This window comes from Clinocottus analis, unplaced genomic scaffold, assembly GCF_023055335.1.
Source record: "Clinocottus analis isolate CAN_PGR_092001 unplaced genomic scaffold, fCliAna1.0.p SCAF_15, whole genome shotgun sequence".
Taxonomy (NCBI): Eukaryota; Metazoa; Chordata; class Actinopteri; order Perciformes; family Cottidae; genus Clinocottus; species Clinocottus analis.
This window is the reverse complement of record NW_027175876.1, coordinates 2,337,316-2,402,621: the sequence shown is the minus strand read 5'-3', so window position 1 is coordinate 2,402,621 and position 65,306 is coordinate 2,337,316. Positions and strand designations below refer to the sequence as shown.

General features: G+C 43.6%; 3 protein-coding genes across 6 annotated transcripts; 1 reads left to right on the top strand and 2 right to left on the bottom strand.

Moving 5' to 3' along the window:
* Positions 1 to 12,076: 12,076 nt before the first annotated feature.
* vrtn (vertebrae development associated) lies at positions 12,077 to 15,454 on the bottom strand. Its single transcript, XM_068577607.1, has 3 exons — positions 15,328 to 15,454; positions 14,270 to 14,590; positions 12,077 to 14,175 (listed from the first exon to the last, which is right to left on the bottom strand). Exons 2-3 carry the CDS (start codon positions 14,579 to 14,581, stop codon positions 12,415 to 12,417), a joined length of 2,073 nt encoding a protein of 690 aa, XP_068433708.1. The 5' UTR covers positions 14,582 to 14,590; positions 15,328 to 15,454; the 3' UTR covers positions 12,077 to 12,414.
* A 9,333-nt stretch (positions 15,455 to 24,787) lies between these two features.
* LOC137785584 (mitochondrial basic amino acids transporter-like) lies at positions 24,788 to 30,321 on the bottom strand. 2 transcript variants are annotated; one of them, XM_068576950.1, is made up of 4 exons: positions 30,124 to 30,321; positions 26,862 to 26,905; positions 26,475 to 26,558; positions 24,788 to 25,639 (listed from the first exon to the last, which is right to left on the bottom strand). In XM_068576950.1, exon 4 carries the CDS (start codon positions 25,604 to 25,606, stop codon positions 24,863 to 24,865), a length of 744 nt encoding a protein of 247 aa, XP_068433051.1. In that variant the 5' UTR covers positions 25,607 to 25,639; positions 26,475 to 26,558; positions 26,862 to 26,905; positions 30,124 to 30,321; the 3' UTR covers positions 24,788 to 24,862. The 2 variants fall into 2 exon arrangements, with proteins under 2 accessions (XP_068433051.1, XP_068433050.1); XM_068576949.1 differs by lacking the exon at positions 30,124 to 30,321 and adding an exon at positions 28,682 to 29,137.
* Positions 29,665 to 49,178, top strand: slc25a47a (solute carrier family 25 member 47a). Of its 3 annotated transcripts, none has more exons than XM_068576952.1 (7): positions 29,665 to 29,898; positions 30,264 to 30,307; positions 30,414 to 30,485; positions 31,250 to 31,429; positions 31,677 to 31,941; positions 32,139 to 32,290; positions 43,710 to 43,818. In XM_068576952.1, exons 1-7 carry the CDS (start codon positions 29,862 to 29,864, stop codon positions 43,809 to 43,811), a joined length of 852 nt encoding a protein of 283 aa, XP_068433053.1. In that variant the 5' UTR covers positions 29,665 to 29,861; the 3' UTR covers positions 43,812 to 43,818. The 3 variants fall into 3 exon arrangements, with proteins under 3 accessions (XP_068433053.1, XP_068433052.1, XP_068433054.1); XM_068576953.1 differs by lacking the exon at positions 43,710 to 43,818 and adding an exon at positions 49,034 to 49,178 and having other exon boundaries at positions 29,673 to 29,898; XM_068576951.1 differs by lacking the exon at positions 43,710 to 43,818 and having other exon boundaries at positions 29,671 to 29,898; positions 32,139 to 33,053.
* The last annotated feature ends 16,128 nt before the right edge of the window (positions 49,179 to 65,306 follow it).

Genomic DNA, 65,306 nt, shown 5'->3' with positions numbered 1-65,306 from the left:
TTTGGAATATTCACTTAATGCTGCAAGTCGATACCGCTTTTATGTTTGCATGTTATTAAAGAGCCACAGCCAGCAGCTGCTTAGCTTAGCATTGAGAGCGGAAATAGAAAGAAACCTGGGATGAAAATGGAGAAAGAAAATATGTTGTTTCAGCAATAATTTTCAAATCAAACGAAGCCGTTAGTGCTTATTTTATAAAACAGCATCCACATCAGCTTTGCTGAAACCAACAATGGATTTCTGCAGTTGTTAAAAAAAAATTCTCATAAATGTCCAAAGTACTCCTGTACACGAGGCTATTAAACATCTCACTCCAAACTAAATTGAGAAGTTGGCAGCGTTGCAGTGCCGGTCAGCAACTTTTGTAACCTTTTAGACGGAGTCTGGCTGGCAATGTTTCTCTGTTTCCAGACTTGATGCTAAACTAAGCTCACCGGCTGCTGGCTGACGCTTCACAGCGAGCAGACAGACAAGAGATTTGCCGCGATCTCTTCCTCTAACTCTCAACCACAAAGCGAAGAAGTGCATTTTTTTTTTTGAAAACGTCAAACTATTCCTTGACGCTTGTCTCAGCTACACCTACTCTGACCCATCAGTACGAAGCCATGTCTTGCTGTTGCAGCGTACTACATGTATGAACTCGCTTCAAGTGTTTATTATCCAAAAGCGTCGCCTTCATTGTCATGCAGCGATAACTACATTTTCTGAATGCTCTGAAGTTGATGCCATCTGGTTTTCTCTCCCCTTCCGCCTCCAGAGGAGCAGCGAACAACACGCTAGGAAGACTTGATTAAAAAGCTATAAAGCTACAGAGGGAGTGACGGACAGAGATAGATTATTTAAGACAAGGAAGAGAGACAGGGAGCGATAGCCAAAGATTGCACTGGGATCATCCCCTCGTGCCCAGACGTCCTCTCGAGCATTGCTTTTGATAGCCGGCTTCATTGACTGTGACTTCACTCGCAGTATAGACGCTGGGCTGATAATGAGTAATGCAGTCAATATTCTTTTGACAGATAAAACCTCACGGATTGGACACAGCAGTGCAGCGCCGCTACCGCCGCTCGCTTCAAATGAAGCACCTGGCCCAGGGGATGGGTCGGTCATCTGTTGCGCGGCTCCCAGTGTTTGTTTCCAAAGCTAATAAATCAAGACAGATTGAAGCTCCAGCCTGCAGGGGAAATGCCATTTAATTTACAGTTAATGAAAACAAAGCGGACGCCCTCCTCTTCAATGTTCTTTCCTCCTCTCCTGCAGCTATATAGGGACTATATTTATATAGAAAACAATTGATTTTCCACTTGCAGAGGGGCGGTTATGATTGCTTTGAATACAGCTCTAAATACAGGTGTACTGTAGATTACTGAAATACATGTGTGGTGCAGATTCATGAGGTTCACTATAACATAGTTTGCAGTATTGTTCCTTCTTGCAAAGAGCAAAACAAGTCTCAATTGAAAGAAGTGTTTCAATGCGCTGGTTTTCTACCTGCTTTACCGGCAGACTCAAATATCAGGCGGCCATCTTTGTGGACAAAAGACAACAAGCAGAAAGGTCAACTGAGAGACTAAGGTATCCTTTGTTTTGTTTCAAGATCAATCCGGAGAATCTATTTGCTTGTCCCGCCCCTCTGAGCTGACTGCAATCTTTCTACATGCTGCATTAAATACAATAACTCTGTATATTTATTTACATGGAACAACAATCTTTGTGGCTGTTTGAGAAGAAGTAAGGCTCCATCCACACTGATGCGTTTCTGTTTTGAAACCTGGGTTTTAAAAAAAGAAAACAAGCTACATCCTTTTTGAAATTTCCATTCATGCTAGCACGCCTGTAAACGGATATCACGCGTAAACTTAGCATGCGGATGACTTTGAAAACGTTACAACCCTGCAGATCCACATCACTTTAAAATGAACGTCGATAAATCAGCGTTTTAATCGATCATGGGTCGATGAAGTTGGGTCAACACACATTTCCGCTCGGTTTAGTTGTTGTCTGTCGGTTAGCTAAAAGTCCCTGTCGCGCTGGAGAGTTCAATTTTGTTTAATTCCAGTTTCTTTGTGCAGAACAAAAGAAGTCCTCAGCTTTGTGTCCGTCAGACTGTGATGCAGTCCGCTCCGTAGGACTTATGATGCCGCTCATGACGCCACTCGCTAAGCACAGCAATGATAGCTCGCTTCCTCCACATGTAGGGAGGCCCAGCGCTACAGCTGCTAGTATAGACAACAAGCAACGCTTGTAATCTGTTGAATTATGTTGAATTAACCAATGGTAATCGGTCGATAATCAAGGCTGTTGTATGTCAGGAAAAGACACGTTAGGATTGCTAATCCCCGGAGTTTTCCAACTATCACGGCGCCGGTGGGGTGGGGTTTTTTTTGGTGGTCTCTAGGTGTAAACGTAGCAAAAAGATATGCTTTTTAAAACAAAAACATAGCTGTGTGAATGTCAACGCAGATATTCCCCCTGATTAAAAGGTCAATCAGGGTTTTTTTCAGATGTTAAACCCTCCTATAAACTAACTCCACACACGTTGTCAGTTCCTGAAGTCATCTGGGAGCGTGTTAAGGGGATTTTGTACATTCCCTGTTCGGCATTATTAATAACATGCAGCCAATTTGCAGTCTAACAATACTAATGAAGCTCATGATTAGTTACTTCTTCCGTTAGCGCTTTGTGTCGCCATCGTACATGAATAAAAAAAAAAAGACGTGTCCTTGGTTCAGACAAAATGAACACAACTCCACATCAGAGGCTCTCCTAAAAACACCTGTCAAGCCTCACGATTCCCCGGGGGACTCGAGTGTTTTATTCACTCTTTCTGGTTTTACAGTTTCCCCATTATTTCTAGCGGTGCGCCACAGATCTTCACACCTTTTCTTCCTTTTTGTTATCACAACCGGTTTCTAGATCTGTGGCCCGACGACTCTTAAAGGTTTACGGGTTCCACTCGGACGACAATACCACTTAAACAAATGTCACGTCCCGGCGTACATCTGACAGCCTGCAAAGCTTTGCTCTTTAAGATACACAAAAGTAGTTGTAGATGGTTACACAGGGCAGCACACACAACTGAAGGAATTTAATTATTAATGAAAACAAATTCCACACCACAGGGCCGACATTTCCTTTATTATTTCCTGAGAATTAAAAATATGATGAAAAGTATTCAACATTTTTTTTTTTAAAAAGCAACGCTATTACAGTGCTTTTTATTTTGTTATTTTCATTCTTTGACCTCGTGTCACAAGTACCATACTTGATATATTTGTAGCAATGCATAGTACACTCAGTGAAACTTGTATTTTCTATGTTTTTATATACTATTGGCATTTATAGCGATGTTTTTTTGTATTCTTAACTCTAATTCTAATTATTTTTTCACCTTAAGTGTATTGTAATTCTGTGTGTAAGGAGGACCTAGCAAAATAAGCTTTTCATGGTACGTAGTAACTGTTATCTGTGCATGTGACGATACAATTCTTCTTTAAAAGTCACATGAATGCAGTAAAACAAAGTCTCTGAAACTAAAATCGTTGTTTGAATTTGAAATTCTCCATATTTATAAGGTCACGTGGTCGGCAAGTATACTCCTAACGGGGTCATTATATCCACATCAACCCCCATTTAAAAAAAAACAAAACAATAATAATAAGTTTGAGTGTTATTTCCTCCTGAATGATTTTCAGAAGCAATATGGTCCAAATCTCCAGATACAATCAAAGAGTTCTGCTTTTCGAGCAGGCAGATGAACAAATGCACTCAGACAGAGGATTTGGGACTCCTCAGCCTCCGTGTGAAATATTACGGAGCAGATTGGAAGTGACACAGCTCTAATTCAGCGTGGTGAGAGGGACCAGGCTTTAACTCCAGCACACGCACACAGACACACAACACACGGGCACTTGGAAAAGTACAGCTAATTTCCTCACATTTGCATCAGTGTATTGTTATGCTCAGCCTAATAGAAGTGCAGAATCACATCATCTATTATTATCCAGCCTGCTGGCATGGTGACAGTGCACGCAAATAAGCGCTAATGTACCGTTAATGTTTTAGACAAACAAAAGCGGAATGATGTTTTCATAGATGCAGAGTTGATGAGTGTGTTTTTTACTCTTTTAGCTTGACATTTACGGTCTGTTTTAGTCCTTTAACATTAAAGGTTTATCACACAACTCAAATAAATCAACGTTCCTTCACCTCGTAGATGAATTTTCCTATTAATTAGGAAATATTTTAGATTGCGACAGTGTCCTAATTAAAGAAAATGCTTTTTCCATGCCAAGAAATGAGGCATGAGAGTCTTCCTGATAGGATCAATGTACTTTGCATGCCTTTATTTTCATCATCAGCAATCCAGAAAAGCCTTAATCCGAATGTTGATGTTGTAATCTCCTTGGATTTCATGAAATTTACCAGATATTTCTGTAAACATGGTTGTGGATTATGTCACAAGGAGTATGAAATGGTATGTTTTACTCGTATATGTATATATATATATATATATATATATATATATATATATATATATATATATATATATATATATATATATATATATATATATATATATAAGCCATAACCTTGCTATATATAAACTATAACCTTGTTTGTGTGCAGACACACGCAGACACACAGACAGACACACACAGACACACACAGACACACACTTATCTTTTCATGGACTGAAGCTCTCACCATGGCTGTTGTGTAGAATGCTTTAGCTTTGAGGTGAAATGTATTTCCCTAAGCGCACATCTAAAATCTTGGTAGTTCCCTACATTTCTTTAATTATTGCAACCCTGAAGCTGGAGACACCTGCAGCAATTAAACCTAATATAGTCAACAAAGGACGTAAGTCGGCACAAGGGACTATTTAATTCAGCCGACTCAAGGCGGCTTCACACAGTGGTTTGTTTCGTTTAAAATTCTGCTGCGCAATTTAAGGTGCAGCCTCTGTTTTATTTGGCTGCTATTGAAAAAAGGCTCAGAACAGCACGTATCGCTATCAATTACCTGGAAACATCTGTCCTTCTTGTCGCAGGACTCTTTGCTCCACACGATAGAACATTTGAAGTTTGAAGATGGAGGCTCAAAGAGCACGAGTTGGCAAAACCTGGTCAATTTAGAAGGACGTATTGTATTCAAAAGAAAGAAATTAAAACAAAATTGCTCTGGATTCTTTTCACATCCTGTTAAAAAGACACAGGAGAATTAATAGTAGCAACTACGAGGTCGCGTAGACGTCACCAATGCAAAAGCTCCCATTATAAGTGTTTGCAGACAGCCAGCTATTACCCAAACTCTAATTTCCTGCCCTTACTTCATCGTTATTCCCCTGTGCGTCGCCCGTCCTTTCTCGCGCCGACGCTAAATCTGGCAATTAGCTCTTATCTTCTCATTTTGCAGACAGAAGCGCTTGTTTGAAATGAGTTCATGGTCAATGGTCACAATGCTTTTTGCTGTAATCACAACCCCCGGACATTAGCCATTAGGGGAGTCAGCAGCTGCGTTACACCCACCCAGCTCACAATAGAGTTCACATGGTCATCATGGGAGGTTCATAGAGGTTACTAATGAGGCTCTTATTAACACAGGGGATCAAAAGAGGGCATTAGTAGTGGATATGGGGGGGGAGTTCGCCCGTCATTTTGACAAGCACTTATCCGGCCCGCGGCCTTCAGCTTTCACCCGGGAGGACGCGGTAACACTGAGCCCTGTAGCTAGCTGAAGGCGCGTCATTGATAAGCGTGCGTGTACTCTGCCCGTTCCACCAGATTTAACCCTAAACACCAGCGTGACTTCCTTCATGGCACCGTCGTGTCTGCGTGTGGTGAGCTAACATCCAGCAGAGGGTTAGCTTAGAGAGATAAAAAAGGGGGCTAACAACTAGCCGGCTCCGTCCATTCTTATACGTCTCAGGATTTACAGGTTTGGATTCAAACGCAGAGCCGGATCAGGAAGCAGGAGGATGATTACAGCGATTGGAAAAGGCTTACAAGCTCAACGTCCGCCGGCAGGAAGGAAGGAAGGAAGGAAGGAAACGGGCAAATCCACAGAGGCTGGCCACAAGAAATAGACAAGGAACTAAAAAACCATGAGGAGATGAACAAGTGAACAACGTACCGCTCACAAGGAGCGACGCCAAGCAGAAACACTGAATAAATGCTCAAGAAAAGCAGCGCGATTTGACACAGGTGGAACAAATCAGGGCGTGGCCGACGATCAAAAAAGCAGGAAGTGAAACTAGTCAATGCGTCTGAAGTAAGTAGATTAAAACAAAGAAGGAAGACACGAGGAACGCAAACAAACAAAAAACTATTCAAGACAACTGTTCACAGAACTAATATCAGCAGCTAAAAAGATGTAAAGTGTAAAACTTGTGGATTTACGGGGTTTTATGGGGGACTATTTCTTGGCAGGGAGCGGTTACTTCCTGGATTCACAGCTGGTTTTTTTCATGGATTTAAAAAGTGACCTTTGGTGTTAATCGGTGAGCTTTAGGAGCGCTACATGTCAGGTTTACCTACCTGGCTTTCTCCAGTCTCTATGCTAAGCTAGGCTAACGAGATGCTAGGTGTATCTTCATAATGAAGAGACTGATGGGAAAGTGGTATTAATCTAATTTTTCTCTCTCCCACTTCACTCAAAGGCAAAAATATCAACATATTCAACACACTGTACATAATTACATTGTTCTTGTGTGACCCGGTGAGGTTTCAAGACATATTAAAAGTACAACATCCCAGTGAATAAGAGTGTACTGTTTGAGTTTTTGGGACATTTTTTGTGGATGTTTTTATCACCCAAAAATGGACAGTGGGTAATTATCTCCCTCTTGCCTTAATTTCACTCTCAAAGACTAATTTTGTTTCCTGAGAGCCACTCAGGAGGGATGGATGAACACGCTGCATCACAGAAGTTCAATTCTCATCTTTGATCCGACTTCATTGAACTTCGCAGTCCGGCTGCTCTCCGCTCTCTGACGCGGCAGTGTGGATGTTGCATTGAGGGATCAAGCCTCTGGCTTTCCCTGGCTTGCGTTGAATCCAAAATGAACAGGTTGTAGCGCTGCACGAGACCACAAAACAAACACACACAAAGGATTATGTGACCGCAAACATGGATTACCCATCAAGGCCTTTATTTACCCGACCTTTAGCCCTGATTATCATCTGTCGACATGCGGTCTGGTGCTTCAGCGGCAACTGGGATGAGTTGCTTTAACTGCTCTTTCTAATACACACACAATCCCTCATGTCTCTCTCTCACACACACAGACACACACACATAAATACTCATTTTCTCTGTCTGCCAAAAAAAAGAATTAGAATTATTGATTCAGCACAAAACAAAGCGTGAAACAGTTGCAAGAAAAATAATACAAAGGTTGTCAGTGCACGTCTCTGATCAGCAGCTGTATATGCGTGTGTGTGTGTGTGTGTGTGTGTGTGTGTGTGTGTGTGTGTGTGTTTGATTAAATGGGAGGCACTGGACGCAACAACAACAGCAGCAAACCTCCGGTAAATAACTTCACGATGAATGTGATGGGAAATTGATCGGAGCACGATGAGGCAGCAGTAAGTAAATCATAGTTTCTTATTGAATTAACTAATGCTTTCCTCCAACGGTTTGCATTATTCGGATACCTTCAAGGTCTGAGCATGCTCACACGGCACAGCAGTGTGCATAATTAAGCATAACAATTGCACATTATTCATGGGAAATTCACAAAATGCTTCTTGTCTCCTCGACTGACATGAACAATTCAGAACCCCATTTCTCAAGACACACACCTAGAGGGAAATTAATTCACATCAGCCTCGTTTTTTAAGTCAAATATAGAGTCACGTTGTCCCTGTGTGACTGCCCGGGTTTAATCTCTTTCCTTTTTACCATAACGGCTTGAAATAATGTGCATATTCTCACGCTGCATACAAAACCCCTGCACATACGGACTTCTGCTTTTGCCAGCTGATGTGACAGGATGCTGAATCACAGTCAGCTGTGCCAGCTGGTAATGACGAAAATATGGATATTATTTGTGATGATTGGAGTGATGAAGTGTATCTTTAAAAATGGTTTCAGACTATAGCTAATCCATCAAAGTTCAACAAGTAAAACTACTTTAAACTAGAAACATTAAAGCCTCTTTAGACATTAGGCCATAGATGTATGTGGCTATGAATCATTTTTTACGTCATTAGACATTTATTTTATTGTATTAATATTATTAGCTGGTTGTGTCAGATCCATAATAAGCTTTGTATCTCCTAGCTCACTGTTAAACCCTGACTTTTAGTGCAAATTACTTCTTTTTTTTTGCGTTACTTGCATTTAATAATCTTGATAAAAACAAATACTGTCCTGACAAAATAATCCCTCGCTAGATCTCACAGTTGTCGCCTCTTTATTTGTCTCCTTCCTGTACTCTTTAATCCCTCCGTTATACAATCTGTTTCCCAGACGTTATCTGGTGTCGGCATTACTGGCCGCAAAGTTGGATTATGTTTATTAAATGGAGTTATCACCAGCGGTATCTGCACTACACACCCTGAGCCATGCAGAAACACATTTTCTCTCCAAACCAAAAAAGCCATAAGTGAGCCTTTTTTTAGGAAGGCAACCAAAACCGTGGAAACTTGTGAAGCAAAGCACTGCCACCTAGTGGGCCGGCCGTCTACATGTGTTTGACACAAAGGAACTTACCGAGGACATTTTTTACATATATGAGATGTGCTTAGTGTTGTGAAACACGTGTGTGATCGGTACATTTCTAGCTATGTACAAACAATGTTCCCTTTAAAAGGGCTCATTTTGGAGCTGCGGTCATTACATGCAAGTATAGATTAGTAAATGTCTATTCAAAGAATTTCAGTCTGAAATCACATTTCTTTTCCACTTGTCTCCCTCTTCACTTTTTCAAATGTCAGAGTTCTTCTGGGTTCAAATGGCCGCAGAAGGCGATTGGCAGTAAATCCGCGCGCCTCAAGTGTCTCGCAGGTCTGTTTTTGTTTACTAAGAACATTTGGCATCCTTAAAAATGCCTCTCTGCTATCTGAACCGACTGCAGTATGCTAATCCTCGAAGACTTCCTCTCCCACCTGCCAACCCTCATTATTTTCATGCTATTTTTAAGACAAACAATGTGGAAAAGGCTCGGCGCCAGAGAGACGTCCTCCCATCATAAGTAATGAAGATGGAGATGGCGAACCGGGAAACAACAGGCGAAGACTTCATTGGATATTTGATGAAGTCGTGCCATGAAAAAATAGTTTCATGACAAGTGTGTACGTCATATCACATTGTATATGACTTCATATGTCACCAGAGCACTTTTTATTTGTGTTTATTGTGTGTATTTGTTCAGCAAACTCTTGGAAAATAAATGTATATCTGCGAAAAAATCCCTTTTAAAAATATATTTTGATGGTAACTATGAAAATCCAGCATGATATGAGCCAGAGTCCCCAAAAATGCCTCCTGGAGCGGTCAATAAGACACCTTTTTGGAAAGATTGGGACCTAAAGAATCGTATTCTGCAACAGAAATCACAATAAAACAAAGTCTTGACCTGTTGGGAAGGAGTTTCAGTCAAATCATCTGTGTCGTTCAGTTCAAAAAAATCGAGGAATTGCGTATTTCAGGCAAAAAGACTGTCTGAAAGAGGCATGCTGGGACTTAAAGTGGGAGCGGGAGGATTGTATAATATTTTACTTTATGGCGTCGTAGAACCTTGTGTCAGATTCAGAGATCAGTTTTGGCATCCGATACACCTTCATACAAATAGATTATTAACTCTAACTACACTTCCTGGAAAATATTTCACCTTAACCCGAAGCCACATCCGCCGATGCTGCGTACGGTGATCCACTGAGTCATGGAGCTTTTATCGAGGGACTTTTGAATATTTCTTTTCATTGCTCCGTAAATCAGAAAATACTGCCATAGGCCATAAAAAAAACCCTCTTCACCTTGTTTTTTTAGTCGTAAATTGTTCTATGAACCGGATATAAATGATACATGAACGAAGCTCTCTGTGAAAACCTTCTGAATATAGATATGAAACTGTAAAGTGAGGTGATGCCGGTGCAACTGAAGTGAAGAATTCTCTGAGTCTGTAAGAAAAAAAACTAATTTTGAGAGGACGCTCTTTAAAATGACATGCATTTTGAAGATAGGTGAACAGGGTAAAAGAAATACTTGAAGATAATACCATGAAACGTCTCCAGCTGATCGCTTTCAATGATATTTATTTGTCGTAAAGTTGTACTGAATGTTCTATTTGACTATGCCAATGAGGCATGAACTATTGCTAACTTTTGGTGAATTTAGAAGAAATCTACAGACACAAATAGACAAAAGCAGTAACAATCAGCACACCCAAATGTGTGTTTTGGATATCAGCTTTACATCTGAAAGAAGAGGTTGTGGAAGCATGAAAGTGCATGAAAAATTAAGTTTTTTTTGCCTTAGAGACTTTTATAATGGAGCAGATGAAAACAAGGACGATTATCAAACATATGACTAGAATATTCGACTGAAACACAGCAAGTGGTGCAGTCGTTGGTATCACCTGATTTAAACAATGGTTTCCCCCCTCTGGCCTTCTCTCTCCACCTCTCGCCCTCCCCCCTAAACTCTTGGATGTTCTTGGCCTTATCTCAAACACCTCGACACCCATGCATACAATTAGACCTTCCCCCCTTCTCTCTGTACTCCATCCCCTCTACTCTTGACCATTACCTTCATTAGCATCAGCACAATTGGCCAAATAGGGACATGGTGGTGAGCAAAAAAAAAACCTACAAAACCGGTGTCAAAGCTCATTTCTATTCTTTAGCCGCCGGCTCGGCTTGATCCAGTTTGGCACATTTAGATGTGGTTACACAGTGGGGAGTGATTTCTTCTTTTTTTCTCCTTCACAGCACACCGGCTGTCAACATGAATTAACTTAGCGAGACCCCGGCATGTCTTTTTGGGTCATAACGTGCGGCAGAAGTGCATGTGCGACGTGTTAAACTGTCCAATTCATCCCAACAGATAATCAAATCAACACGCAGCCGATGGCGCGTGAGATTGGACGGCTTATTGGAGCGCTCCATCCAGAACCGGGGACTCGCCGACTTGGAAGGAGGACCAATTGATTCGGGAAAAATTACAGAGATGATGTACAGCGTGAGATATTGTGGAGCATAAAACTGGTGGCTTTAACAATTTGCATGGTCAGCGTTTGAGCTGGCATGATGATGCAGCGTTAAACACCCCGTGATATGAGAAGTTTACAAGCAAGCTCAAAGCAAAAGGGCCAATGGTTTAATGCTAAACAGCCAAACAGGACATTTACCTTTATCTACAGACTGACTGCGATGCAGGAAATCAGTTATCAGTTGTCATTATTAAGAATATTAAATAGGTAGAAACAAACTGAAATATTTTGGTTTGGAATAAAAACACGTGATAAGAGGAACTGGAACTTTATTTACTGAAAAACATTGCATAGTAAAGGCAATTATCCTCCCAATGTCACAAGGAAATAGGTAGTTTTGTGAATGACCGTTGCTCCAAAAAATAAACTATTTTCATTAATGTTTAGTTTTTAAGAAAAGAAAACATCAAAAATAGAATTGTTGGGAAATTCAAACTTCACCAAAGGGTGCAAGGCAATACATTCAACATGTCATGGGAACCATTTCAGTGCAAATGCAGTGTGAGCGTGACAAAACTCACAGTTCATAGTGTTCCTCGTCACAAGTTGAGGTGGCATTTTAAAAGCATGTCCTCAAATCTGGAGACAAGCAACTAAAACTTCACGCACAAAATGTGAGTACATTCAATAATCAAAAGTTAAAGGGATGAAAAAAAAAGGACAAGAACCCTGTTTACAGAAAGGTTTGAAGAAGGAGTAAAACCATCTCTGACACCGAATACTGGCTCTTCACATTCAAAAGAATAAAAAAAAGTAAAAATAAAAAACATTAATACAAGAAAAAGCAAACATTAAATCATTAATAATCCTGCAACAATGAAAACTGAAGAGGTAAAAAAAAAAGGCAGCAGAGTACAATGCTTAGCAAGGATTAAAAGAGAATGGAACAACAGCTTTGAACTGCCCTTTTGCCTGGAGGGCAACATGCAGGGCTTAAACTGACCCGCGACTCAATTTCTTTTCACACATGTGCAAATGTCCAGGAGGGAGGAATGAGCCGAGGTGGCAGAGGAAGGACACGAAGCATTTAAATGCTAAACCGGTGCACTCAACAGTCTTTTAAAAAACATGGCGACTGCGATGTGTAGGTAGTGTGTTTGCAGTTAAATGCGCAGGCGGAGAGATGCGTGAGGTTGTTTTTTTTTTGTGGCGGGGACATTTTTTTTTTTTTCCAATACAAGATAAAAGCTGTTATACATTTACCCATGAACCAGTGACACGCCGTGATGCAAAGCTCGCTTCCACATGTAGTAAGTCGAACGCGGGGTGAAAGGGAAGTAGGACCTGAACTCTTTGAACGTGGGGAAGGATTTCTCCTCGAAGCGTTGCTGCAGGAACAGCTTGGCTTTGGCCTTGAAGTTGGCCAGAGCCACAACATCTAACGCGAACATCTGCTCGCGCACGGGCGCCTTGTCGTGGAGGGCGTGCTTCGAACGTGGGGCGTGAAAGGCGGGCGTTTCTATGTATTTCGGGCTTCTAACAAAGGGGAGCGCGCGCTGACCATCCACCCTCCTCTGCGCCGCCTCGTCTTCCGGCGCGGCGACCTCGAGACTCTCCGGCGCGACGATCACCTCGTCCGGTGCGACGATCTTCTTCTTCTCGCGGTTCTGACCGCCACGCCAAAGCCAGTAAAAGCACGGGGACATGGTGGGGAACTTGAGCTTGAACTTTGTCAGGGACCATTTGGACTTCTGGACGTGGAGCTTCGCGGCATCCCGGAGCTGTTTTTTACTCAGGTACGCCAGCCGGAAAATTTTGTGCTTCTGCCTGCAGACCCTCGTTCTGGGCACGAAATGCTGGTTGGCGTTCGGCAGGAGCTGCGACAGATTCTTGGGACTTTGCGTCTTGTCGGCATCCGAGCTGTCTTCGCTGCTGCCGACGCCGCCTTTGTAACCCCCGCTGAACAGCATGGCCTCTCTCCGCCAGTTGTAGTAGGTCGACCTGGAGATCCCCGGGAAGTTCCTTTTGAAGATCCTGAAGGGGAGGGAGGTGTTCATGGCGATGCAATTTTGCAGACAGCGCTTGGCTTCCTGCATGTGAGCCACGTTTTGGGCCCGCTCCAGATCCAGCTTGCCGAGGCCGAGGCCAAACATGCTGAGCACGCTGTCGTGGGGGTCCGGCTCGTCCTGCTTGGTTTCCGGCGAGGACCAGATCTCCTGTTCGGTGCTCTCTCCGGGACTTATCTCTCCGGTGGACGACGAGGTGGAAAAGGTACCGCCGGATTTCAGGAGCTCGTGCTTCCAGTTGTAGTAGGACGACCTGGAGATCTCGGGGAAGAACTCTTTGAACTGGTGCAGGGGGATGAGCTTGCCCTCCAAGTAGCAGGCCTGCAGGAAGTACTTCGCCTCGTACCTGGCTGCCGACTTTTTGCAGTGCTCCTGCGTCTGCCTCTTCCAGCGGTAGAAGGTCCTCTTGGTGATGTTGTACTTGTCCTTCAGGCCCGGGTACGAAAGCTGCGTGTCCTGGTTCGGCGGCTCCTCGCTCTTCGTCGGCGACGCCCTCTGTTGCTCGCTGGGAGGGCTTCTGACCATGAGGTCGCTCGTCCAGACCAGCGCCACGAAGTGGTTCGGCTTGAACGACGACCCGGACAGCAGCTCGCCGGACCACATGACGTGGAGGGCGAGCGTCTCCGAGTCTTTGGGCCAGGTCCTCGGACGTATGACGCGGTGGAAATAGGGTCGGATCTTGAGGTTGAACATGGGGTAGATGGAGTAGATGTTGAACTGTAAGACCGAGGAGAGCGCGTACACGTGCCACATGTTGGCGTAGGAGCCGGGGAAGCAGGACGCTTTGACGTCGGCGTCAAAGATGGCCTCCAAGACAGTCGCGGGTAGGTTGAGCATGTCCTCGGACTCTTCGGCGCTGAGGCTGAAGCGGACAGCCTGAAGCATCATTTTGGAATCGATCATCCCGGACAGGTAGTATCTCTTCCACAGCACCATCTCCACTACCGTGCGTACCTGTTGGGGAGCAATAGTCCTTTATATTACGAAAGCGCACGGCATCGGTCATTTAGGACCATACAGATCGAGATCATAAACCATCACAGCTAACCTGGAGCTCCAGGCTAAGTCCGGTGTGGCCCACCAGCAGCATGCTGACCGCGTCAAACAGCAGGTTGCCCTCTCCGTTGCAGTTCAGAGGCAGGAGGCCCACGGGGGCGTCGGGGGGGTACAGGCCGTGAGCCGCGTCGTCCACGCCGGCCCACTCGGGGAAATCCTGACAGGGGGACTCTGGGAGCCGGAAGGGAGCGAGGACCTGGTCCACCTCCAGGGCCACTCTGGTCAGGGCGTCCAGGCCGGCGCTCTCCGTGGCCTCCTGGAGATCCCCCAGAACAGACAACACGACCTCCTTCCTCTGAATCATACCTGGTGACTTGGAGGAAGGAGGGGGCGAGGGGGAATGGGGAACAAAAGGTAACGGGGGAAAAGGGCAGCTCGGATAATTCTGATAAGTTCAGTGGTATAAAACAATAGCTGGGGACAGGTTTAGGGAGTGTGTTTATGCCTTTGTAACTAGTACAATAGATTATGTAGATGACTGTGCTCCAGCCACACTCAAGCAACAGCTGCTGCTTAATCACAGAGCCGCTGGTGGCGTTTAGTGTCAGAACTAAATAAATACATCTCTCATGTTTTCGAATTTATTGGCTAGATTAATCCCGGCGCAATTAAAACTAATCTGCAAATGCATGTGCTCTGTCACTCACCTAATCTAAAGCCAGATCTAAAAACGTTTGACAAAATGCAACACCATGTTGTGTTTATAGGCCTTATGCAGATGATAGTTAAGCAGAAACCAGCACAATTAGATCAGTGGTGTGGGGTTTTTTTCCCTCTCCAATTGCAAAGTGGCTGCAAAATATGACTTCGTGATATTAGAACAAGAGGAGAAGAAAAAAAAGCTGCACTTTTAAAGTCATTCCCGACTCGGCCCGTGACGATTAACGTAGTTTCTGTCATTTAAAAAAAACACTCAACCGAACCTGCGATACTTTAACAAAACCCTTAGAAATAAACCTAATACACGTGCGTCCTGATTTATTAAAATGTAGAAATTACCGCCTGATTAGTCGCGGGGCAAAACGATATTAGAAACAGACATCCTCCTACCTGATCGTCCAGACACTTTAAAAAAAGAAAGTCACTCGTTTGTCGCGGAGTGTTACACAGCTGATAGTGTCGCTCTCTTCCTCTTCCTCTCTCTTCCTCTCTCCCCTCTCTCTCTCTGGGAGGGTTTAATCCATTGTATGCGTTAAACTCCAGCGTGCCTCGTCCTCCGGTGAGCTCTGCTGGGGTTTTTTTGGGGAGTGATAAGCAGCACCTCCCTTCAGGAAACAGTTAATAGTCGATTCGCTTTTTTGTTGGAGAGACACCTCCTTCCGTCCCTCCTCCCTCCCTCATCATCATCCTCCTCCTCCTCCGTCCATACCACAGGGTCAATTTCAATGTGAAGTGTTGAGCAAATAAAAAGCCAATGTGTCAGGAGCCACCGGCACAGAAGCATCCAACAGGTATCCGAGCTTTCATGTTTCATAAGCCGGCATTTGTTTTGTTTTTTCCCTCTTTGTCATCAAAGCCGATAGCAGGATGTCAACAGTTCACTTTCAAGGTTATTTCATGTGTTTTGCCCTTGCAGCTAAACTATCTCTATCTCCACTGTGTCGTCGTGTGGTTGAGGTCGATCATTTGCTCGCTATCGCCTCCACTTCAAACCCAGCAAATGCTCTTTTTTCTTTCACTCTCGCGATTGGACCTCTGTATGTTAGTGTCTCCACGGACGGTTTTTGTGGATTGGAGTGGATATCCGTGCAGACGGGGTGTGGACGCCAGCTTTATGAGCGGAGAGGAGAGGCTCCGGTTTCTGCTTGTTTCTCCGCTGTCTCACTTCTAACACCTCCTCTCCGGCCCTTTTGCAGGATTTCAGTAATCAAGGCCTTTTGTTCCACACACGCACAACAATCCCAGTGACTTGGCCCCCAACCCCCCTACTACTGTAGACACACACTCACACACTCTGTCTCCCACTCACACACACACACCAGGGGACTGCAGCATTTGGCCCCTGCTGATCCGTCCACTCCGAAAGCGCCCGGCAGACGAGCTGGTGCCTGAGTTCACTGAGGTTCAAGGCTTTGACCTGAAGCTTATCAGCGATTCAGACACCGTGTGAGTGTGTGAGAGTGTGTGTGAGGTTGTTTTTTTTTTTTACAAAAGAACAGGGCCACATTTCATCACTTTGGAGTGTATTTTCCGACATGGCGAGCTGAGATGCCGCGTACAGACACCCACTTGCTAAAAGCTATGGTAATATGGTGTGTTAATGTAGAAGTCCTCTTGACAAAGAGCTTCCTTCCCTCGCCGGCCGTCTTCACGGTGAGGGAAGCGCAGTGGGTGGAAACGCGAGCGGCGAGATCACTTCTGCTTTAAATTGACCGTAATCTTCTTAAAACGAGGACGACGGCACGTTTGGTCAGGAAAAGGTCAAAGGAAGTGTCTAAACATTGCGTCACAGGAGAGGAGCGAGAGAGAGGTCACACTGGAAGACAGGTCATTGTAGAGAGGTCAAGCCTCCTCAACGTATTATCAATATATACAATATAGTACTAATAGAAGTATGCTCCGAGGTGTCAGCATGTTGAGAGGCTTTAGAGGCAATCAAAATGCTCCATTCATTCTCTATTCACCCGTTCACTTCACATATCATACGTTACCTTACCTGTCGTGCTTTTTATTAATCTAGGTTGTCATCGTGGACTGTGGAGCTCTCTGCCTTGTCTTCGGGATATTGGGACGACACGGCTGTGTTTTCGCTGGATAAGATAGTTCCTCGATTGTTTTAGTCCCAACAAAACAATCCAGATTCATAAATAGCACGGCAAGAAAATGTGCGATTCCCTTTAAACACTTTCCAGAAATAGGCAGCTTGTATATTATTTGTATTCTTTGCTCAGGAAAGCAGGAAATTAACACCTTCCATGTCATGTGATATGTCACACAGGCCTCTAACCCACCCTGGTGCGGCCTCTCCACTTTTATCACCCCTCCCTCCTCCTCCTTTTCTTGTCAATGTTTGTGTCTTCACCATCTCTTCACCCCCCTGCCCTCCCACCTCCCTCAGACTCTTGGCTGTAGCCAATCACACGCCTTAGGTGTGTAGATTAGCTGTGCTGCACTGCACTGTGAACAGAGCAGTGGGCTGGCTGCAAGCATTTAAAATGCAAATAGGCCAACACTGGGACCGGCTCCGGCAGTCTCTCACCTGCTGTGGCTGTGTGTCTGCGTGTGTGTTTGTGTGTGTGTGTGTGTGTGTGCAGGTGTGACTCTGTGTGTACTGGCAGGGAAAAGTAAAAGAAAGAGCTGAAGCCTGAAGTGATCTCCTCAGTACATTTAATTCACCGTTGACCACCTGGATTATTTTGCATTGAATGCCCCAAAAAACGCGACGGCGTGCGAACACTGAGTAATGGCAGTCTGACGTAGTGACAGGTGGAGATTTTACACAACAAATCCAGTGTTCTTAGGTCCTGGGCGTTGCTGCTTCTTTCCCAGTTCCTCCACCCGGTTTAATCAGCAGTTAATAAAAAGCCCAAATCCCAAATATTTGTGTTTGATGCAGAGTTACTGCTGGACTGAGCTTATTGAAAGGGAGATGTTCAGATTGTCATTTCCTTTAGATCTTGTTTCTGTATATATATATATATATATATATATATATATATATATATATATATATATATATATATATATACATATATATATATATATGTACAATCAAACTAGGCAGGGGAAGAACACAATAAATGTGACAAAGAAGTTAATTTAACTGGGATATATGTTTATTTACAACTACTGTAAGGCTTTAAAATACATAACTGCAGACTTGCATAAAGGTTGTTATCTTTACATTGATTTAAGACCTGAAGACATGTCTTTAAATAAACACTGTGGGTAAAAAAAAAAGAATGCAGATTTCAGTGAGGACATCACATTCAGGAAAGAAGTCAAACACGTTGAGGTAGACTATTAAAATTCACGTGACATATTTCAATCGTTAAAACGCTAAATCGCTGAGTCAAAGGGCGAAATACTCGTTCGTTGACAACTACAGTTACATTTCCTTATAGAGGGTTCGATGTGGAGCGAATCACATGATCAGAAAACACGTGGCAGTAGGAGAGTTGGCGCGAAACACACACAAAGCTTGTAGCTCGGCAGACTACGCGTATCGGACGCAGGCGTATTCAGTCGACTCGCACTGGAGGACCCGCGCTCGGCCCGGATCAACGGGATGGACGATGTCAGCGTAGACCACGTCGTCGTCTGCTTTCATAACCTGAAGACACACACACACAGACACACACACACACACGGGCGTCCATTCGCTTTTGAATTGGCTAAAAGCGACGCATATTTTTGTTATGACACAAAGAGCAGTGACTCACGTAGTTGGTACTGGTCGTGGAACAAGACTCATCCGGCAGCTGGCTCCCTTAAAAAAGACAGGAAACACACACACACACATTTATGTTCTTCTACTGTTTTTGTGCGCTGAAGACATCGGCACAGGCTGTACAGACGGGTGTAGATTTCTCAACTGGACGTTATGTGACGACGACAATTGCGAGGAGCGATTGCCTCAAAGACCACGAGGCGCGTTGCGCAAGGAGACGTGCGTTTGTGTGGAAGTGTCGTCTATACACATATATATATGTGGATTGGGTCCGTGCACAGGTATGATACAACTAGTTTCAACAGAAGCTTTTCTATAGGTCCAGGAAGTTTAGGAGAGCTCACTTGTTGTTGTTGTTGTTGTTGTTGTTGTTGTTGTTCTTCTGTTCACGGCGAACAATGCAACCAGCACGGCCAAAACCACACATCCTGCCACCCCCACAGCGGCGCCGATCACGTCCCGGTTGCCACCTGGGAATGCAAATTACAATCATTTAAGGTTTTTTATTTTGTGTGTGGCGGAAAACACATCATCCCAAATCCTCGTGTGACCCGGAAAGAATAGTTTAAGAGAGATTGCGACACTAAATATGGAGCTATAGCCAGTTAGCTTAGCTTCGTTAGAGCATGACGAAACAGGTGCCTTGTTTCAAACGAAAGAATTCGCTGGGACATTATTAAAAATGCCTTTTTGCTGAAGGAATATTCATTTGCACATGCAATGATATGCATTGGTTATTGAAGATATCTTTAAAAGACAACAAAATGAATACTGTACCTTGATTTTCAGGTTCTAGATCTATAATGAGTCCTCTTCCCCTCCCTTTGAGAGCTGCAAAGAAAACACAATGTGCTGTTATTCTTATGAATTCCTTGCATTCAAAAGCTACTGCTGGTCAGAATCCATCACACGGACCTGGGACTCGGACCTGCAGCCCCACTGAAGTCTGGACTTTACTCCCCACGGTCGCCCGGCACCTGAACTTCTCGTCTCCGGGACTTTGCAAGGTGACAGTCAGGGTGACGTCGCACGGAGACTCCTGTTTGATCTGGTGCTGCGGGTCCTGTTGTATCTCAGCGCCGGCTTCATCCACCCAGGACAGATGGACCTGCTTCCCCCGCAAGTAGCAATCCCCCTTTATGAAGCTGAGGAGAATGCACTGCAGGGACATCGACCTGCCGGGCGTGAGGCTCCACTCTGGGGAGGCTGGAAGAAGGAAAGAAAGAGAGGAGAAAAAAACATTAGTTTCATCTATTTGTCTGCAGCAGAGACGTCTCTTTTCTCAGCTTCCTCTGTCTGAGGTGAAACACATCCAGGATCGATTGACCCGGCAGTCAGAGTCTAACGATGCTCACTTTGAGAGAAGACCCCCGGACGACGTCGGCACCGATGACGTCCAGCGTCCTCCGACGCGACCTCTCCGATCCGCAGAGTGCATCTCGGCCGCTCCTCGGCCTCCGCCGCCGCCGCCGCCGCCGCCGCCCGGCTCTCTCCGGTACCGACGATGGCGACGTAGCCGCTCGTCCAGCTCCCGTTAAGGCGCCACGTGTGGAAGCAGACGAGGTCGTCCTCGCACGGAACGGTGACGGCGTAAGCCCGCTCGGCAAATACCAGACCGTCTCCTCCATTGACACCTGGAGGAAAGAAGATGAACGTGTAAAAGGGGGCGTCAGACGTGCTGCTCGGAGACGTCCTGAGATTAGATTATTAGAAAAAAAACTATCAAAAGATAAGATTGGGCTGCACTTGCCTGTTGGGATGAAGGATAAGAGCAGCGGGCTCATCAGCATGTGGGCAATCGCAGCCATCCTGTGTGTAAATGTTGTGTACTGTCAAAGGACACGCGAGAGGTTCACTGCTCCTCTGAACATTAGTCAATAGAAGTGTCACTTCCTGCGTTTGCCAACAGCCTCAGCCACACGAGGGACATCCGAACAGTCGACAATGATTAACATTCCTACGAACAATAGAGGGTTTTAAATTTGTTTTGTCGTCGGAAAATGTGTAGATAGTTAAGAGGAATAGTGAATATGACCTTTTCTTTTTTTCTTTACGTGTCAAATTAAGGGACTATATTTCCATACAAGAAGAAGAATCAGGGGTCATTTAAATAGACGCCACCTTTTACACAGGAAGCCACTGGAAGCTGTGATGAACAGTGTCTTTTGTTAAATTGTAAATGAAAGGATTGATTTTGCAGAGTGAAAATATTCTCTCATCACTGTGAAACAACATTTTATATATCTAACTCAAACTCAAACTTTAAACTTAAACTTCATAACGTGGTCATATCACAAACATTTTTACATACATACATGACATTTGATTTCTGCATTCAAACCAAAAAAGTAAACATCAAACATCATAATGGAAGATGCTCGATATACAACGCAATCAATCAGCAAAGCAGAACATATTCAAGTTAAGAAAATGCAAAAATAAAGATTAAGTTAAAATGCAAAGTACATACATAGATAGAAATAGAAAATATATTCCATGTAATCTTTGTAAACCAGCATCACGCTGCTTTATTCGGTTAACACGTCTAACCATAAACTATGTGGATTTATTATATTATGTTTACCTAAACAAATAAATAATGAACAATAGAAATGTCTCACATTGTTCACGAGACTTCGAAGTTTATTGATGAGAACTCTTCTCTCTGGATGACTTTTACAGAAGATACAATTATAAATATGTCAATAGCAGATTCCAATAGCAGATGTGCAATATTGTGCAACAATGGTTATTGTAATTTTTGCATATAGTGTTTGCATTCATAATAAACATATCTCTGTATTATAAATCTTCTTTATGAGGTTCCTATTCTATCATATTTGAAATGTTTCCCCTTTGACTCCAATACAACAAAGTTGAATGGACTTCTGTGTGTGTGTGTGTGTGTGTGTGTGTGTGTGTGTGTGTGTGTGTGTGTGTGTGTGTGTGTGTTCACACCGTTAAAACATTGAAAAACTCAACCACAGAACTCACTTACAGCAGATGCTCCTTCCTCTTTAGTTGAACAAGCTGCAGTAACCTCTTCCCACCAGCAGATGGCGCTTGGGTTGAACCTCCAGTAATTGCTCCTTGAGGGACAACATCTCCCAGCACCAGTGATCTCACTCAAGCTTAAAGCTACAAAGGACGCTTCCAAGCTTTACTACTATCCTGAAGAGCTTCCCAAACACAGCCAAAGGTTTTTATTTTATTTTTAGAAACAAGTGTCGGTGTTGAATTATGTTTCTACCGTGCAGCTTCTCTTGCACAAAGACAGTTTTCTCCCTGATGCGTCCGACAAATTGTTAATGATTCATTGTGACATTGTTTTTTTGTGCTCTGTTCCTGTTATAAGGTGAACACTGATTTACAGACGCTACCTTAATCCCAACAAGAGATAAAGAGGCCTGAAGTTCCCTCATCTCCATGTCTTTAATCAGCCGGAGACGCTTATCTACGGACAATTCAGCCACGATGATCAACAATTAAGTCACGTGAATAAGATAAGATATGATTCAATCTGTCTGCGTGGTTCACATCTGTGGCGGTTGAAAGGTGCAGTGTGTAGGGTTCGGCGGCCTTTCTTGGAAACTGTGTGGGGAAAAAAGGCTGGCACTTTCTAAAAATACTTGGCAGTTGATTGGATGAAAGAAACTGTCAATCAAACCCCCTGCAGAGTCAGGAGAAGAGCAATAAACATCTTGTCCATCAAGAAAAAAACAAGGTTTTTTGTTGCTTTCCTCATAACATCTCCCACGTACATTAACCATATTATTTTCCCACTTTTCACCACAATTGTGACACGCCGTTCTTTTTAAAAGACGGCAGGAAGCGTTACACCTGCTTGTGATGAATGCTCAAATAATCCAGTGTGTTAATACATCTGTGTAGCCAGAAAAAAACATGTATGAGCTCATGAGTTATCAGATGAGTAAAAACTCACACACCCAGATGACTCTCTCAAGACATTGCGTCATCCCTGACTCAAAGCAAACACAGTAACTTGTATTTTATTTTGCATATACACACACACACACACACACAGAACAATGTTGTACAATGTTATTTAGAAAAAACAGCTAGTTTTTCTTGACTATATTGTGCATTGATCCAATGTGCAGCAGTACACAATAAAACGTGGTTTCATCAGTTGATGCTGAACGTAGAAAAGGGATTAGAGAAAACATATATAAGCTTTTTTTCTCCACACGCATAGCCCATGATTATCATCATGGGGAGTATTATCATAAGCCACGAGAACCATCGCTTCTGTGAATGTGGAGCGCTGCATTGCTCCGTGCAGCGTAAGAACACACAAACCACCGGCTGCCGATTCATTTTTATTGAGCCATTCGTACAGATTCCTCAATGACAAACAGATAATCTAGAACTAGGTTACAAAAATATCCCGTCTCAGTTAAAATCTCATAAATCAAACTGCTTTAAAAGGTTCAGACATTCCAGGAACCCAACGACTACTTTAGACTGAAAAATAGATGTTATATATATGTATATATTTACATCACCACTTCAACACAATCTCACGTTATCACAGTTACATCCTGTACATATTGCACCTTTTTCGCATCAGCTGGACTACATGTCAGCCAAAAACAGTTCAGAGATGACGGCCGCCGCTCTGGAGGTGGAGCTAATGACCGAACTCAAGCGACTTGGACAGGCGCTGCGCTTCGCCTACTTTCACTTCTCATCGCCAAACCAGAATATACCGCCTCGGAGAAGACACTAGATTCTCTCTAGCATTGAACAATTAAAAAGAGCGACATTTAAAATCCAAACAACCAGAGTCGGGTGTGGGAGACGACAGCTGTGTTACATTCAACATACTGAAGGTTTAGTGCATCTGGGACTTCCTTCTGTCTTGATTTGCTGCCAGGTTTACAGCCTCAGAGCTCGGATAAGCGTTCAGTTTACTGCATTGATGTACACCGACATTTGAATGCTTTCGAGCAAGATATTCAACATTCAGGCATTAAATAGAGAAGAAGAAAAAACATGTGACACTGACCGCACACATGCAGAAAGCAGATAACCCACACTCATGAACAATACCTGTACATTATTTAACAAATATAGTAGTAAATTGCATTGAAGCCCCAATCCAGGGTACAGTCATTAATCAAGTTTCAAGACCTTTAAAATCTGCCACAGGGACATTACATTGATGTCTTTCTGCTTAATAAATGTGTGTATTAATGTATTCAGAGTGTATTTTTCTCAAACCTTGAAGGGGTGTTTTCGTAGCTTTCTATGCTTCGCCCTCCTTTTCAAATCCTTCATCCCTTAGAGGAGTCTTTTTCACAGAGTGAGTTAAACTGTTTGAGCAGAAGTTGGTATTCTCAAATTAAGTTGCTCTACAGCTACAAATGTGGTCCTTCATACAAAAAAAAAAAAAAAAAAAGTGCAGTAGCACATGTAGCACCGCGTCCCGCTTCTGGCTCGGGCCTTCGACGCAGCAGTCCAGTTACAATGACACAACTTCACAGTTTGAGAAACACAACATGCCAAACACTTCACCATCAACTGTCACACACACACACACACACACACACACACACACACACACACACACACACACACACACACACACACACACACACACACACACACACACACACACACACACACACACACACACACACACACACACACACACACACACAGTTGACAATGGTTTACGGACACGTGCTTTACTGAGGATTAGTTTGTAGCTGCGATAAGTTTTTTTTTGGTTTTGAAAGCAGACGCACATAATAAGTTACGTGAAACATATCAAATGCTACATTCCATCTCTCTCTTGGCTCCTCGGAGGAAACAGCTCAGGTACTAACAGGTGCTGCAGCTTCCTTTCACAAAATAAAAGTACTCATACTGTATACATATTATTGATTCCATATAAGGCAGGATGTTTCCAAACTACATTAAAAAGAAAATAATCTAAATCAATGATATATACAACAGAGGGATAATAGAGATGTCAACCTTTGTCTCTTCTGTGCGCAAAATAAATATTGTTTCCTTTTAGACGTTAAAGTAAAAATACAAACCAAGTATTTAAAATAAAAAATGAAATATGGAATGACTGGTCTGACAGCAGTAAAGGGTTTGTGATGTGTATATTTTGTCGGTCCACGCTTGTAAAGTGCCCAGGCTGAAGGTGATACCTCCGTGATGTCACAGGCTGGAGGGTTGGGCCTGCTGCTGCTGTTGTGTCGGGGCGTGGTGGCTCGGCTGCGCCGCCTCGCAGTCTTTCGGCGCCTCCTCCACGCCGCGAGCGTATAAGAGGATGAGGGTGACGGTAGCGAAGGTGGCCGCGTTCACGGGGAAGGCTCGCAGCAGCGTGGACGTGAGGCCCCGCGTGAACACCATGTAGCCCTCTCGCCTGACGCTCTGCCGCACGCAGTCGGCGATGCCGTTGTACTGGTTGACTCCGCCCACGCCGTCGGCCTGCAGCCGCGATTTGATCACGTCCACGGGGTAGGTGGAGAGCCAGGAGAAGATGCCGGCCATGCCACCGGCGAACAGCAGCTTGGGGATCATGTAGCGGTCGTTGGGCTCGAAGCCGAGGCTGCGCGTCAGCACGTCGTAGGCCAGGAAGTACACCCCGAAGCCGGGCGTCTCGCGGATTAACGTGGTGACCATGCCTCGGTTCACGCCCCGCAGACCCTCGCGGTTGTAGATGCGTACCAAGCAGTCCAGGGAATTCTTGTACAACTTCCTCGAAGGCTTCTTCTCTCCGGTACCCTGCATTTGCATGCGGGTTTTGGCCAACTCCATGGGGCAGCAGATGACGGACTGGATGGCGCCGGCCGCTGCGCCGGCGAGGAACTGGTTCGTCGGCGTGTCATTTGCCAGTAGCCGCATGGTGTTTCCCTGAACACCAAACACGATGGCATTGATGAATGTAAGGCCCATCATGGGGGATCCAATGCCTTTGTACAAGCCAGTTAGCTGCGGAGAATGTCAGAGACGAGATGTATTGGTAAACAAAAAATAAAAAACAAAAAGGTTTTGTGCTCACAATTGGGTAAAGAAGAATGCAATGCAACCAGAACGGGCATTTTTACAGATATTATTGTACGCTTCGCTTCTGGCTTTATTCCTGAAAAAGGCAGAAGCGAAGTGTTATAGTATAGTAAAAAGGACATGTACATCGTCTTTTCAGGACAGCCATTTTTTTTTCTTCCTGCCTGCAGTAATTGTGAAGAAACTTTAAACTACTACTTAAATATTAATCCTGGAAACAGGTGCTGCTTCAGTTTGCCCCAAGCAATGATCTGCTACTGGTCGTTATTCAGTATCTTTGGGTAACAAATCCTGTGATGTGTCTGCTTCTCAGGCGGTCAATAGTGTTTCTCATTGCTTGGGAGAAAACATAAAATGGTAAACTAAAAAAAACAAAAAAGCCAACTTACACCAATGGTAAAACAAGAAACTAAATGAATCAGGTTAACAAGGAAAAACAAAAGACGAAGCTTCTTATAAACCAAACGAGTCTGATCACATAGTAGGCGTCTGTAATGGGGACCAAGATTAGCATAACTCTGCAATCAGGTCAATCTAACTTCACTGACAATTAACTGGAGACCATAACAACTGGGTTGAAGTTAAAGCCCAGAAAAGGAGAAGAAGTAAATCACCTCGAGGAAGAACACTCATTTAAATAAACTCAAAAGACTGGAAAACCGTCACATGTCAGAGGCCGAGCTTACCAAGCGGACAGACGGTACACAGCAGTCACTTAGTCATATTACTGTGTGCATATACGAGCAATAAATCCACGTACCGACTCCTGCCGTATGATGGACTGGAAACAATGAAAGGTCCCACGATACAGAGGCTTGTCAATACTCTGGACCTGCAGCCTCACCTGGAAAAGAAGACAATCTTCAGCGATAATTGAAACTTCGGACATACAAACATTTTTCCCCTCTGACATACAATCCATAACAGAGGAAAATGGAAATGAGTCATGTTCATTTGGGTTGTCTGTCAAACATTGATGAAAACATTTGTCATGAGAAATTAATGTTAAAAAAAAAAAACATACCGATATGTCTGTTTTACAGTTAATGAAACATTTCAGTTCTGAAGTTTGTTGGTATTTGTATGCGCATTTTAACAGTGAATTACTTTAAAAAAGGTGGTGCCTTAAAATAAAACTTGTTCCCACCTTAACTGTGTCAAAAGGGTGTCCAACCAACACTCCAGCAGCACCTGGAGGGAAAGGAAGCAACCATGAGAACATCTACCAAGTCCTTATTACCCCGAAAGTTTCTACACATTCTAGTTTTGCAGATTCTTTTCAGGGCTCTGGGCCATATCGGGCATTTTTAAACTAGTTTTTAACCTACTACACCGGTTTTTAAAAGCCACTGAAACCTTTGCTGCGGACACTGTTGTTGTGTAATTCTAGAGTATGCCGCCATCTCCTCCGGGGTAACACGGCCTTGTCAAGGCCGAGCCAGCTCACTGGGCCACATCGCCCTCTAAACCTTTCTTTAGGGTGCCTTTGAACGTTACATAACCTGGAATCTTTGCAGCACAAGCCCACCTTCTGAAGCCAGTTTGGGCTTCTCACCTCAGTCTGTGTTCGAAACTGACAACAGTTCCTGGACAGACTACAAACAACATTAATTAAGTGATAGCCCATAAACAAAGAAAGTACATAAAGTCCCAGTGTTTATGGGAAATGTGTCGTAAGTCTAACCTCCGACATGTTGCAATACCGCTTTTTATACTATGTTAGCTATTTACGGATCACTGCCGGCAATGGTAGCATTTAATGAGTAAGACGGCTTTATGATATCAGATAACGGTTTTCAATAGATTTCGTACCATAATCATGATATACTCTCACAATTGTGACATTAAATTAAAGAAAAGGATTTTATCTTTACCCCAAAGATCATAATCGTCATAACATTTGAATGCTTCAACTTCCGAGTACCTGCATTACTTTTTAATCAATAATTAAAAGAAAACTGACAAATCACAATAACGATAATTGAATTACTGGCCCACCTGTCCCACTACAGTCAACAAACGGAAAGCTTATCCGTCATAAGACCCTGCTTTGTCACCTGACCCATTTGTGAAAAGAGCCAATTAGGAATGAGTCCCAGCGGTAAGCCGGTAAAGTACACAAGCAGACGTGTTTGACACAATGACAATCGGTCATTGACCTCAATGCACAGGTGTGATCCAAGTACAGGACAACAAGACGAGGGCGTTTCATCGCAGTGTTCTCTCCAATGGAAATGCAAACTTTCATTGGGTTGAAGTATGTATTTGCCACTTAGATGAGGCAAGCATCAACGAGGTCATCCTGAACCAGCTTCCCATTTGTCTGTAGATGGTCCCCTATAGGATTTACACACTGTAACACTGCGTTATGATAAGAAAGCAATGGCATTGGTCTGTGCAGGGAGTGTTGACTCGTGATTCAAGTCATCTGCCTAGTCATCCGCAGCTTGAATGCTCAGGTTGCACTTGTGTAGCGTTTGCATGCTTTTAATTCTCAACAGGGTGACACCAGTAATGCAGAAGGTTGGAGCACCCTTGGTTAGCAAGGACGTACACATGTCTTTCCCGAGTGGACCGTGGGGCATGCTGTGAACTGTAGCTTCAATTCATTTTAAAAGTATGTGCATGACAACGAACCCACTGACCCTGTTTGAAGTGCACTAGTCACACATTGTAGGGGGAAATTACACCAGCTATCGCCGCGCACAACGTTACACTCCCTCCAAAGTCAAAGGTCAGGTGCAATCAGTGGATTTGGAGAATGTAATTGCAATGAGGGAGTTGCGCCACATTCCTAAGGGTGGTTTGTGTTTTGCCGCCGATATCAAAGACAGAGACAGGTGCAGAGACGGCCCACTATGAATGAATCTAAAGTTTGGGCTCTGTCAACTTAATGTTAGATAATGATCTCACAAGACGCGAGATAAAGCGGCTGACACAGGTGCAGCTGACGCAGACTCAACGTACCTCCGATGCATCCCGCAACGAAGTCCATCGCCGCTCTTCGACGTCGCCCAAGCCGAAGGACTAAATGTCACGTTATCTCACGTTAACTGAAGAGGCCCCCAGCAATTATATGACACGTTGTATTTTGTTTTTCCTTCTTCCAAACCGTTTTTTTTCCTTCGTTGTGCAACTGACAGTCCCCGTGCCGTGCAGTTTAATCTCGCTGATGGACTAACCTAACTGACACTTTCCGTTAGTCTCTATGTTAGCTAGCACTAGCTAGCCTGAGCTATGCACTGACAGTCCACAAATGCTGACAATTATATTTTCTTTTTCAGTGTATTGTTCAGCGTGTTCTCAATCCTGTCCTGTTCCCCTTGACGACCTCACAACCGTTGTGGCATTTACAGTCAATGCGGACACACTCGCCGCTGTCTGCATCAACGGTTTTTTTTTTCTCCGCCTCTAGCGCGCAAAGCTAGCGTCGCAGGAAGCTATTAGAAAGAGAGGGCGGGACCTACAGAGCTTCCTGTCCAATCCGAGTGAAGAGATGACGCCGACACCCCACTTCGGGCGTAATGCTTGTCATTCATTGGCTGCTCACAGCCAGAGGGCTCCCGGTGTCGGAACGCGTCATAGCTCTCTGTGATGTTTAGCTTGTGAATGGAGAGTACCGGAGCCAACGGCTCCATTCACGGCCAACAACGTGTCTTGTCAGTGGAGGAAAGCACGCGTCATGAATCAAAAATGCTGTTTACGATACGTTCATGTACTGTTCATAACTGTGCAGCTTCAATTAATTGTATAATATAATATCTGGTAATACGGTTTCGCTCAAAAAAAGAATATTTAAAAAGTCGCGGTTTGTACAATGTCTATTATGAAGTAATTTCAACGGTTAAAACGGTGTGTTTCGTTAACATCGTTTCGTTATATACACACACAACTTGCTGTGGTGGACGTTAACCATTCATTCGGCTGTTTTATATCTTTCGGCTATCTCCGGGGGAAGGCGGGACCAATGGTTGCAGCCAGTAAACACAGTCGGCTGTTGCACAACCAAGTTTTCCCTCTGCTACGTCCGACGTGACGTCTGACGTCTGATGTAACGGCTACACACTGAAGGTTACGGGCTCCATAACGACAGGCAGAATGGGCTCACATCTGGCATCTATCTGCTGGTCGGTCACCATCTGACAGGATGCACGTCGCTGATTTTGTGTCCGGATCATTTGCAGGTAACAGCTCACGATGTTTCACCCGGTCTGTCTTTTCGCGTCAGTTACCGCGAACTGGTGTTTGCCAAATATGTCGCTACTGTATTAGCATGGACCGATAACCATCTGGCAGTACATGGAGGGATTACGTTAACCATGACGTTCATTTGTGACGTTATATGTCCAATATGCATGTGTTAACCTGATGAATTTAAACCGTAGAAGTAGTAATTGACAGATACCTACCATATGCACACACAACAAGTATCTCACATGCATCCTGGGATACATCTCACGTCATCAGCTCAAAGTGTGCAGTTAAAGCTCCAAAACCTTGTGCATCACTGTGTTTCTGTCCTTGATGCTACTTTCCCCTCTGGAAACAGGAGCATGTGGAGTCGCAGTGGGTTACCCTTTGGACACCGTGAAGGTACACTATATTTGGCATAGTTGTATCTTAAAACATGATGTCACAATGTCTGTTTAATAAATAGATGTTGTTGTTGTTTTTTAACTTCATGTTCTTATTTTTCCAGGTCCGGATCCAAACCCAGAGACAGTTTACTGGGGTATGGCAGTGTATAGTGGCGACATTTTCAAAAGAAGGGGTGAGTGGAACAGTTGTACACTGCGTATCCAATAAAATCTGAATAAATTGTTAAGAGGCACAAACTTTATTGTGTGTGTGTGTGTGTGTGTGTGTGTGTGTGTATAAAAGCATTGTGTAAGACACCACACTCAGTGTCTGAGATGAGGCTAAACTGAAAACCCAACACTCTTCTTACATCATCCCAGTTTGAGCGTCCCTGCACGGGTTACCAAAGACCTTTTTAGAATACATTTTAAAAATATGATTAATTTTTTACAAGGCACCAGAATGCATCAGTGAACTTTCAACTCCCTATTGTCAAAAAATGACTCTTTGACCTGCAAGCTGTTCCAGAGTCCAGGTTAAGGTCTCAGGGCACCTCAACTCTGGAAGACTCTTGTTTACCAACTTGGCCTTTTTGCTTCACAATTAATCATATTCATTTATCGATTCATAACCTTGTTCTACAACCACTTTTTTTCCGTTCATTTCAATAGTTTCATCTGTCCAGCCTTGTGTGCTTTTGGTATGACTCATCCATCTTTTAACTGTGTGCTTTTTTGTTGCAGTTTTTATTTTTTGGGCTATTTTGCGCTGCTTGAAAAGTGCCTCTACAAATTAATATTATTATCTAAGTATGACGTGGACGCCAATTAGCACGCATTAGAATGTAAAGACAACTTAAGTGCTAATTGAAAGTAAAGTGGTAGATGTGGAGGTGGGTTGCTGTGCTGGCTCCGTCTCTGTGGTGCATCATTCGGTGTCTCTCATTTGCGTCGTCAGGTGCATGGCTTCTTCAAAGGCATGACCTTGCCCCTCGCCACCATCTCCATGACTTCCTCCGTGGTGTTCGGCACATACAGGAACTGCCTGCAGTGTCTGAGTCAGTGGCGCAGAGCTGGTTGTGGTCCAAACACCAAACCAGAAGTCTTCCTGTCTGGTATGGCGGCGGGGGTGGCTCAGGTAACAGATATAGATATCTTTATTTTTACAAAAAAGTCTTGCATTATTTGCATCAATAAGATGTTTCATTCCACCTGCGAGTGAGGCTACAAGAGGCAATTTAAATCAATGTGTGTATTTGGCATATATGCCCGCTAAAACACATCAAATACATGTTCCATCCTATCCCCAGATGTGTGTAGCGTTACACTTTTATCTGCCGCTAAGATTCCTGCCTTTTGTATCCCTCCATATCTTCCCCCAACAGATGTCAGTGATGTCTCCAGGTGACATCGTGAAAGTGCGCCTGCAGTGTCAGACGGCGTCGACGCGAGGAGGAACCGGCCTGACCAAACCCAGGTACCGAGGCCCCGTCCACTGCCTGCTGAGCATTGTCAAAGAGGACGGGCTCAGGGGCCTTTACAGAGGAGCGCTCCCGCTTATGCTGAGGGACGCCACGTCGTTCTCCACCTACTTCCTGACCTACGCAACGATCCGCGAATGGCTGACGGAGAACGGCGACCACAGGCCGAGTGAGTGAAAGTCTGCGATTTTTGTTTGTGCGACATTTGCTCTCTTTTTTGTGGCTGTAATGTAGCTTATATCCTTGAGGAGGAGCACGTCGCGGTGATTTCTTTCAGGATTAAAAAGAGCCGTTTCAATTCAACAAATGCCAGTGTATCCCTCTCACTTCAGCGTCTTTTCATTTTTCTTCTCAAATCTCCTCCAGGTTGGGGTGGCGTGATGCTGGCCGGCGGCGCGTCGGGAGTCGTAGGCTGGACGTTGGCCACCCCCATGGACGTGGTCAAAGCGCGCCTGCAGATGGACGGCATGCAGGAGCTGAGGCGCTACAGGGGCATCTTCCACTGCGTCACGGAGACGGTGAGGCTGGAGGGCGGAGGGGTGTTCTTCAAGAGCCTGGGCATCAACTGGCTGCGCGCTTTCCCCGTCAACATGGTGGTGTTCGTTACATACGAGGGCGTCACCAGTTTGCTTAAAAACTGAGACGATGGCGTTCGCTCCCTCCCCCCGCCCCCCCCCCCCCCTCCCCTCCTCGTTTAAGGATGAAATAGCACCTACTGACTCTCAAATATACCTCACCTTCTGTTGGCGTCTGTCCGTCGAGTTGAACGGAGATGTCGGCACACACATTGACATTGAGCAAGAACGTGTCGCATGCAATGCAATATTTTCATGGAGCGGTTGTTTACGGCCGTGTTTAATATTTTACGAGGCCGGGTAATGTATTCTAATATGCTCAGGGGGTTGTTTGTGAGTAATGAGTCATGTTGGTACCTCTCACCACTAGATGGCCTCCCTGGCCTTCCTGCTGCAGTTTTGTCGTTTCTCCTCTCGCTGTAAGCTCATGGCAACACTCTGCGTGACTGGTGTCGCTTGGTTTCTTCTTTTCGGGAGTTTTTCGACTGCCAAAACATATCTGTATATGACTGTATTCACAAGCATTCAAGGCCTGGAGTTCAGTGTTTATGAATGAGCCGCAACGCGCACAATTTACAGTCGGATGACCGTCCAGTCCATCGCTGCATGAGTACAATATTGTATCATACGTGACTCATTTAAGGCTCGGGAGAAAAATGAGTCGCGTAAATAAATGAGAATGAGACGTAATGTCTTGATATTTTAAGCCCCGATGAACTGGATTTCATGAAATCATTATTCTATTAGTAGAATTATAGGAAGAAACAATGGACGAGCGGTGTGTTTGTCACCGTCGCACTCTACAGAAGTTGCCGCTGTTAAGAACAACTTTCAACTCCTCGGAGGAAATTGTCTGTACGCACACCTGGAGATGAGTTACTTTCCCTCCAACGTTTACAGAATCGCTTTGACGCAAGATGTGAAATAACTTTTACGCGCTGCATGAATGCGGTGTAGACGTTTTGATGATAAATGTTCGGTGTTGAGCGACATCAGCGAAGAAATGCTAATTATATTTTGTATAACAGGCCGTTTTCGCTGAAGCCGTTAACACGTGTAATAGCAGGGAGAACGCGCTTGTAAAATGAATTATGGTTATTCAAGGTGTCACATTCCTTCCAGAGAGCCAATATGCACGAAGGGGCCCCGGCCCCACCTGACTGCAACAAGCCTGTAATTAATGTAATATTCACACATGTGTTTTCAGCCTGCGGTGAAACGTAGAAAGGGCTGCTTTCCAAAGGCACTTTATTTATTTTTTAAGATTATCGGTATTGTGCCTTCCACAATAAAGTTATTTAAGCAAAAATAATGAAATTCTGTATTCATCTCTGTTGTATTACTCCACTCTCGCCACTAACCAACATATTCACTGGAGGCTTAAAGTACAAAAAAGAAAACTATAGAGGAAAGACAAATGTATAAACAAGATGACACTGGAATAATTACGACAGGGGGATTCTTTGTTGCATCAGGAGCGTTCTCCTTTACATCCTTAGCCTTGATACATATTAGATTATAGGATATTTGCATGCTTACATCATAAATACAGCTGTAAATAGAAATGAAGGCAGCAGTCGGGAAGTAAGCAGTTTTTCTCCCTATATTGTTTTTCACGAATATAAAAGGTGTACTGTATGTGACACAATGCCGATCACAACGATAAAGTGCGTATTAAGGGCACATGAGACACAGATGTACACACGCGCGTAATCAGAAACAGATGCACACAAAACATGAAACTTCCTCACAACTGTGTTTCCAGGCGCTGATGAAATGGGACCCGCATGATGCCACAGATCATATTTCTCCGTGCGCTGTGCTCATCTGTTCTGCTTGATGCGACTCGTGCTCTGCTCCGACCGAGGCCATGTGTGCGTCCATCCATCGTAATCATCATCACCATCATCATCCAATCATGAATAGGAAATGTGTACTACTACTCTAACGGAAAGTATGCCATCGAATGTGTTTGAAGTGTAATTGCGTTTGTTTTGAGGGAAGCAGGAATCTGTTTTTTTTACGAAGCTATCATTTGCAAAACTGAGCTCTGACTCGAGGGGGACCGTGCAACATCTGTGTGGTTTGAAAGCCTCCGCACATGATGGGAATTACACAAATAGATGAGTAAGTGAATGAATTTCGCCGTCAAGGTGTCCGTGAGATTTAGTGGGAGTTGGTGTTCGGAGAAAGCAAATGAAAGGGGGAAGGCCGAAATCAACATCTGCCCCAAATTTCCCCGAAAATGTTAAATTATGCCTCCATCTGTTATACATGTATAATCAGCTCATGTTTATCCCGCCATGAGTGCAACGATAGTCCTAAACTCCGCTGTAATGATTTAATTGCTTCACGAGTAACAGGATGGGGTCATGTTGGGTGAGACCCCAGGAGATCTGTTTTCAGTCAGGCCTGTGGATCACACGCCGTAAACAAGCACAAACTAAACAGAGAAGGAGCCTCTTCTTCTTCCTTTTGTTGCTGTTGTTGTTGCATATTTTGTATAACCGATCTTCGACGTGTTTCGTAACTTAGTTGGTCCTAATAAGTAGTGACCTGAGAGAACAATCGCGCTGAATTCCTGTGCAGTTCACAGCCTTTGATCTTCGGTTTGGCCACAATACCGATAATAATCTTTTTTTTTTTTCTCAGGCGTTTTTCCACACTTTGGGATACTTGCTAAAATTCTAGCAATCTTTGATTGTACCCTGAATGTTGCCTTTTGTAAGCTGCTTTTAATTAAACATTGCATGCCCTCACCCCCCCCCCCCCACTCCCCTCTTATGCAAGCATCTAAAGATCTCATTGAATACGTTTACAGGCCGGTTGCTCGAGTCGTGAGTCGAATGAAGTGACGCTGTTTCACGGATGTTTTCCAGTTGCCTTTCAACCGTATTCGCAGATGCTTCCAATGTTCCCCGATCTGCTCACAGACCGTGCTTCCTGAGGGACGAAGCCAGAGCCACGCCAGAGACGTGACCTGTCCGTAGCATTTGTCAGTGATGGAAAATAATCGCTGTCCGACCTGGATTATTACATTTCGGGGGACGATCTTCGGGCAATTTAATAAGGTTCGGCGACGAGATAGCGTCATTTATACGTTGCACAAAGCAGATCACGCAGCCGACGAGCATCCCAGTATTGAATATTGTGTTGGAGGCACTTTGAAAAGCAAATTCAGTGGGATGAGTTCAAGCACATGACTCACATCAGAAGAACCTTTCATGTCTTTTAACTGTACCACAGTACATGTTTCTATACGGCCTGCGTTTCCATATTCTGGCATCACACAGAAAGCCCTCGTCCATAGGCCCTCATTGTTATTCTAATTCATTCCAATCCTAGGAATTTTCCACGGTCTCTTCCAAAGAAAACACATGATCAATCAACTCCGCGGGGCGACTCATTACATGATGTTCACGTATACCGTTGAGAAAAAGCTTCGTACTGTTGTCAGAATCGGCCCTCGGTGACTGCCGCTCGGGCCCCCCGTTCACCAATTGCCGCTCGGGCTATTTCGGGCGCGGCGCGCTCCCTCTGTTCGTGACGTGTGCTGCTGGGTAAATTTGCAGCTCCGGCGGCCTCGGCCTGCAACCTCAGATGGCATCAATCGGGAGAACGTGGCGGGGAGGGAGGGAAGGAGGGAGGGAGGGATGAGATGAGATGGAAGGATGAGAGAAGGAGAGGAACAAGCGACGACCGAGCCGGACGGGAGAACACGAAGAGGCCCAGCAGCTGCTGCAAGACGGGCATAAGGACACGAGAAGGGTTTGAATAAAAAAAGTACACAATGTTCAAAAGGGATTAGGAAAAAGAACGGAATGGAAACCAACCGAAATAGCTCAATCGAAATGTTTTTTTGTAAATGAATCTGGAAAAAGGGAAGATGAGAGAGACGCAGGCGGCGTAAATGAGGAGGAAATGAACTCTTATTGTGGCTGATGATTAACAAGCAGATAGGGAAGTGTGAGAGGTGATGACGGAGGTGGAGGAGTGGGGGCGCTGTTGTCCTTCACACCGCCGCTCTGTGGCGAATGGAAAGAGGCGAGGACGCACTCGATAAATCTCATTGACGCTCAGTGCAAATTCTGCCTGAAATGCTGCGCTCGGTAATGTGTTTGTGTTACGTTTGTTTTGTTTCTTGCGTGGAGGACTGCTTAATGGGAAGAAAAGGAAGAGCTATTAAATGGAGAGGCTTTCAATATTGCATCGCAAAAAAAGAAACAAAAGAACACAATTGTCCGCGCAAGTAATTCCTCCTTAAAAGGAACAATTTGCCGTTGAAATGTATTTATTTGTGCAGAGACGGAGCGATTAATGCAATCACAGCTTGCTTTGTATAAAATTTAAAATCCATCATGCAAGTATCCGGCTTCACACACACACCTGGAAACCGGTTCAGTTTGCTTTGATCTGCCGCCACGTGTCGTTATCAACCGTGAAATTAAATCTGGCTACTTATGATGTGTTTATGACGGACACAACACCAATCTTGCTGCAAAAAAAAAAAAAAAAGTAATACAATATTGATTCACGAGAGGAGAAAGAGGATAACATAAAGGAACACAAAAAGATGCATCTTGTGTCAGTAGAGAGAGAGAGAGAGAGAGAGAGAGAGAGAGAGAGAGAGAGAGAGAGAGAGAGAGAGAGAGAGAGAGAGAGAGAGAGAGAGAGAGAGAGAGAGAGAGAGAGAGAGAGAGCAGACTAAGGAGCCTCCTATAGTCCACAGCTGCTAACAGGTGACCTCAATCAGCAGCCATGTGGGTTTCACCTGGAACACAACGACATAGCGCAGACACACACAAGGACACATGAAGTTGGAGAACCAGCGCAGGTTAAGTGCAGGTAAGTGACTGCGAAGCATCATCCAGCCTGTGGAGGAGGTCAGAAAGGATCAAAAAGCATGAGAGAGATGGATCGAACTGGGCAGATGGATATATGTATATATATATATATATATGGAGGGAATTCTCCCAGTTAGACAGTTAATATTAAAAATGAAAATGTGTCAACTCAATGTGTTGATGTGATCGCAAACTATTCATAAGCTCGACAACGTAAAGGGCTCAGTTGTGGTTTTGTGGCAAGTGCTTTGTTTCCTTGAATAATATCCACTGAGACGGATTTAATTCAAAACAGGTCTATCAGGTTGTCTGAGAAACCACAATAAGCAACTCACAGGATCCATAAGTCGACCATAAATTCCTGAGACCTCCACTTAACGGGGGATGAGGCCGTAAACACCCCTAATGGGGATTCGCTTCTTCCCCTCCAGGACAAACACCCCAACTCCAATTTCAAACGTTAACTCGGTAGAGTTTTCTCTTTCCTGTAACATAGTCGCCACACTGGTTGTGCCTTTGTTTGAGACGCTGGCACAGAGGCCAGCTTTTCTGTGGGGTAAAACACCATGAGCAGTATCACTTCATCACATGTGCAACAATTAGATTATGGGATTTAGTTTCTTGTGTTTAGGTCTCACCACGAAACTGTGAACTTGCATGTTTTGTGCGCTATGTTGTGCAGATTTTAGCACAAAACTGTGCAGCTTTTCTTTTAAAAACATTTTTTTTTTGCTGAAAATTCCCTCATACATTTACTGTCAACATTATTCACGTTTGTTTTCTGTTTCTCTTGCTGTGGTCACACCAAAGCAAATCCCCTGTAAGTGAAAACTGACAGAAGCTCAAGCTCACAGTTCAGGTACCTGAGAGTCCGAGCCGGTCTCATGTGGAGAGAAATTTGCTGTTATCTGATTTGTGTTTTCATCAACATAACCGGGATCTTGATTAACCCCTTTCATCTACAAATTCTGAAAATGTCCATTCACCCCGAAGGAATCTGCATTCATAGAACAGCAACTTATCAATTGAAGCATGATCAACGTTTTTCTTTAATGTTTCGGCACTCTGAGGTCATCGTTGAGGATGCTGAACAGTGATTTTAAAAAGTCAACAATGACTTAATAAAGCACAAGATAGGACGTGCTTACCCCCCTTAACCAGGAGGCAGTATTCAAACCAAGCGCTTGGATCACTTCTTCAAGCTCTCCATCATCTAATCCCTTGTGTCACCACCGTGTATAAACGAGTGCGAACGCCAAGAATGCTTTCTAGAAAATACTGCCCGCAAGTATGTGGTGAATAAATTTATGACGCAGCGATTTTTATCGCCGTGCATGATTGGTTTGTGATGTGGTCACCGCGGACCGCGTGAAACACTGCTGCCTTCAGATGGGGGTCAGAAAACATGTTGCATCAAACAGTGTGTTCAAATCACATCAAGAAATCGCATGCAGCACAAGAACACATCACTAGCTTCTCCGGAGGGGAGGGAAAACTAAAAAGTGGTTTGTGGCAAATCAAATCAGCTGTATGAATAACGCGAACCCTGGGACGGTTATACGACGCAGGAAACTGCAGGAATGGCGATGTGGTTGGAGCGATTTCAACCCCAACTGTCACTTGGAAGTAGCCTCAATGTGACGTGTTCATTTGTCTCTAGCGCAATCGAGTCCATCTCTGCTGTCCGGTCGTCCAGAAAAAGGAAAAAGTGAGTTTGATATCGACTCGTGTCTCTGTAACAAGAGACAGGTGAGGGTCCGGCGACACGCAATCCTCTGTTTTAGTTTGTGGTTGATGGTTTCGGCCTAATGTCATGTGATCTGGTTTACAAGACAGCAGATGGCACACAGGCTGGAGGCAGGCAGGCAGGGAAGCGGGCCATCGGCTCTCCAGGAGGAGATTTCTCCTGAACGTGGCCCAGGAAGATCAAGCTTTAGCTAACGGAGAGAAAGGGCTCTTTTTTTCGGCCTTGTTCGGACTCAAAACCGTGATCTTTTTCCTGCATATCACCTTTGTAGTTTTGTCGCGTAAACCACAAGGAGATTTCTAAAGACTATAACTTCTTTCGTGGGAACACGTCACCTTCCACAACTCCACACTTGTGAACCAGGAAGCCGTGGCACCCGTAACAGCAGGCACAGAATCCACACTGACGTCAAACGCCGATCCCCGACGGCGATCGCTCAAACGTCTTTAAAACTGCGAGTCTTTGTTTAAAGGAGCGGTAACGGGCCGCAGGAAGCGCTCGAGAGAGAGAGTGAACTGAATTGAACCGTTAAAAAGGGCACAGGGGAAACACAGCGAAAATGAGCGAGAAGGAAGAAGATAATGAGCGTGGAGAGAACGGAGGAGCGGCGAGTGGAGGACGAGGGGAAAGCAAAGAGGAGGAGGAGAAGTGAAAAAACAGGAAGAGGGGGGTGCAAGAATACGGTGAATGGAGGGAAGACGTCACGCGGCGGTGGGAGCGAGTCTTGATGAGGAGCGTCTCTCATCGCCTGCTCGCTCTTGACAGCCGGGTGAAGTGGCGGAGGGTGCACACAGATACGCAGGAGATGCTCGACTCTGACGACACTGTGGCAGAGGAGAGAGAGAGAGGGAGAGAGAGAAGGAGAGAGGGAGAGAGAGACCCCCAAATATTGAAACCATGTGTTTAGCCAGATAAGCTAAATAAACACCACGTTCCCCCGCGTTAGCTTGGACATTCTTTTGCGGCGCAATGCTGCGACTGTGCTCAAACGATGTATACGATGACATCATTACATCTTCTCGGTAAAATCTCACTGTAGATTTGAAAAACGTGAAACAACAAAAACTTGATGGATAATTGGCAAGATGGATTTTTTTTTTTTCTTCTTCGAATTAATAGAACATTAAAAAAATCGTTAGCCGGAAACTTCATTGGGTTTTACCGCGAGTGTGCAGCTCCAGAGAGGAAACAACGGGGATTACGGGGGATTACGCTATCAGAGGCCGCTCTGTCAGAGTTGAGGTACATATTGAAGGTGTTGGAAGGAAAAAGGAAACACTTCCTCTACCACAAACTCGTCAAGCCGATGCCTAGACGGCGGGCCGGAGCTTCAAACTACGACGCAGTGGCGTCTCCGGCCTTCTCTGGTCAAGAGATCCGTCAAGAAACTCGAGCCAAATCGACTCCTCTTCGGATGGTCCTCACGTGTTCAGTTTCATCCTGCATCCTTCTCTTTATTGCACTTCACATTCAAATTGTTCTATCTGCTAAACTCACCAGTTACATTGAGCGTTATTCATGATTATACTTGCATAATACAGCCAGTGTTACTTCTTCCATATAATTGAAAACACTTCAGTGTTACTTCTTTGGCTTGCCCCATTGTAATACCTACTAGCTACCAATAAGAGCGCTATTTAAACATATTTAAATAGCATACCATGTTGAACAGAGACCATGGTCTCTGGTCAAACGCACCAGAACATGGTTTCTGGTCAAATGCTCCAAATAACCCGGTCAAAAAACCCCCCAAGTCAAACAGCCCTGACCTGGGAAACTACGACCACGAAGATCCCAATTGTCCTCATGTTGACATGACTTCAGCGCGACCGGCTGATGCAACACAATGTCAATGTTTACTACCTGTTTCACACGCGCCACGAACGTCCAGTGTTGGTTTGACCCGTCCGCCCCAAATGTGAGCAAATTTAGACTTGTCTCTCGTCACATTGTAATGTGGCATGCACCACAGACTGGATCGTGAAATATGTCTGTATTCTTGTGTCTCATAGTCCTCAGCGAGCTTTTGGTTTCCCCTGCTCCTGCACTGAAATACGGAGAAAGGTGTTCAGTGGAATTCTGCCTGCATAAACACCTGGATGCTGTTAAAACCTGTCGTCCCGACTAGAAGAGGAATGGCAGCCCCGCTGCGTGAAACATGAAAACATTTGCGAAACAGATGTTGAATTGTTTATTTTAGACTTTCATTACACTTATTCTGTGATACATTAGCGACATTTTACAAAACTAGGTGCCTATTTCCTAATTCAATCATATTTCGTAGGTGTCAACTTGTTATCCAAACAGAGATTAATGGGTTTGACAGGGTTGGTCTGATCTCTGGAACCGCTTTTGTTGTATCGTAGCGGAACGCTGGAAAACCTGTTGTAATGTAATGTAATATCTCTGAGGCAAAGAATAACCCGTCAACTGGTTATAATGCGTTGCATGAACCCTCTCATTAAGGCTCTATTTATGTTGTTCTGGGTTGAACCGTCTGTACTGGTTCTTGCGTCGTAGCGTCTGACTCATAAGGCGAGGCCGTTCAAAGTGCACAGAAAATGTACAGGGCGCACTTTGTTGGAGTGGTGACAAGAGCTAAGAGAAAAAAATTATAAAATTGAAAGTTGAGTATGAGCTAATCAGCAGATTAAACAAACAATCCCTTATTAGGACGGAGGCTAATCCCTCCTCGGGCCGGGATAGATGTTGGAGCCGACAAAATCGTAACAAGCATGCTGCTAATAAGGATCGGGTTGAACAAACAGATTGTGGGTCGGTTGTAAGAACAAGGCAAGAAAAATATGAATGTCTGGCACATGTGATCAGGGGCCGCAGACAGAGCCAGATCTACGTGTATATATAAGGAGCGCCACGACCATTCCTCGTGTTTACGGTAAACCCTTACAGTTTAGGGCTGCAACAAACAGTGTGTCATTGTTGAATCAAAACCATCGCCTTGTATGTTTTCACATACAAGGCGGGAGGAGCGTAACATTGAACTTTTAACAATAAGCAAAACAACATTTAACAAGTGCAATAAATGGGAGCATGACGATTTACAATTGAGTCTACAGTTGAATTTAAAGGTAAAATAAAGTGTGTGGCAGTGTTGTGTGAACGTGACAAGCGTATGTAGGCAATGAGGTACAAGAGGCAGTACTGTATCGTCAATATTGTACTGTTCAAGGATGTGTTAAAGCTGTACATTATTGTAGATCCAGTACTGCCTCGATTATCTTATTGGTTTTATAATACCTGCAACATTATAGACAACTATTTTGTGCTGAAAAGCAGCTACTATCACTGTTTATAATGTCGCAGGTAACCGTATTATAAAAGCAATAAGATAGCAAATTGTCATTAGGCGACAATCTGTTGTTTGTGTTCTCGATTAATCGTTTCGTCTGTAAAATGAACAAATGGAAAACGATGTGTTTTTATCTGAAAATCATTCTACTCTCGTTGGAGAAGTTTGTATTTAATTTTTAATATAGTTTCTCGCTATTGTCATTTGTTTTATTGACGCTTCTATTGTTTGTCTTTACCATATAAAGTGCCTTGAGTACCTTTTTTTTTAAAGCGCATTACAAATAAAAATGCATTATTAATATTATCGTTAATAAACTAGTGATGGACTAATTATTGCAGTTATAATACAGTTTAATTGCGAGACAAAGGAAACACGCAGCATATACCTTATAATGAAAGTTACGCTCCAGTACTCCAGCAAGAACAATGGCACTGTGCGGGAAACATCCTATAGTTCTGCCAAGTGCAATATAGAAAAAAAAATGTCAGAACACATTGTGCGGGTTTATAGTAAAGGGGGCGGGGGGGAAGGGCGCGACCTTGTGGGAGTCCTGGAGGTGTGTGGGGATCGGGGCGGCTCGCTGCGCTCCCATGAACCCCGTATGCGTCCAGCAGAGCTCAGGAGGACATTGGGCTTCTTGACAAAGAAGCCTTGTGTCCTTTTGGAAGACCGCATGAGGCCACAACCTTTTGTTTCCCCTCGGCTCAGCTTCAAACTGCTGCTTGACGCGGACCTCCATCCACTCCACGTGGATAAATAAAAAGTCCCGAGCCCAATTAATTACAGGACATATCGTATCTTCTCCTAAATGCAGCCATTTTGCCCCCGCGAATGCTCAATTATACATTGTTGGCACCGGCAGCATTCGTTTGGTTTCTCGTGAGGTCATTATGTGGTGGTGCATTCCCATGCCTTTTTTTTTATGGTTGATAATGGTGAATAGTCTTCTTGTTAGACTGAGCTGTGTTATAATTCGCCTCTTGCCTAGACCGCATCTATCTGTCAGCTTTTTACGTCGTTGTTTCTTCTGTTTGAGCTGAGATTATTTTTTAAGTCTTAGAAAATAGACTAGAATAAAGTATAACCGTACTGTCCGCCAGGGTAGAAATTGGTATATGTATATATACATATACATGTGTATATACACATAAGGGATTATTTTTATGTGACAGCAATAAACAATACAGTTACATCATTTTTATTCACATTTCTCACAAAGAATTACATAAATGATGAAGTTAAAAAAGCTCCAAAAAGCCAGAGTTTTTTTTTTTTTATTCCACCCGAAACACCCAATGTTCTCCAGTCATGGCTCACGAAGCACCGGGTTGGACGTATGGAGGATGTAAATTGGCACGGGGAACGGGTGACATTCCTCTGGAGATGGCTTTTATTATCAGATAATGGCGCCCTGATTATAACTCAGACCTTTGATCTCTCTTGTGTCTTGTGGTCCAGTTAAACGACTCGCAGAGTAAAGCGGAGCGAGGAAGAGGAGCGGCGAATGAAGTGGAGCCGAACCCGACGAGGAGTTACAGTAAATATTATGTCAATGCATGACATCGGGACGATGGGATTCATTTTCATAACTTTTCAAAATATTAGATTCTACAACTCAAAAAATAGGACAATGGCGAGCAGCAGGTGTTCCTGTAAAGTTCTTTAATAATCCTGCAGAACATCAGATGTCGTAATTGCTTTGTGGTGGTAACACTACTGTGTGTGTGTGTGTGTGTGTGTGTGTGTGTGTGTGTGTGTGTGTGTGTGTGTGTGTGTGTGTGTACTACTTTAATTACTTGTTACATTGACGATTCACACCAACAATAAAAATACTTTATTAAATACATTTTCATATACAATTGTCGATAAACTTTAAGGTTTGACTGATACCCGGCATGTAAGACCCACGTTTACCAACTTAAACAATAAAGTACATATGCATATGCGTTAATAATAATGCATAATGCGTCAATACATTTTAATCCAAAAATAATATATACATTATTCTGCTAAATTTAGTATGAAAAGATTTCAGCTCCTATAAATATGCAAATCGTGTTCTTATCTAAAAAGAGACTCGGTGTCTCCTGCTTCGCTCAAACATTTCCAGCTTCAACGTCACACTTGACTGGCTCCAGTTGTCACACATCCTGCTCACACGTGCGCGACTCGAAGTGAGATTACGGTGAAACTTTCCTTCTGTCAGCAGATTAATTAGTAAACAGTCTTCTGGGGTCAGACGCTGCACATACATCCATCGACCTGCTCAGCACACGCGAGCAGAGCAACAACTAGCACAGAACATTTTCATGTGCGTTAACCCTTGAACCTGCATCGAGTACAGGTGTTCTCGTCCCAACAAAGACCAGTTCAGGACATGTGACGACATGCATCCTGCACACACACACACATATGGGGAGCTCAGTTCAAAGCGTGCAATACATTTTTTGATCAATACAATTCAAACCCCAAACAATTAAATTAGCACACAGCAAAAACATGTTAATGGTGCATGCAACCACGGTGGTGCTTTTCATGCCTCCTGCACGCATGACAAGTCATCACGAAGGCTCAGACAGCACAGATTACAACAGTACAACTTGTGTTGCGCCACCAAATCTCACAGTACCTGCAGTCAAAGAAGAAAACAAATGAATTTCACCTTCACACTTACAGACATAACCAATTAATTGTGTCCTACTTTTGCCGTTTTGTGATCTAAAGTTGAGTTCGAGGGCATATCAACTCTGCTGAAGGACACTTCAATGTCTCAATGCCCTTTTGGTGATGATTGATGACGCCTGTATGTATTTGCATGGCATGAAGCTTGAGCAGTGGCATTGAGTTTCAAACTACGACACACTACCTGCCCCTCTAGCATCCCCCTCTAGTGTCAATATATACGCTGGCTACATGCGCAGCTTCTTTTCAAAATAAACTTCTGTCTTCACAGGAAATTAGATTAAGGCAACAGAACCACTGAGTAATGTTTAGCAAAAGAAGTTAACTTGACTACATATGTGACTACTGGATTACTGGCATTAACGACTCGCGTAGTTTTGCATGGGGAAATGAACATCTGCCTCCTGAGCAAACCACCTGCTTTAATCGACCCAACAACCTCCCCTCCTACCTCATCTGGACTATCACGCTCTAAACTACACCAGTTACTTTCCCTGTGGGTGGATTCTCACGCTAAATGGTTTTAAAACGCCAAGGAGCAGCCAAGAGAACGTGTTGGACATCTATGTCTCCATCTGGTGGCTTAATTGTGGTACTGCACTCATCCTAAAGGCATCTTTAACGCACGCGTGAGCTGGTCTCGGTTTTCTTTCAATGGGAACATGTACACAGGTCTGACTGGATGATTTTTCACAGCCAAAACCAATTGTATTTAGATTGAATGGCTGCTCTAGCTTAGCATTAAACGCAGCCTGTACCCTATATATTTCTTTCTGAAGATTGTTTTTAAACTACAGCTGTGAAATCATTTAGATTCAGCTGTTGAAATCCCATCTATTTTTCCCTGGAGGAAGGTAAAGATAAGTGACTTTGTTGACAGTACTACACTGTAGTTCAGACAATGGAAAACACATTAAAGTTTCAGATAATAACAAGGTTGTTGTGATCGAGGTCATGCATCGTAATGATGCAATGTAGAAGTTGATGTGAGTAATAACAGGTACTAGATGCTGCAGTGCACCATTGTCTTTCTCAACCCACAACATCAGCCGGCCTCTTTTTCTTTTTCTCTTATCTTATGTTCTTGGAATGGAATTCCCTAGATCGTAAAAGCATCAATTTTACAGTTGCATAAAGCCTGGCAGAGAACAGACAATGCAGATGAGGCATACATTGTTGGACCCCTCCTTCCGTTGAGTGTCTGAAAAGGAAAAAGACAAAAGGAATTGCATATATTTGCATTGATTTAACAACGTATTGTTGCTTTGAGGGCATGCGAGCGTGCGTGAACGCTTTCCAGCCCCGATACAGAAACAGATAGCGGAGAAAGACTCACACACACAGACTGAACTCGTTGTCCTTTTGTTGCGGGGGTGAGCTACGTACATTTTTTTTTTAGACATAGCAGGAGCATTTCCTGTGTGCTTTAGGCCACGCCCACACAACTATGGTTCTATATTAAAACGCATACCTTTTGCTACGTTTACATTGGGCGTCCTACACCAGGATCATTCAACATGGATAACTGATTACAGGCCGCTGTATCTGCATTTCATAATTCTTCTGCTGCAAATGTTATTTGGGAGGAGGAGGCCCTCCTTTCTTAAACTCCCTCAGGTGTCTCCCCGTTTTTACTTTTTTTTCTTCTGTTACGATGTGACAGAGGAGGTCGTGTGAGTACAGCTTGTAAAGCCCTTTGAGGCAAATTTGTGGTTTGGGATTTTAGGCGATACTAAATAAATTTAATTTAATTATTGGGTGCGATTGGCAAGCGGCGTTTATTAGCGGGCACCTGTTAGCGGCCTTGAGGACATAAAGGGAGGATTTTGCTTTCCGATTTGTTTTCAGGCTCGCTCGTATTGATGGGAATCAATCAATTCAGACGGAGATAGATTTTGGTTTAAAACCCTGTTTTTTTAGCGAAAACATATCAGTGTGGATGAAGCCTGAGTGTCTCATTAGCTCTAATGTGGAGGGCTAATTTGACGCGCACATCTTCAAAGTATTTGGCCTAATTTTCGTTCAACAGAACAGAACAACAGATTTGTAAATAAGTGGATCTTATTCAAAACGGAGACAACAACTGACGGCATGGGTCTGTACAATTATTTCCATCTAAAGAGGAATATATTAATAAGTGGGTCTTTGTGCCTATTTATTAGAGATAGGATTAGGCAACTTCATGAACTTTTAAATATAAGTACCAATCCAGCTCAACTGTTCTGCCATTAAGTCTTTTTTGATGCTTTTTCTTCCACCAGTGATCCATGATGACATTAAACTGTCTGCATTATAGTTCAGATGTCTTTTTAATGTTTATCCTCTTTAACCATGACCTAAATAATTAAGATTGTATGTTTTTAACACATTTCCGGCAACAAAAGCTGAACATTATAGAGTTTATAAAGACAACAGATTGTCCAGGTCCAGCTCACAAAGTCACTGAGTGCATATGAATGTACGTTATAAATACACATACTTCACAATTTAAAATACACAACAATAAACTACCATAGAGAAGATAAGATGCAGGGAATCTACGCTTTCAGATGTCACACACAGGTAACAAGATACAAAAAACAAAGATACACTTCTCTCAGGTGCTAGTTAATCACGACATACCGGATCAATTGCACTTTGCCTGAAAACTGTAAACCCCTCTTTGCTTTGGCTCCGGTTTACAAAGGGGAACGGCAAATGTAGGAAATCTGTTATAAAAACAACATTAAAGCCCTAAAACAGCAGCTTACAGCCCGAGCCAATGGCTTGTGGGAAAAGCTCTGAAATTAGATTTACTCTGCATTGGCTGTTACTCTCCAAACACTGATGAACGTAACAAAAAGACTTCACAAAATGCATTTCACAATTGAAGACAAAAACAAGATGAAAGGTTAGAACCAAAGCCAGATTACCCCAATTAATCTGTCAGTGGGACCCTGCAAAATCATTGTGAGCAACATTTAAAGGCTGTAACTTCAGTCTAAAATATAAATTGTTTAAAGTTTGAGTTGTTAAGTTGAAGCCCAACGGTAACATACCTGCCACCTGTCTTAATACCAGCGTACACAAACCAGGAAGTAGTCGGACCCAGAGTCAACAAGAGCTACGTGACGACGCCATCTTGTTTGTTTGTTTTTGCAACCGATGAACTATGAACTGTGACTATATTTGGACTGCGGATGAGTGATGTTTGAAATTCTGCACTCGGCTCTGGGTAGCTGCGGCGACCTGTCAATCACAAAGAAGCCCCGCCCTAAAGCATTAACTGTTTAATGTTCAATTCATCATTTACACGATGGACGTTATGCTTTATTGAAATATATTTACTACGTTTACTGAGGTAACAAATCAAGTGAGAACTAGACTTCTGCCACCGGGGGAGTGACCCCTGGTGGCCAGTTGAGAGAATGCACGTTAACGGCGCTTCCTCATTTGGCTTCACTTATCAGAAGCAGAGGGTTTTTTGTTTTTTTCTCTTCAGTTTTAATCGATAATGACCACAACGAATAATGCCCTTTCTGCTTCTGCTTGACAAAGTCAAAGTCAGGTCACAGATGCCTGGGACCAGGCTGGCCTTTAATGAGGCCCATGGAGTTAACATACCAGAGCGTAAAGAGGTCACGCAAGCAGACGTTGCCTCGGTAGAAAAAAGTCCTGACACAGTCGGCTTTCACGGTGCCGATGCTGCTGTTATTGGTCAGCAAATGCTCCAAAAAGCTGCTCTGCTCCACTTAACAAATCCTACGTCTGTGAAACCAAACTGTCCTTGGTTTCTTTTTTTTTAAGCTTTCGGCTTTACCCCCTCATCGGGACGTGAGAACGAACGGAGGGGCCTTATTATTCCTAATTGTCACCATCATTCGGTTTTGGCACGGCAAAACACAAATAGCAACGTTGATTGACTTTGATTAAATTAATTTGTTTTGGGAGGTTAGCCCCGCTTGCATTAGACTCGCTCAATGAACCTTCGTCTCGCTGACCTGATTCAACCTCTGCTGCGTTGCTCAATCTGCCTGTTTGTCCGACTGCTGTATTTGAACATACGGGGCAAATAGCGCTCTGCCAGCAACAGGCCTTCTCATTTTTTTGTTTTTCTTTAGGAGACCACCAACCCCAAGCCTCATTAGGGGAGAAACATTCAGAACCCATGCAGCGCATTGGAGCTCCATTAAACTACCACGCAGACTCGTGTAGAGAAGGAAAAACTCAAATTAGGATACGCAGAAGGGATGTCTGAGCACCATTCAGAAGATATTTCCGTGCTAATCTTTCTGTTTTGCTTCGTGGCTTTTCAACAATAAATATCCAGATTCCACCAAATTTACTGGCATGTTTCAACAAATATATTCAGCACAAATAAATTGTAATACTTGTTTTTCTATGGCTTCATTGTTCCAGCCGCTACTTTTATGTTTAAAGCCACAAATAAAACAATTGTATGTTCAGGCTTTCGCGAATATGCATGAAACATAAATCCACCCTGCAGGAGCTGTCCATTCGAAGACAGTTATCCTCTCAGTCCTCACACTGCAAGGCTTTTGAGAGACTGCTAATAGTGTCATTGTCTTTTGTCATCAGCGGTGTGGCGCAGCTTTCATAATCGTAACACAAAGTTCAAGCCAGGCGAAGACGTTCAGACTCCGGGTTTGCGAAACGAAAACCCCTCATAATGGTTTGAGTGTTCTGCTTCTGACCTGATATTTGACATCAAAGAAAAAAATGTCAGAAGAGAAAAGGGCCAGCGCTCGTACAGGCATCAGAGGGAGGAAGCCGACCGAAAGGCTTTTGAAGTCGTCGAACAACAGCAGGATACGTCGCAATATCTGAGCAGTGCCCTGAAATGTTAGTGGAAAGCATCAGTGCAACAACAAGAGTGTGAACTGGGTGAACTCTGAGATGTCTGCTTTCCTTGAAAAACTCTCTGCTCGGGAGGAATTTTAATTTCAGTCACATGGATATGAAAAGATAACACAGAACTAATACGGTTGGACCAGAATTTAATGTCACATGTGACCTGTCGGCTTTGAGTTTGACAGACGTGTTTAATAATTACATTTAGTGTATCCAAAGTGACTTACATGTCTGCTCTATACACTGTAGACGCAGCAACAATGACCAATTCAGTGTTAGGTGTCTTGCTCAAGGACACATTGACATGGATTAGCAGAGCCGGGGTTGGAACCACCGACCCTCCAGTTTACATTTTGTTCTCTCGTGTCATTTGCGAGTGCCTGCATCATTTCTATCTGTCCGATATCAACATGTATTTTCTTCCTTACGTAATGTAAAAATGTCCTAATGAAGCTCATGTTTAACTGATAAGAAACGTTAATCTGAAGGAGATTTACAAAGGATTTACAGTATAATATCAGATTACAGTATAGCTGTAACATGACATTATACTGTAAATCCTTCACAAGTTGTATTCGAACAAGATTTCTTCAAACAAACGCAGGTCTTGTAGCCACTAGACTGCTGTTTTGTCGGGTCACAAAAGACACAAAAAGTGTTATGTTTGTGGCGTTTTCCCTCAACCATACTTAATGTTTTAGTTGCCTGAACTTAACGTTTTTATGTTATTTAAACACAAGTTACTGCACTTATTTTAAGCCCAAGCATGATGTTTTTCCTTCAGTGTCTTTTGTTGCCTCAACCTAACGTTCATTCGAAGGTTGTGTTGGGCGACGCCAACAAATATTCGTGTCCAATGAGGAGGTCAAATTTCGGGACTATTTCAGGAACTGTCATGCGACTGAGTTAACAAAAGTTATGAAGGCATTTATTATGACGGATGTTTCCCCACCTTTCAATCTGAGCTTTTTAGTTTGCACAGAAAGGACCAAAGCATTCAAATCTAACAAGGGAAAGATTTAAACACTTTTAAAGGGTGGTGGCAGATCTGTTTGGTGTGAAATGTGAATTTAAACGTGTGCTTTGGTGTGTTTGGTTTTGGCCTGCTGGGTTTACAAAAATAATAGTGCTGTGTCAGTTTAAATTCTTTGAATATTACAATAATCGGGTCAGGCAAAGCTGATTAATTCCCAGCTGCTACCCCTTGTCTGCACTCTTAGACCGGACCAAAGGCCACCACCACCCATGGGTGGCTCCAGATCTCCATCACCTGTGAATTATTAGATATCTATTTGACATACACAGGTGACTTCTTCTTGTGTCACTCATGTGGAACTATTGTATTACATCATAAAGGTGCCGTATTCGTCATGCCTTTCTCGGTCTAGCCTCTTGGTGTGTGTGTGTGTGTGTGTGTGTGTGTGAGAGAAAGTGCGTGAGTGACCGAGAGAGGGAGAGAGAGTTGACTTCTTGCCGACCACACAGCCACGGCTAAATGCATCAGCAATTGATTACGAGTGTGAAACTGTGACGGTCGACGAGCGGATCGTTTTGACGCAAATGATGACGACGAAATCGGAAATATTTCATCTTGCAACTTGTGCTTTACACTCAGAACAGAAAAGATCTGCGTTGCCAACTAAATGTACTCGATACTTTCTCGTAAAAAAAAACAAAAAACACTTAGGATTTATGTGCGGCCTTCCACGTTTGCAAAGTGAGATTTAATGGCAAAGCATATGTGCAAGAATGTTCTATCCGAGCGACGTATAAATTATTTACTGGCACTCGTAACGCATGTCGGATTCTCGTGAAAGTTTACCTCACGTGGAGTGAGGTGTTCCAGCGTTAAACTATAAACTTTACATTGTTGAAATTTCCCAAGGGTTAAGTTTATGTTGCCTGAAGAAAATAAAACGTGTCATTTGTGTCCAGTATAAGTTATAGCGAATGCAGATGTGTTCATACTATAGAAAGACCTTTTTTTACAGATGCAGATAGACAAAACTCTACTGCTGACAAAGGTTAAGTAAGTAAGTAAGTAAGTAGGCTAGAGTCAAAGGTAGCAAACCAACCAATTCCTTAATAGTACATTTAAGGTGTAAAGATGTTTAGCTTTGTGTATTACATAAAGTACTATAGTACATGTAAATGCTTTCTGCTAACAATCCCACAATGCATCACATTTACCGATGCAAATTCCAGTTCTGCGTCATTGCACCTTTTAGAGATGACGCAACGCAACCATGACACATACATAGACGTGTCTGAAATCTCAATATACTGTTAATTGTAGAGTTAACCACAGAGAGTATATTTATAGAGAGGAAGTAATAAATGATGGAATTATATTGCCGGATTAACCTGCTGAGGCCTCGGGGCAGGAATGAGCTCATTGGGCTCCATTAGCCTCCTTTCCTCCCGCTCTCTGTACAAATTAAAATATCTCTTCACCCCCATTTTTGCTGTGTGGTAATTTCATCCAACACTCCAGGGCTCAAGTCAGCAACCCAGTTCAACGAGAGATCAGTTCAATCCGTTCGACTCTTCTTCAACTCCAGCAGAGCGGTAGTTCCTCATCACGACGTCTGAAACATCAAAGGAATCTGGTCGGCAATTAAAGTGTTTCATTGGAGTGTTGAAGTGCTAAAATATGTAACTTCCACGTAGGAAGAGGACGTAGTCATTATGACGTCAACGATTGGTTTGTTCACTGCTGTTTTGAAGTCTTAAACTTTGAAGTCTTTGACCGTCGCCATCTTGGTTTTTCTGCAACCATATAGTGAACGAGAGAGAGAGAGAGAGAGAGAGAGAGAGAGAGAGAGAGAGAGAGAGAGAGAGAGAGAGAGAGAGAGAGAGAGAGAGAGAGAGAGAGAGAGAGAGAGACAGAGAGAGAGACAGAGAGACAGAGACAGACATTTTTAGGCAACCAAAACTGCAACAATGAACTTTTACGAACCGAACACACACTCTGAAAGTGTGTAAGACGCAAACATCGTGACCTGTCAATCACAAGGTCGCCACGCTCAAGTTGATGTCGTCGCCTTGACTTTATCGATTAGTTTGTGGACTCTTTAAGTTCATCAATGCCATTTTGGATTTTTGGTCGCCGCCATCTTGTTTTTTTTTTTGCAGTGACCATATTTAGACTGCTGGCGACTGACGTTGAGATGCTGTATACAGCTCTGGAAGTGACAGCAACCTGTCAATCATAAGGTAGCCACGCCCCAAATACTATTTGCTTTATCGGTAATTTTACTCAAAATTGGACCATGATTTTGAAGAAGACTTTAAACCAGCGATTGAGACCAAACCTGTAAGTTTTCAATGTTTACTGAGGTATTACATCAAATGAGAAGCAGGGTCATTTTCTCATAGATTTCTATACAATCAGATATATTTTTCGCCCCCTGGTGGCCAGTAGAGATAATGCAAGTTTAAATCACACTGTCTTTTCTTTTCAGACCAGGATGTTGCTGCCTTGTAACTACAAATTGTTTAGAAATCCTGTATTTGCCCTGAAACGGCGGTACATCAGAGGTCGTCAGTGTTTCTTGTGTGCTTTCCAGGGTCAGTTCAGGTGAATTGTCGTGATGTCACTGCTCGAAAGCCACATCGATGAAGGACATCATCAACAAAGGAGCTAACACGGGTGTCACGTCCTCACTGTTGGCTCAGAGGGTCCATTTTTGGGTCCAAAAACTGTGGCCAGTGAGTGAGGAAAGACCAGTAGAGGGAGAAAAAGAGAGAGAGAGACAACAGATGACGAGACACCGCTGCAAGAGCAAACATGTTTTTGAGAGCGTGTCCTCATTTCAAACAACAGACCATCACACATCGTCAGAATCAGTGAAAGATAAATCACCCCCCCCAAAAAAAAACCACCATGACACAGGAAAAGGAAAAGGAAGTGAGACACACGATGTGACTGACCGAACAAAAGGAGTAGGAGGGTTGAGAGAAGGACACGGGACGGGGAAGGAGGATCTCTCGGTAAAAAGACCCCGTGGTTTTCGTAGAATAGCGGTTGTTGCAAGCGAGTAATTTTCCGGCGCATTTGCGGACCACCTGGCATAACACGGCCCCTCCTCCTCCTCCAAGGGCCGCTGCTTAACATCAGAGAAAGACACACGCACCTAAACATTGCTGCGGGTAGTTTGTTACAGTAACCAAACAGTAAATTAATTGAGAGTTCTCGCCATGGATGAACTCAATCAATTAACTATTTGGGAGGTGGGAGGGGAGGAGTTATCTCTGTTGTTCTTGCGTGTCACACCATCGGGACATTTGGATTCGGCTTCGTTTCAGCCGGCGTGAAGATTTATAGCACTGTGAGCACTAACAGTTGTAGTTGGTTTCGGAGAGGGCATGGGAGAGGAGGGGGGCAGATTTAGGTGACAGATTTAGTCCCAGCCAAAGTGAACTGAGGTCAGCCGGCGACGCTGAATAAGCACACGTTCCACATCCTCCAAAACCAGGACAGTCTGCTCTCAAAAACATCCCAACACAAAGAGGACAGGAGGGTGTTGTGATGTGTGTCTGCCGCACGCCCGTGACTCATCCGCAGCCTTATTCTCACAACACCTTCTTGGAAAAGTTTGATATGTTTTTTTTTGCAGTTGAAAAGAAAGTACGCTCGCAGCATTTTTCGGTTTTATTTTGTACCATTCGATGCAGTGAACACATCAGGATCCCTTTTGCTCTCCGAGGAGGAGGGGGCGGGTCGGGGGGGCGGATCTGAATTCCTCCTGGCACAGATCCAGGAAAAGAACAAAGACAGCGCAGGTTACGAATTCACCTCAGTGACATCCATCTGATCATCTCAGGCGTCTGCGAACTAAACATACAGCGGTGTAGGTGGGAGTTGCATAACCTATAAATACAGTACGTACGCACATGTGACCCGGCAGTTTGCGTCTGGGTATTGTACTCATACCGCTTCTGTCATCAAGGGATCGCAGCGCATACGTGACGTTTATCCAACGCATTATTCTTAGCCAGAAAGCGACGCGCACGAAGGCGCAGGAGGCCACCTGTTCCCGTCAGCCGGACGTCACGCTGTTCAGCATCCAAGACGGATGTCTCGGTTGTTCCCGTCAACAGGATCTTAACGTCTCAACCTGAGTGTGCTGTGCATGTTAGTTACCCTCCTCCCGTGCTCCCTGACGTGCTCGCATCTATATGGTGTTTAGGTATGCGGTGAGTCCGCCGGACCTGCTCGACAGGTACGGTACGTATTTTAAGCGTTTTGGTAAATACCCGTCTGCGCGCTCCTGCAGACAGTCAAATGAGGAGTTTCGATACACTCACGTGTCTGATTTGTTCTTTTAACACCTCAGTATTTGCACATGTAAAATGAGCCTGCTGACTCAAGGCTATACACTAAACACACACTCGTGAGCATGGGAGCAACCTTCTCATCTAATTATCAAATAAGAGTGTTAAAAATATAAGAATAAAGTATACATGCATCTATCTGTCTGTCTGTCTATCTCTCTATGTATCTATCTGTTTTTCGCAAATTTTCAAACTACCTCTTCAATGAATGGCTTACTTTAAAGACTTTAAAAAAAACAGGCCTGTGACGCTAAAGGCGAGGCAGACTTCACTGGAAATGAACATTTTTGTTTGTTTACATCCAGAAACAAGGGCTTGCACGAGAGTTTCGATACACTCACGTGTGTGATTTGTTCTTTTTACACCTCAGTATTTGCACAGAATAAACAAACAAGACATAACATGTCAAATAAGTCCGCTGACTCAGGCTGTACGTTAAACACACACTTGTGAGCGTTGGATCAACCTTCTCGTCTAATTAGCAAACAAGAGTGTTAAAAATAACCCTTTGTAGGATTAATAAAGTATACATCTGTCTGTCTGTCTGTCTACATACATGTGTCTTGACCCCGAGGGTCATGGGCCTGCCAACGTGCCAGACTTCACTGTAGATGCATACTTTGGTCTGTTTACGTCCAGAAACAAGCGCTTGCACAAGAACAAGAGCAAAAACACAGGAGATAAGGTTGTTTTTCAATTGTTGGATCTGACTCGTCCCTAATCTAACGGAGATTACGCACATGTTGCGCCTATCATCACAAACCGCGTGTCGAAATGAAAGGCCAGGTGGAACAGACTCTGTGAACTCGACGCTGCCGGCAGACAGGACGTGTGTTATGAAACGTAATCACCTCTCCGCGGGCACAGGTGACACACTAATGGTACCAAGGAGTGTCTTCCTCTTTGTTCCTTCTCAGCAAGTTGTTGTTAATTTGCGAATGTCAGCAATAGTAAATATTAGCAGTCAGGAACAGTTTGTTTTTTAAAAATATGTTCACCGCACCCTCAGCCATTGTTGACATGTTTCAACCGACTCCTCGTTCTGCTGGAGTCAAATTCACATGGAAATGTTTGCACGAAAGGCCAAGCGGTTAATTCCAGGTGCTTTTCAAGTTCAGCTCAGAATAGAAAAATGGTGAGCAACAAAGTGAAATATAAACACTCAACATGAATGGTATGAGAGGAAAAACAACAATTACAGGAGATCGGAAGCCAGTAAAAACATCCTAAAAACATGTTACATCAGATTCCTTTTTCATTAATCTGTTCCCATCAAGTTGCACAAGTGACTCAGATGTTTGCTGAGAGGTTCGACAGAAGTTCTGCTCTTGACGTCAGACAGCATTTCCAATCAACCTCTGGGATACGCTGTGCACTTTAGGCTCGGCTGACACGATATGCAGATAAGCGAGGGGGGGGGCGCCGCTTCGGATGACTTTGAATTCCTGGTTGATAAAAGTTACGTAAAAACCACGTCAACAAACACAAAATGTACTCGGGGAGGTTGTTGATAAGGGGGGACGAGTTCAGATGGGGACACGGCGAAAGCACAGCACAGACACAAACACGCACAGAAACACACTGATCTCGAAAGTGAAATAATCAGAAAAGTCTGTAAATCATATGGTCATGGGGGGAGGAGGAGGAGAGGGGGGGGGAATCAACACACTTGCAACAGCTGTTTTTGTTCCAAAAGCACACACACAGACAAACACACACATGCACAAACAGATACTTTCCAGGTCACGTTGCGTGTCATGGCACACACAGGTTGGCAGCGTTTCAAAAGGGAAATCCGGGGCACCGAGGGGCATGCTGCTTTTACTATTCCCGCGATAAAAAAAAAAGATTCACCTCACATGAACTAGCTGTTGCGTCATCCTCCAAAAAAAACGCAACCTTCTGATTTCACGTCGTTCAACTTGTGAATTTAAATGGACAGTGGCTCGTGTCATCGGACGGGGCTCGTTAAAGTGTGCTGTGGTGGGTTTTTTGTGTGTGTTGTGTTTTTTTTGGCCTCGCAAGCCTCCGTGATGCCATGTGTATGAAGGGGACAACTGAGTTCAAGTCACAAAACACCAGCACTGACTCATCTACCCCGAATTGCTTTCATGTTTATGAGCTTTTTTTGGTCTCGGAGATCTGCAAATGAACGATGAGTCGGACAGACAGGCATATGATTGGCAAAGGTCCAAAAGGCAGGAAGAACGTCACACCCTGATCATAAACTCCCCCGTCATATATCATGTTGCTTTTTGTTTGATTAGCTGGCTGAACTTACAAGAAGCAATCGTTTCTACCTCGATAGCGGGACTCAATGTTCTCAATGTTGAGCTTTTTCCATTTTTATTGTAGTTGCTATTAACTTATTCATGTATTTTTTTTAGCTTTCTTTCAGCCAGTTTACTCAATTTATAGTATAGCAAAAGCAGAATCAAGCTAACGTTATTTTTCCGACATGCCGTGCTGTTCGAAACTAAAATGGCGGCGCCCACAGAGAAATTTTAAGTCAAGTATTAATTGTCTAAATGCTGAGTTTCAGTATGAGCCGAGACATTTGTTGTTGCTATTAACTTCTTCCCATATTTCTTTACTTTCTTTCAGCCGGTTATTTTCCTTCATTTCATGTATAGCAAAAGCAGAATCTAGCTAACGTTATTTTGCCCACACTGGGTAGTTTGTCGTGTTATACAGATGCCATGTTTTTCAAAACGTGAACTCTACACGACGAAATAAATACCCACTGAAATACAAAGGCTGCCTGGCAATCACACCGGATTGTCACTTTGTCAATGTGAAGACTAGAAAGGCCCTCAACGACGGCCACTTTTAAGTTTTCCCATTCAGCTTTCTGTCCTGTAGACTATATATTGAACGGGCAATCAGGGGAAGATGGCCGACTACAAGAGAGAATGGAAAGTCTCAACCATTGCAACAAGAGACTTATCACTCCGCCTCAAGGCCACGACGAGATTCTTTCCATCAGGACAAGGAAGCACATGTGTGCCCCAAAATATCCCCGTCTTAAAATATTAATCCAGGCCAACTGGTGTCAGTGGGTCAGTCCCCTTTCCTTTAGCCGATGTTACTGGGAGTAAATGTAGCCTCTTCATTGAAAGAATGGTGGTTACAAATGAGACCTCTTGATCACTGTCCTTCTGGAGTTAAGGTGCTAATCCTGGCGGCATTACGTATTTATAGCGGCGAGCAGGCGGGAGGGCAGGGTTGTCTATCGCTATTTCTCCTGCTCTTGATTCAGCTATTTAAATTCACAATGTACCTTTCTTGCCCCGACCAGTTTAAGTTACCCAAAGAGGGCTTGAACACAATGGGAAGTCGGTTCTTTACTGTGTTGAATACATTTCCCTTAACCAAATGGAATAGTTGGCATTGTCCTCCGAGACCTAAAATCAGTGACAACCCCACTTCCAATATCTATTTATACTGGCCTAGTTTCAGATTGTGCTGTATGTTTTTAGCTACACACTTGAATCGAGCAACAAAACCAATAGAGATATTGTTCCCGGCTTTGCAGAGCTTAGTTTTCTCGTACGGTTCGGTCACGTCGCAGCTGTGTGGTCTTTTTCTGGGTTACGGTTACATATTAACAGTTCGCCGTGTGACAAGACGTTAGGTTGTAAAACATCGCGTGTGTGTATCACATGTTCGCCGAGAGTGTGAAGTTTATAATGTAAAGGCTAAACCGGTGTCAGGCAAATGAATGACGCGAAAAACATACACAAAGTGTCAGAGTGACCGACCATATTGTCATTGCTTTACACCTGGAAGTTGTATCTATTTGTGTTGTTTAAAGAGATAATTCAACTAAACACAACAAGAAAAAAGTCCAAGGCTCATTTCCCTCATAGTCCTTCATCTCAATATGGTTACGATGCAGGGGGTCTACTTAATTGGCTGGGAACTGTCACACATTGACAAATCTATTTTTTTTAAATGACACACTAACAACAAGAATGATGAAATAAGCAATAATTTCCCCTTCTTGTGAGAGGAGTTGTCGTTCATCGTGACATTTCTTGCTGAAAACCCCGAGAAATAGACCATGAAGTTGTTTTTGACCCACTTTCCCGAGGCTATCCGACAGATTTTATAGCCGACTGAAGTATTTAAACAGTTTATGTATCGCATAAAAAAGCACACAAAACCTTGGTCCTGGCTTTAGAGGCCCTCTTTTTTTTCTACGACTATGACTTCGCGCTAACGTTAATCAGCGCATGCCTCTTTTATTTCCCTTTTATCATTCAGTTAATGCCATCTTCAGTCATCCTCTCCCATTGCTGGAAGCTAATTTAACACCCGTGTTATGTAATGCCACGGACGGAGCCAAATGAATGAATCTGTTTCTCCTACAAGCACAGCAGCAGTTTTATCAGTGCTCATAAATAACTACAAATCAAGCCGCGTTGTTCTGCTGCTTCACGCTGCCATGGATATGAGTGTGTGTGTGTGTGTGTGTGCAGTCCTGACGTTCCCGTTCTCAACCCACTCTGCAGCCAGACGATTTCCCTCCGATACGATCTGGAGGTTGAGAGCTACAACTCTCTGCCTGCCCCACGGAGGGCCGATACCTACTCCGTGACTCATTTTGTCTCGTCTGCCCCCCTCCTCCAACGTCATGCCACCCACATCGCCTGTGCATGTCGCTCGTCCCGTCCACACGCCTCTCCACTGAGACACAGGAAGCTCAACCCCAGTGATGGTGTAAAGGGAAACAGTAGATGGAGAAAAAGAAATTGATGGCAGGGCTTTTTTTTCTTCCTTCTTTTTCTCGTCCTCGTTTCACTGAAACAGTCATTTTATTCCCTGAAACACAGATGAGTAATCCTTCCTCAACCCTTTTCTTTGAAAACAGCTGCTCGGTTGTTTTTTTCACTGACACGTTGCCTTCAGCAGACACCCTCTAAAATGTGATAATGTGTCACACGACGTGTGAAAACACATGGTCCTCTGTTTCATACAGTAATTCAGAGCACCAGCAGTGAGGTTGTAGTCGGTAGCCAACATGTTTTAATGGAAATACAGAAAAATACTGTTGAGCATATCACTTGTTTTTTTTTTATTTCTCAATGGCTATATGCTATGAAGGTATATTAGTGTCTTTATTACGAAAAAAAGAGGCAGAATTCTTGTTTAAAAGTAAAAATACATCAACTGAGAATAAAGGATTTGTTAGTTTTGCTTATGAAACGAGAATTGTTGGCTGCAAATTAAAAATCAGGGCAAGATAATGTCAACTTAGCGCCTGTTAGCGTGCCGAGAGCCCAGTCGAGCCCAACCAATAGAAACCCCCGGCTCATTCAGCAGCGTAGGCCCCGCCCACTACGTCCAAACTCAACTCGTAAAGGTTTTTGATTTGCAGCCAAAAATTCTAGTTTCATAAGCAAAACTGACAAAAAAATTTGGAAACCACCCTATTTTTAGGCCATTTTCCTCGAAAATTGCAAATCCAAACGAAAAAGGGTGAATCTCTGCAACCACTAGGGCTATTTGAATAATGTGGGTGTTATAATAATGATTACACATGTGAGATTCTATTCAGATGTGTAAATATCTGTTTATATGTTTCTGGTTAAGAGTAAATGAAGATGACACACAGTAAAAATGAAAAGGTTTCAGGTCCGCCTCATAAAAACATGACTTTCAGGATGATTATTTGTTTGAAATGATGCAGCTGAAAGGTCCAACCATAACAAACCATAACACAACATGTAAACACTCTCTCTGCAAAGGTTGACTTTGATAAAGTGAAGCAGAACTAAGTTAGAGAGAGTTTAGTTCAGAGGAAATTTAGCTTTTGCGCACATCTGTGACATTTTCATTTCTTCATGTACCAAACCATATTTCACTTGTGTATTACTTATGGTGCTCAATACATCCAAATACAGCAGTCTTGGGGCTTTATTTTCATAAAACAAGCTATGATTAACAGCTGTATATAGCAATCGCTCAGTCTTGGATTTGAAAAGGTTACTGTGTGGAGTGTGTAACGCGTCCTCGACGCTAACTCGCTTACCTCTGAGAGATGCAGGCCGCTCGGCTGCTGAACAATAGATCTTATTTGCCAACAGCAGAGAGAGGTGACCTCATATTGATTAAATCAGTGGAGAGGAGGCAGATGGTGTGATCGCGGCCGCGCGGTGGTCCGAGACCACATAACTCTCACGTCGCCCGGTTCGAATCTTGCCCTTCGGGCCTTTGTTGCACGTCACCGTCCCCTTTTCTTCTTCTCGTGCTTCCTTTTATTTCCCCGTCTGCAGTGGGCTTTTAAAGAAGAATATCAATATCCTGTCGGCTTTAAAAAGATGGCTCCGAGATGTTTGCAGAATGCCCGTTGGACAGCGGCCATAAAAAACCTTCCTGAAACCCCTCCTGCACCACATGAGCCTCTCTTTCCTGTTGATCGTCCATTCCGTACGTCCCAAACACACAAAAACAAATGACTAATACGCTGCAGCTTGTGCCGCTTATGCGTGGCGCTTCAAATCTACGGGGACGCGATGGCACGGCCAAGGACACCGTCGATGATGCGGGGAAACACACACACACACACACACACACACACATATATGTATAATGTATGGTGTTACTGTTCTTGAAAGCACATAATTAGAATACAAAAACATCTCTCTCTCTCTCTGCGGGGGGTTTAGATTCACTGTTCTTTCATCCTCAGAAAAATGAATTTTAAAACTTTATTACATAACAGAGAGCGGAGAGGTATATCTCCATAGTAACAGCAGGATAAACACCCTCCGGCTGGAGGTGGTAACCGAAGCTGCTCGGCATTCAGCCCTCCTCCTCCTCCTCCTCCTCTTCCTCATGAACATCTGAAGGGGCAGCAGCCCGTCAGGGATTCCCCACGAGGGTCCGCAACGCCACGACGATCACACACGACAGCAGCAGCACGCCAACGTTCAGCTTTTCTGATGAAAACAATTGAAATGAAGGAGAGATGCTCTGTTTTTATGTAAATGAGCAGTTTGTGTGACTCTCTTTGCTTCCGCACGATGTGAACTCAACAGTACATCGTGTTCCTGAAAGCACAACTGAGCAAACGGGGCGATTGAATCAAGCAAATAGTCAAACGCACCGATGTGAGAAACACCAGTTCTTGCTGAAAAGAAAACGCATTTCACGAAAGGGAGGATAAATAATGGAAAAGAACGGTCCCACTATCGCCAATGATTCGATAAATCATAACTTTGCAACGAAGATAACGTCAGTCCAAAGATTTTAAGTGGTTTTTTAGCGATAAATACCAATACATTGTTCATTTTTATTGTTTGGTTACTGATTTCTCGAGCTTTGTCCTTTTTTAATCGAGCACAAGCATCATTTTAAAAGTATTACTGTATTTCCCATCACCTCAGTGATATAATATTAATTACAAAGATGGAACAACAGCCATAAAATATAATATATTTCTATTCCTAGTAGGCCACCTTTCACAGCGGGCCATTTAAATACTTCAAATATACTTCAAATATTTTTGTGTCACTGGAATTTGATCCTTCAGGATTCCTTCTTTCCTTTGATTCTCGCTGATGATATTTTACTGCACTCCCAGCGTCAGCGTCATATTCTTAGCGCGGCCTCAGCAGACGCCTCCCTGTAGTTCACTGCACATCGTGTACTGTATGCGAGCATGTGACAAGTCACACCTTTGGCTCTTGAATGTACTCTGAGCCCAGAAATAGCTGGAGCGATAAAAAAAAAACAAAAGAAAGAAACCCGAGTATATTTATTTCTGTGGTATGTCAGATATTCCTGTGCTCTTGAACTAAATCTAGACGGTGAAACATAAACACTGAAGAGGACTCAAGTGCGTGAGACACCGACTGCGTTCAGACACACAATACGTTCAGAATAAACAAGCTGCACTTGGAGTCCTTGGAGGAGACGGAAAAAAAAACCATTTGATTAAATTGAAATATATGTCCCGTACGTGTGATTAGACGCATGAATCAGAATTGTTCCCAAGTGGAAGACGAGGCGCTCTCAGCGGCTCCAGGTTGACGACTTCTCTTGACCTTGTGGTGGCGAGCGGGGAGACAAAATGCACAATGTGAAGCGCGGCAGTCGTTCAGTGGAGGAGGTGTGTGTACGGACGGAGCTGTTCATCTGTGTCGCGTTGCGAGGTTGAGACACACGACGCCGCACGCCTGCGCTCGCTCCAGATAACACCGTCTGTGTTGCTCTGCAGTCCATCAGATTAGAAATGAAACAGAAGTTTCATCTGGTTTGTCGACATAAGGGAGCATGACGGCATTATTAACAATATGTAAATGTGAACTGTGAGGAGGAGGAGGAGGAGGAGGAGGAGGAAGAGGAGGAGGAAGAGGTGGCAGAACGAGATGCTTCTCAGGGCCAGAGGGCCGTTGTGTTAAAGCTCTGGTCTGCTGGTGTCGGTCACACAATCAACACATCTCTACAATGCAAAGTGAGACGCTGGCTTGAAATATTCATATGAAAATACAGGAAAAAGTATGATATTTAGATATCAGACAATGAATAACAGGAAGATAAGCTATGTGCAAGATGGAATATTAAATATACTGCAGGAAAAACAACATGTATGTTTATGTAACTTAATTGATTGTGTCTTTTGTTTCGTTTTTTAAACCGACCTTTGTGGCTTTTTCTCCTGTGTGTGTGTGTGTGTGTGTGTGTGTGTGTGTGTGTGTGTGTGTGTGTGTGTGTGTTTTTGGAAACAGGATTATGCTGACTGACGCCTTAAAGGATGAGGCTGGTGGCATTTCATATAATATTTACAGCATCTATGAAAAAGATCAAGTTCAGCGGAGCATTAAAGGGTTTCCTATTGTTCCCCACGTCCCCCTTTTGCCATCTGAACATGTGAAGCTTTAAAGAAACACATCACAAATATATAATTCAACTAAAAAAAGAAAGAAAATGAAAGTTGGGCGGTGCAGATTTTCCTTCTTGTGACTCTGACTGAAGGAAATGTAATATTTTAAGCTGTATATTTGGTATTTGAAGCAGATTTGTATTTAGTTCATTGGATAATCTCCTTGCGGTCGTGTCTGTGTCGAGTAATTTAGAGTATTTCAGAGTATTATTGAGAAGGTGTGGGAGTCCCAAAGTGGTATTGTATCTGGCAGTAAAACACTTTTAAGCTTTAAATATTCAAAAGGAACTCAGGGTGTGTTGTCGTGTTTTGCATCAAACACAAAAGTTGGTACCCGGTGTGTTGCGTGTGCGTGATATCTGCATGTCGAGCGTGTTCAGACCTTCATGAATATGTGATATTTGGGTTAACACGCTGTGAGAAAGAGACAAACATGCAATAACTGGGCTACGTATTGTCCTTTCTGCTTCTTTGATAACATTTAACAGCTTTCGGACATAAACCACGACACAAATAACACGTTTGTTTTAACCTCTACGCGCGCAGAAAGTCGTCGTCGTGCCTCTCAGCGGTGTGTGAGTTCGTGACCCTCCGGTCACGTCGCCCGGCGGGTCATGTGCGTGAAAACAGGAAAGTGGTCTCTGAATTATTCAAAAAGTCCGCTCGGCTCCACTCCTGGAAGAAAAGCCGCGTCAGCGCCTTCAAGTGCAAAGGTTGTTTTTTTTAACTATACGTTGCTTGTTGTTAATTGACAGCTTCGGGTTTATCAGATGTTCCATTACACGCTGTTCTAGATAGCAGCAGTGTAGCTGATACCGGATGGGCTGGAGGGAAAATATCGACTTTAAAATATGTTTCTAAACTTTTTTTTATACATTTCATACCGTAGTGTTACTGCATCGGGCTGGAAGTAAACCAATGTTTAGTTTTATTGCAGACAACATGTGTTATATGTGAGTTACAGCCTAACCAAGTTTAAACATACACAGGCTGAGCATTCACCGCACACACATGTACTTCTCTTTCCTACACAGCGTGTTTAGATAAGTGAGGCTCCTAAAGCGGGCGAATCCCCAAAATATGTGGATCTGTTAAAACGTCATATATGAATTATTGTGTCCCAGACGTAGTAAAATAGTCCAGACAGGCCTATAAATCAGCTCACCCAGAGATGGGAAACGGTGGAGGGAGTACGTATTTTTCAGTTTGTCTGATATGTATACATTTGCGTTTCGTTTAATCGTACGTTAAACAAACTCCGACACTATCCATATGTTGTTCAAACGTTCTTAAAG

Coding starts and splice junctions, on each gene's coding strand:
- vrtn (XM_068577607.1), bottom strand. CDS start 14,581: ATGATTCAGAGGAAGGAGGTCGTGTTGTCTGTTCTGGGGGATCTCCAG. Junction 14,176..14,269: donor GACTTAGCCTGGAGCTCCAG/GTTAGCTGTGAT, acceptor GCTCCCCAACAG/GTACGCACGGTAGTGGAGAT.
- LOC137785584 (XM_068576949.1), bottom strand. CDS start 28,709: ATGGACTTCGTTGCGGGATGCATCGGAG. Junction 26,559..26,861: donor ACCCTTTTGACACAGTTAAG/GTGGGAACAAGT, acceptor CTTCTTTTCCAG/GTGAGGCTGCAGGTCCAGAG. Junction 25,640..26,474: donor CCATCATACGGCAGGAGTCG/GTACGTGGATTT, acceptor CATTCTCCGCAG/CTAACTGGCTTGTACAAAGG.
- slc25a47a (XM_068576951.1), top strand. CDS start 29,862: ATGCACGTCGCTGATTTTGTGTCCGGATCATTTGCAG. Junction 31,430..31,676: donor TGGCGGCGGGGGTGGCTCAG/GTAACAGATATA, acceptor TTCCCCCAACAG/ATGTCAGTGATGTCTCCAGG. Junction 31,942..32,138: donor GAACGGCGACCACAGGCCGA/GTGAGTGAAAGT, acceptor AATCTCCTCCAG/GTTGGGGTGGCGTGATGCTG.